The following is a 72,089-nucleotide window of genomic DNA, read 5'->3' on the forward strand; positions in this document are numbered from 1 at the left end:
TTGCCTTCCTGGACCCGATTAGGCAAAGAAAGAAGCAAGCTATTACTGGACAAGGTATTTATATGATAACTTCCTATAATTTCTCTATTTGTGATATAACTAACTGGGTATTGGATATCGATAGCCCTTACCATATTTACAATTCATTGCAGGGGTTGCAGGTCAGTAAAAGATTCGAACAAGGCAAAATGTTCATGAACATTGGAGATGGAAGACCAGTTTCAGTTTTAGCATTAGGAATTTTGAAACTTGTATTTGAGTCCCATACCGTTGTTCTTAATGATTGTCATTTCTATCCTAATTTTTTTTTAAATATTATTTCTGTAGGCCTTCTGACCAAAAATGATTATGAAATTTTAATAAAGAAATAAGTTTGTAATATCATTATGAATGGTGTTACTATTTTTTGTGGATATTTGAACAATAGGTAGAAGGATCGACACCAATAGCTGAACCTGAGTCAGACTTGATTAGATCAGTTCGGAGCCCAATGTACCTGCACCATTAAGGTGATCCGATAGAGTACCGCATCAGTCGGACAGATACTATGATTTTTTGGTCCGGGATGGTGATCCCATCGAACTCGATGAGAACGATGAGGATTCGATCAACTATATGGATGCAATGCAGAGACCTGATTCTGAGAAATGGCTTGAAATCATGAAATCCAAAATGGAGTCCATGAAGGTCAACAATGTATGGATATTTTGTTGGAAAATGTGTCCTAAAAAGCCAATCGTCAAGCTGTTGACGGTTGAGCAACTAAGTATTGTAATTGATTTGTTAATAAATAAAATATATATTTGGCATTTTCATCATAAGCTTTCATCTTCTAATGAACTTCGTTGTTATGATGAACTCCTTAGGACTATTTATATTCGATAAAGAGAGGATTTATCGATTAGTCCTTAAAACTATTCACGACCAAATGATAGGCTGTTAATAAGGACGACAGCTTCTATCGAGCATAGGTCGCTGTAGGCCATATGAGTTGGTTGTCCTCTTAACCAAAGAGTGTGGAGACACTGGTATGGCATACAAGTGAGATGTAAGGGTACATCATCATTGAACGTGACCAACTCCAGAGCATTCTGCTGTCGAGAATGTCTCTGATGGGATATAGGTATAAGTGTCCCTTAGACCTGAGATCGCCACAGTGACTTGCAAGCAACTCACTGTGCTTTGGTACTGGACTAACTAAATTTCTAATTCAGGGATGGAAGGCTTCTGGGCACAGTCAAGTACTTGCAAAGTCAGAGTGTGATCGAGATGGGATTGACCACTCCAAGAGTTGGAGAAGAATGAGTCACTGTATTTCAATTTAGCAAAACCTTGGCCAGGGTAATCCATAGATGGATTTGATATTTTGAAATACAATGTGGACAACCTGATCAGAGTTGACAGTTGAACTCTGGGGTGTCCTATGATCATTTTGGTCAAGGGGATGAATTATATGAAAACTATATCCGCATGGGTTCTAAGGATGTTGTTCTACACATTCGACCTATCCGGTCATCGGGTACCATTGCTAGATCGTCACTTCGATTGGTATAAAAATTTATTCCTATGCTACCGGCTTAGGTTCGGACCTATGAGGTCACACACATTAGAGTTCATGATCCGATCGGATGGTTGATCAACGATTAAGAATCGTTCTAGGATTAAATAATCAATACGATTGACATTTAACCCAGTACAAGTGTTGCAGGAGGATCGATTAGCAATTTGATTGCTAATTAGCTTAATTTGATTAAGCCAATGGGCTGAGATTAAGTCTAATTAAATATGATTTAATTAGATTTAGTTTAGGCTTGATTGGATCAAGTCCAATTGGTTTATTGGATAAGCCAAGTGCAAGGAAAAACTAGTCCTAGTTCAACTAGGACTTGGGCAATCTAATTTCTAATTTGATTAGAAAATTAAATCAGATTTAAATCTAATTTAATCTGATTAAATTAGATTCTTAATTGGGTTAAAACTTATTTTAATTAGGTTGATCTAATTTTGGTTTGATTTGGTTTGGAAAACCAAATTAGAACAAGTCATAAGACAGAATCCTAGTAAGACTAGGATTCCACCTTGCGCCACATAAACCTTCTCCACGCCCTCTCTCTTAATTTAATGCCAATCTCCACTTATTTTGTGTGACAAAAGCCCTCTCCCAGATCTCTCCCACGTTCACAAAAGGTCTCTTCTCTTCTTTCTTACATGGAAGGTGGTTTGGATCAAATCTAAAAGGAATAAGTTTGGATTTCGAATTCTATGAGATAGAGTTTTAGAAATCCAAAACTCTTTCAATTTTGCACCAAATTTATCCAAATTTTTTTTTTAATTTTTATGAATTTTAGGATATACATTGTGCACCCTTTTCTGGTGATCCATACATAAAAATATGAAGGAGGTGCTCAAGAGTTGGGCGTCCCTTAACTTGCCATGTTTGGATAAGCCTTGACTAGGTGTTTGACCTAGACAAGGACTCTATCATATCTCTCTATATAAGATGAGTTTTTTTGTGACATTTTAGAAAAAGTCAGATATCTGAGAGACCTTTATTCCATCCAAAAATCAGAGAGAAATACCTTTGGTTCATGGAGATATAAAAGATGCAAGTTTGGGTGTCTAGAGAGAAAAACGTGAAGAAGAAGAGGGTCTTCTTCTAGGGTTTTTGTTTTCATATATTTCCTCCCTCCATCTTGAGTTTCCTGAGAGCATCTCAGATCTGAAACTCCTCCTTCTACTTTCCATCTTTGGAAGAGTCCAAATCAAGAAGAAGGAGGCACCTGATCAACCATCAAAGAAGGATCAGCGCAGTACTAGCATACTGTGCTGATTTCCTGAAGCAGGACTTCTGATCAAGATTCGTGGGCTTGTGTGGACGACTCCTAGAGGCCGGATGTGTGTGCGGCTTGCAACATCATCCTCAAGCCCAGATCAACAAGGTTAGAACGTCTAACTTGCAAGGTAATAGATCTGATCTATTGTTTAATACATACATTAGATGTAGTATAGAAACATGTTGATATGATCAACATGTAGTTCATGCTATATTTTAATTTCTGATTTAATGCTATGTAATAATCATGTAATAGGATCTTAGATATAGAGATTTTTTGATTTTAGAAAATAAATTTTGATTTATTTTAGTCTTCCGCTGTATGATCTTGAAAAAGTTTCAAGATCTAACCCTGAAACCCTAGATATGGTTCCTACAATTGGTATCAGAGCCTAGGTTCTTTATTACATGATTATTGATATATGCTTAGATTATTTTTTAGATTAGATCTAATTTATAATCTGATTATTAAATCTAAAATTAAAATTTTAGATCAATCACAAACTGCAAGGTTGTCCTGCTGTAAGGTTTACCCCTTACAGTGCAAAGGTTGTCCTAGTTTGTGTAGATCTATCTTTAATCATAAATTTGTTAGATATAATCTAGATTAAATTTATGATTTATTAGATTTAAAAGATATTTAAATCTGAAATAAAATCTCTTTGTTAATAATTTTTGTGCAAAGAAATTGTTTAAAGTTGAAATTGTTTCAATTACATGAACCTGTTTAGATTAGATCTAAAGTAGTTTCATGTTTATTTCACTTGCATCTTGATTCTGAATCAAACATGCAATATGGTTGGTAGAATCATATTGTAAAATTATTTTACAAATATGAAAATTATTTTTTGAAAAGCCAAACCCAACCCTCAGCTCAAAACTTAATTAAGAATTAAGAAGTTGTTTGATTAGGTTCTAGGATTGTGAATTGAAGAACCTAAGACACAAACCATAACACATTGGGTTAATGGGTTAGTGGGAATTAGGTCCATTAATTGGGTTAGACCTATGGTTAGATTGAAGATGGACTTAATTAGAGAATTGACTAAATCTAATCAATTGTTGTCTTAGATTAGGTCAAAGATTCTCTAAATCAATTACAATAGTTGTAGTTGGTCAAGTCTATGTCTTTAACGAGAACCAAATGGACTTAATTCTTGGCTAAGCGATCTAGCACGAACTGTTAGGTTGATCTAATCGAAACTAATTAAACCAGTTGGTGTCTAAGGTAAACCAGACCGGTGGTTTTTAATTGGGAGCCCGCTTACCTGGCCATTTCTGATGGTGTCTAAGGCAAGCTTTGGCAGACCCTCCCACTGATCGAACTTACCTGGCCTCTTGGTGAAATTATGTTTTGATCGGATCACTTGACTATTCGAGCTGACCCATGTCAGCTAGGTAAATCAGTGTGACTGATTTAGGTACTCCTAGACCAGCCCTGGTCTCCCTTAAGCTGACTTGGTGAAGCCAGTGGGAGGATCATGATAAGCTGGTTCATCTGACTTCATCCTCTATATTATTTAAATTCTCTAAAATTATTAGGTCCTTAAAATGATAAAGTTATGGAGATAACTGAATCATAGCCTCCCATTAAGGTGTTTGATAATGAGTCCATTAACTCAATAATCATTGCAGACCCAAAGGCCTGAGGCTTGTTGACTAATGGAATTATCACTCATCATATGACGACTTGGAAGTGTCTCTCTAATGGTGGTTAGGTGAGCCAACCAAAGTTGGGCTTAATCATTCGTTGGTTAGATACACCTTGTATGATCATGTTAATGGTTGGACCTAACTGGATCCTTACAGTGGAGGCCAAAGCCTACTGATTAGGTTTCTGGGGCAAAATTAAAATTACTAAAAATTATTTAGAGAAACAATTGGTTATGAACCTACCCCTAGATGTACATGGGTTGGCCAACCAAAGTTGGGCTTGTGTGCAGTCTAAGTGGATTCTAGTACCCGCTAAGAAATTAGGGTAATTCCTTGAGTTGAAGCTAGAGGCTACCAATTCGAATAAAATAGTGGGAGAAACCTTTTGATTAAAGTCCAAATCTTTAGGTTTAATGAATCAATTACTAATTAGGTTATGGTTCTCCTTTGTGCAAATATGGCCACTTTCCTATCGCTCCGATCATTGTTGGACAATGATAAGTTGGTGGGACCCAACTTCGGTAGCTAGTATCAAAAGTTGAAGATAGTCCTGGAGCATGAACGGATCCTATATGTGATAATGGATCTTGCACCTGAGGAGCCAGCTGTCAATGCATGTGGAACAGTCAGAGACACTTACCAGAAGTGGCTCAGTGATTGGACTACGGTATGCTGTATCATGCTGGCTACCATGAGCGACGAGTTCAGTCGTAGATTCGAGATGACTCAGCCAAAGGACATGCTTCAAGTGTTGGAGGATGCCTTTAGCACACCCGATGACGTAGAGAGGTACAAGACTCATTGTGCCATCTTCAACGCCAAAATACGGGATGGTGCCTCTGTCACTGATCATGTATTGTACATGATCGAGCTGATGGAAAGATTGAGCAAGCTCGGCTTTCCCTTGCATGAGCAGCTTGGGAAAGATGCAATACTGAACTCGCTGCCCAAGTCTTATCTCCCATTCCTCACTCATTATAGAATGACAAAGCCTGAAGTAAACTACCACGGATTACTGGGGTTGCTTCAGAACTTTGAGAAGGATCACCAACTCCTCAAGGAGTCGGTGAACTCAGTGGGAGGTTCATCTTCTGGTTCTCGATCTTTTGAGAAAGGGAAGAAGAACAAGAAGAAGAAAGTGAAGAAGGTGCAAGTTCAGGCTGGGACATCAGTGCAGAGCCAGACCAAAAAGATCAAGCCTGATAAGAGTCTATTCAACTGGCAAGCATCCTAGATTAGATAGTGTGTCAGATATCTACTTATGGCACTGTAGGCTAGGTCATATAAACAAGAACAGAATAAACAGGTTGACTCAAGAGGGAATCCTCGAAGTTAGTGATTGTGAATCACTACCAACCTGTGAGTCCTGTCTTCTTGGTAAAATGATCAAGTCACCTTTTACTGAAAAAGGTGAGAGAGCTACTGAGCTCTTGGGCCTAATACATACTGATGTATGCGGACCCATGAGCACCAGTGCTAGAGGTGGATATTTCTACTTCATAACTTTCACGGATGACCTATCCCGATATGAATATATCTATCTAATGAAACATAAGTCGGATTCATTTGAAATGTTCAAATGATTCCGAAGTGAAGTAGAAAAATAAACTGGGAAGAGTATTAAAACTCTTCGATCTGATCGAGGAGGAGAATACCTTTCTAGTAAATTTCTCACATATCTAGGAGAGAATGGGATTCTCTCCCAATGGACTCCTCTAGGAACACCACAGCATAATGGTGTGTCTGAAAGGAGGAATCGGACTCTGTTAGACATGGTCCGATCCATGATGGATTTTGCTAGCTTGCCGATATCCTTCTGGGGATATGCACTCGGATCGGCCTGTTATCTGTTAAATAGGGTTCCAAGTAAGTCTGTAATTAAGACTCCATATGAGATATAGACGGGACGTAAGCCAGCACTTTCACACCTTAGGGTCTGGGGGTGCCCGGCCTATGTCAAACGATTAGTCACAGACAAACTTGGACCTAGGTCTGACAAATGCTCATTCATAGGGTACCCCAAAGAGACAAAAAGATATTTTTTCTACTATACTGATGAACAAAAGGTGTTCGTCAGCCTTAAGGCAATCTTTTTAGAAAAGGAGTTCCTTGGTGAAGGAACCGTTGCCTCTAAGATTGAACTTGATGAAGTTCAACAGGTAGAAGGACCGACACCAATAGCTGAACCTGAGTCTGATATGATTAGATCAGATCCGGAGCCCAATATACCTGCACCATTAAGGCGATCCGGTAGAGTACCGCATCAGTCGGACAGATACTACGGTTTCTTGGTCCGGGACGGAGATCCCATCAAACTTGATGAGAATAATGAGGATCCGATCACCTATATGGATGCAATGCAGAGACCTAATTTTGAGAAATGGCTTGAAGCCATGAAATCCGAAATGGAGTCCATGAAGGTCAATGATGTATGGACATTGGTTGACCCACCTGAAGGGGTTAAACCCATTGGGTGTAAATGAGTCTTCAAAAGGAAGAGGGGCGCAGATGGAAAGGTGGAGACCTATAAAGCCCATCTGGTCGCTAAAGGGTATCGTCAACGTTATGGTATTGACTATGACGAGACATTTTTTCCTGTGGCAATACTCAAATCTATTCGGATAATGCTTGCAATAGCTGCCCATCTAGATTATGAGATCTAGCAGATGGATGTAAAGACAGCTTTTCTGAATGGAGAGCTGACCGAAGAGGTGTATATGATACAACCTGAGGGATTTACATCCACAGATGAGTCCAAGGTGTGCAAGCTTCAGAGATCCATTTATGGATTAAAGCAAGCTTCTCAGAGTTGGAACATGCATTTTGATAAGGTGATCAAAACGTATGGCTTCATTAAGAATGGAGAAGAGCCCTGCATCTATAAATGGACAAATGGTCCAGTTGTGGTATTCCTTATCTTGTACGTGGATGACATTCTCTTAATCGGGAATGACATCCCCGCACTACAGGGAATAAAAGTTTGGTTGTTATCACAGTTCTCCATGAAGGACTTGGGTAAAGCATCCTACATCCTAGGGATGAAGATCTATAGGGATAGATCTAAAAGGATGCTTGGGTTATCCCAGTCCATGTACATAGACACTGTGCTGAAGAGGTTCAGCATGAAGAATTCCAAGAAGGGCTATCTACCGATAGGCCAAGAAATTTCTCTCTCTAAGAAGGATTGTCCGACAACTCCTGAAGAGAGAGAGCGTATGAGTAGAGTCCCATATGTTTCAGTCGTGGGATCTATCATGTACGTCATGACATGTACAAGACCAGATGTGGCATACTCATTAGGAGTAGTGAGTAGATACCAATCTGATCTTGGAGAAAACCACTGGAAAGTGGTTAAAGCCATCCTTAAGTATTTGAGAAATACTAAGGACCAATGGTTGGTTTATGGCAAGTCAGATCTGAAACTTGTGGGGTTCACAAACTCTAGCTTCCAATCTGACCATGATGACAGCAGGAGCGTGTCGGATTATATCTTTACTCTGAATGGTGGAGCCATCTGCTGGAAGAGTTCCAAGCAGCATACTATGGCAGACTCTATTTGTGAAGCGGAGTACATCGCAGCATCAAATGCCGTGAAGGAAGCTGTGTGGCTGAGGAAATTCATCAACGAGCTCGGAGTAGCACCCTCCCTCGATGGTCCGATCCTGCTCTACTATGACAGCACTGGTGCCATAGCTCAGATGAAGGAACCCAAAGCACATCAGTGGATAAAGCACATCTTGCGCCACTTCCACCTGGTCCGGGAGATCGTGGATCGAGGTGACGTCGACCTTCAGAAGATCGACGGAAAAGAGAACCTAGCCAACCCCTTCACTAAAGCCCTGGCGATAAAGGAGTTCGACAACCACAAGTCAAAGATGGGTATTAGATACTGTGCCTAGTGGCTTTAGGACAAGTGGGAGTTGTTGGGAAATGTGTCCCAAAAAGCCAATCGTCAAGCTGTTGACGGTTGAGCAATCAAGTATTGTAATTGATTTGTTAATAAATAAAATATATATTTGGTATTTTCATCATAAGCTTTCATCTTCTAATGAACTCCGTTGTTATGATGAAGTCCTTAGGACTATTTAGATTCGATAAAGAGAAGATTTATCGATTAGTCCTTAAAACTGTTCACGACCAAATGATAGGCTGTTAATAAGGACGACAGCTTCTATCGAGCATAGATCGCTGTAGGCCATATGGGTTGGTTGTCCTCTTAACCAAAGAGTGTGGAGACACTGGTATGGCATACAGGTGAGATGTAAGGGTACATCATCATTGAACGTGACCAACTCCAGAGCATTTTGCTGTCGAGAATGTCTCTGATGGGATATAGGTATAAGTGTCCCTTAGACCTGAGATCGCCTCAGTGACTTGCAAGCAACTCACTATGCTTTGGTACTGAACTAACTGAATTTCTAATTCAAAGATGGAAGGCTTCTGGGCACAGTCAAGTACTTGCAAAGTCAGAGTGTGATCGAGATGGGATTGACCACTCCAAGAGTTGGAGAAGAATGAGTCGCTGTATTTCAATTTAGCAAAACCTTGGCCAGGGTAATCCATCAGATGGATTTGATATTTTGAAATACAATATGGACAACCTGATCAGAGTTGACAGTTGAACTCTGGGGTGTCCTATGATCATTTTGGTCAAGGGGATGAATTATATGAAAACTATATCCGCATGGGTTCTAAGAATGTTGTTCTACACATTCGACCTATCCGATCGTCGGGTACCATTACTAGATGGTCACTTCGATTGGTATAAGAATTTATTCCTATACTACCGACTTAGGTTCGGACCTATGAGGTTACACACATTAGAGTTCATGATCCGATCGGATGGTTGATCAACAATTAAGAATCATTCTAGGGTTAAATAATCAATACGATTGACATTTAACCCAGTACAAGTGTTGCAGGAGGATCGATTAGGAATTTGATTGCTAATTGGCTTAATTTGATTAAGCCATTGGACTGAAATTAAGTCTAATTAAATATAATTTAATTAGATTTAGTTTGGGCTTGATTGGATCAAGTCCAATTGGTTTATTGGATAAACCAAGTGCAAGGAAAAACTAGTCCTAGTTCAACTAGGACTTGGGTCAATCTAATTTCTAATTTGATTAGAAAATTAAATCAGATTTAAATTTAATTTAATCTGATTAAATTAGATTCTTAATTGGGTTAAGACCTATTTTAATTAGGTTGATCTAATTTTGGTTTGATTTGGTTTGGAAAACCAAATTAGAACAAGTCATAAGACAGAATCCTAGTAAGACTAGGATTCCACCTTGCGCCACATAAACCTTCTCCACGCCCTCTCTCTTAATTCAATGCCAATCTCCACTTATTTTGTGTGACAAAAGCCCTCTCCCAAATCTCTCCCACGTTCACAAAAGGTCTCTTCTCTTCTTTCTTACATGGAAGGTGGTTTGGATCAAATCTAAAAGGAATAAGTTTGGATTTCGAATTCTATGAGATAGAGTTTTGGAAATCCAAAACTCTTTCAATTTTGCACCGAATTTATCCAAATTATTTTTGAAATTTTCATGGCTTTTAGGGTATATATTGTGCACCCTTTTTTGGTGATCCATGCATAAAAATATGAAGGAGGTGCTCAAGAGTTGGGCATCCCTTAACTTGCCATGTTTGGATAAGCCTTGACTAGGTGTTTGACCTAGATAAGGACTCTATCATATCTCTCTATATAAGATGAGTTTCTTCATAACATTTTAGAAAAAGTCAGAGATTTGAGAGACCTTTGTGCCATCCAAAAATCAGAGAGAAATACCTTTGGGTCGTGGAATATAAAAGATGCAAGTTTGGGTGTCTAGAGAGAAAAACGTGAAGAAGAAGAGGGTCTTCTTCTAGGGTTTTTGTTTTCATATCTTTCCTCCCTCCATCTTGAGTTTCCTGAGAGCGTCTCAGATCTGAAACTCCTCCTTCTACTTTTCATCTTTGGAAGAGTCCAAATCAAGAAGAAGGAGGCACCTGATCAACCATCAAAGAAGGATCAGCGCAGTACTAGCATACTGTGCTGATTTCCTGAAGCAGGACTTCTGATCGAGATTCGTGGGCTCGTGTGGACGACTCCTAGAGGCCGGATGTATGTGCGGCTTGCAACATCATCCTCAAGCCCAGATCAACAAGGTTATAATGTCTAACTTGCAAGGTAATAGATCTGATCTATTGTTTAATACATACATTACATGTAGTATAGAAACATGTTGATATGATCAACATGTAGTTCATGCTATATTTTAATTTTTGATTTAATGCTATGTAATAATCATGTAATAGGATCTTAGATCTAGAGATTTTTTAATTTTAGAAAATAAATTTTGATTTATTTTAGTCTTCCGCTGTATGATCTTGAAAAAGTTTCAAGATCTAACCCTGAAACCCTAGATATGGTTCCTACACATTTACCCACCTGAAGGGGTTAAACCCATTGGGTGTAAATAGGTTTTCAAAAGGAAGAGGGGCACAGACGAAAAGGTGGAGATTTATAAAGCCCGTCTGGTTGCCAAGGGATATCATCAACATTATGGTATTGACTATAACGAGATGTTCTCCCCTGTGGCAATGTTCAAATTCATTCGGATAATCTTGCAATAGCTATCCATCTGGATTATGAGATCTAGCAGATGGATGTAAAGACAGCTTTTCTGAATGGAGAGCTGATCGAAGAGGTGTATATGATACAACCTGAGGGGTTTACATCCACAAATGAGTCCAAGGTGTACAAGCTTCAGAGATCCATTTATGGATTGAAGCAAGCTTCTCAGAGTTGGAACATGTGTTTTGATAAGGTGATCAAAACATATGGCTTCATTAAGAATGGAGAAGAGCCCTGTATCTAATGATCCAGTTGTGGTATTCCTTGTCTTGTACGTAGATGACATTCTCTTAATCGAGAATGACATCCCCGTACTACAAAAAATAAAAGTTTGGTTGTCATCGTAGTTCTCCATGAAGGACTTGGGTGAAGCATCCTACATCCTAGGGATGAAGATCTATAGGGATAGATCTAAAAGGATGCTTGGGTTATCCTAGTCCATGTATATATACATTGTGTTGAAGAGGTTCAACATGGAGAATTCCAAGAAGGGCCATCTATCGATAGGCCATGAAATTTTTCTCTCTAAGGATTGTCTGACAACTCCTGAAGAGATAGAGCGTATGAGTAGAGTCCCATATGCTTCGATCATGAGATCTATCATGTACATCATGACATGTACAAGGCCAGATGTGGCATACTCACTAGGAGTAGTGAGTAGATACCAATCTGATCCTAGAGAAAACCACTGAAAAGTGGTTAAAGCCATCCTTAAGTATTTGAAAAATACTAAGGACCAATGGTTGGTTTATGGTGAGTCAGATCTTAAACTTGGGGGTTCACAGACTCTAGCTTTCAATCTGACCATGATGACAACAGAAGCGTGTCGGGTTATATCTTTACTCTGAATGGCAGAGCCATCTGCTGGAAGAGTTTCAAGCAGCATATTGTGGCACACTCTGTTTGTGAGGCAGAGTATATCACAGCATCGGATGTCGCGAAGGAAGCTGTGTGACTGAAAAAATTTATCACCGAGCTCGGAGTAGCACCCTCCCTCGATGATCCGGTCCTGCTCTACTGCGACAGCACTGGTGCCATTACTCAGGCAAAGGAACCCAAAGCACACCAACGGATGAAGCACATTTTGCATCACTTTCACCTGGTCCGGGAGATCGTGGATCGAGGTGACGTCGACCTTCAGAAGATCGACGAAAAGGAGAACCTGGCCGACCCCTTCACTAAAGCCCTAGAGATAAAGGAGTTCGATAACCACAAGTCGAAGGTGGGCATTAGATACTATGTCGAGTGGCTTTAGGACAAGTAGGAGTTATTAAAAAATATATCCCAAAAGTCAATCGTCAGTCTGTTGATGGTTGAGCAACCTTGTATTGTAATTGATTTGTTAATAAATAAAATATAGTTTTGACATTTTCATCATAAGTTTTCATCTTCTAATGAACTATGTTGTTGTGATGAAATCCTTAGGATTATTTAGGTTCGATAAAGAGAGGATTTATCGATTTGTCCTTAAAACTGTTTACAACCAAATGATAGGCTGTTAATAAGGATGACAGCTTCTATCGAGCATAGGTCGCTGTAGGCCATATGGGTTGGTTGTCCTCTTAACTAAGGAGTGTGGAGATACTGATATGACATATAGATGAGATATAAGGGTACATCATCATGGAACGTGATCAACTCCAGAGCATTCTGCTGTCGAGAATGTCTCTGATGGGATATAGGTATAAGTGTCCCTTAAACTTGAGATCGTCTCAGTGACTTGTAAGCAACTCACTGTGCTTTGATACTGGACTAACTGAATTTCTAATTCAGTGATGGAAGGCTTCTGGGCACAGTCAAATACTTGTAAAGTCGGAGTGTGATCAAGATGGGATTGACCACTCTAAGAGTTGGAGAAGAATGAGTCGCTGTATTTCAATTTAGCAAAATCTTGGCCAAGATAATCCATCAGATGGATTTGACATTTTAAAATACAATGTGGACAACCTAATCAGAGTTGACAGTTAAACTCTGAGGTGTCCTATGAGCATTTTGGTTAAGAGGATAAATTATATGGAAACTATATCCGCATGGGTTCTAAGAATGTTGTTTTACACATTCGACTTATCCGATCGTCGGGTACTATTACTAGATGGTCACTTCGATTGGTATAAAAATTTATTTTTATACTATCAACTTAGGTTCGAACCTATGAGATCACACATATTAGAATTCACGATCCGATCGGATGGTTGATCAATGATTAAGAATCGTTCTAGGGTTATACGATCAATACGATTGACATTTAACCTAGTGCAAGTATTGCAGGATCGATTAGCAATTCGATTACTAATTAGCTTAATTTAGTTAAGTCAATAGGCTGAGATTAAGTCTAATTGAATATAATTTAATTAGATTTGGTTTGGGCTTGATTGGATCAAGTCCAATTGGTTTATTGGATAAGCCAAGTGAAAGAAAAAACTAGTCCTAGTTCAATTAAGACTTGGGTCAACCTAATTTCTAATTTGATTAAAAAATTAAATCAGATTTAAATCTAATTTAATATGATTAAATTAGGTTCTTAATTGGGTTAAGACCTATTTTAATTGGGTTGATTTGATTTTGATCTGATTTGGTTTCAGAAACCAAATTTGAATAAGTCATAGATTGAACCCTAGTAAGACTAGGATTCCACCTTGCTCCACCTTAGCCCCCCATGCCCACTCTCTCTTATTTTATGTGACAAAACTTTCTCTCCCAAGCCTTCATGCACACCCAAAGCTTTCCACTCTTTCTCTCTTACATGGAATGTGGTTGTGGACCAAGTCAAAGTAGGAATTAGTTTGCATTTCAAATTCTATGAGATAGAATTTTAGGAAACCAAATCTCTTTCCTTATGGCACTGATTTTATCTAGATTTTTTTTTGAGATTTTTATGGGTTTTATGGCTATATTGTGTGCCCTTTGCTTGTAGTCCATGGCAGAAAAAGAAGGAGGGGGCTCCCAAGAGTTGGGCACCCCTTGTCTTGCCCTGTTTGGATTTTTCTTGACTAAGTATTTGACCTAGATAAGGATTCTTTATATCTCTTGATTTAAGATGAATTTTTTCTTGAAATATTTGTGGATTATAGAGCATTGAGAGATCTTTGGGGTGTGTGAAAATCAGAGAGAAAGAGTATTGGGGCGTGAAGATATAATAGACACAAAACTAGGTGTCTGGGTTAGAGCAAAGAGAAGAAGAAGAGGGTCTTCTTCTAGGGTTGCTGAGTTCACCTCTTTTCTTCCTCTATCTATGAGTTTTTTGAGAGTGTCTCACATCTAAAACTCCTTCTCCTACTTCTCATCTTTGGAAGAGTCCAAATCAAGAAGAAGAAGGCATCTGATCGACCATCAAAAAAGGATCAGCACAGTACTAGCATACTGTGCTGATTTTCTAGACCATGATTTTTTATCGTGATTCGTGGGCTCGTGTGGATGACTCCTAGAGGCCGGATGCATGTACGGCTCACAACATCATCCTCAAGCCCAGATCAGTAAAGTTAAAATATCTAACTTACAAGGTAATAGATCTGATCTATTATATTTTACATACATTAGATGTAGTATAGAAACATATTGATATGATCAACATGTAGTTCTTGCTCTTTATATTTTAATTTTTGATTTAATATCATGTAATAATCATGTAATAAGATCTTAGATCTAGGGATTATCTAGTTTTATAAGATAAATTTTGATTTATTTTAGTCTTTCGCTGCCTAATCTTGAAAAAGTTTCAAAATCTAATCCTGAAACCCTAGATCTGGTTCCTTCATGAGATACATATAATTTTATCATTAAGTTCTTTCAATTCAAACTTTTGAGCATTGGATATCGTCTGTGGTTCTCATATATGTAAGTCATTGTAGGGGCTGCAGAATATTAGAATTTGGAAGAAGGGTGACTTCGAGCTCTACAGTGCTAGAGGAGAGTCCATCCAAGCAGAAGCTGTAGGGACATATATATTGAAGTTACCTTTTGGAAAGATCTTAGAGCTAAAAAATTATTATTATATATCTAAGATCATTAGAAATATTATTTCTGTACCATTGCTATTGCAATGAGATTTTGAAATAAATGGAAAGAGCAATAGTTGCTCAATTTTTTTTTCTAATAAAATTTTTTGACATGACATTATTAATAATGATCTTTTGATTCTATCTAATAATAATATTGCTCATATTAATGAAAGTAAAAAATAAAAGAGAGAAGATATAAATAATACTTTATTTTGGTATTGTCGACTTGGTCATATAAGTGAGATGAGAATTAACAAGTTATGCAAAGAAGAGTTTTTTTATTCTTATGATTATAAATTATTAGGAACTTGTGAATCTTGTCTTATAGATAAAATGACTAAAACTCTATTTAATGGATATGAAAAAAAGATAAGTGAGTTATTAGGACTTGTATATACTAATATATGTAGTCCTATGATAATAGAAGCTAGAGGAGGATACTTATTTTATTACGTTCACTGATAATTTATTTAGATTTTGATATGTGTATCTTATGAAATATAAATCTGAAGCCTTTGATAAATTTAAAGAGTATCAAAATATGATCAAGAAACAAACTGAAAAAGATATTAAAATCTTTCGATCTGATCGAGGAGGAGAATACTTATCCAATGAATTTCTCGATTATCTTAAAGAAAATAAAATTCTCTCAGAGTGGACTCCTCCTTATACACCACAACTAAATGGTGTAGCAAAAAGGAGGAATCATACTTTATTAGATATGGTGCGGTCCATGATGTACCTTATAGACTTGCTTATTTTTTTTTGAGGATATGTCTTAGAGACTGCTATCTATATCCTGAACAAAGTACTTTCAAGCACTCCATATGAGATATGGAGAGGAAATAAGCTTAATCTTAATTATCTTAAGATATGGGGCTGTCCAGCTTATGTTAAAAGAAACTTTGGACATAAACTAAGTGCTAGGATAGATAATTGCTTATTTGTAGGTTATCCTAAAGAGAGTATAGGATATCTCTTTTATCATCCTATTGAATAAAAGGTGTTTGTTAGTAAACATGCCACTTTTATAAAAAAAGAGTTTATCCTTGAAAGAAGTAATGGGAAGAAAATTAAACTTAGAGAAGCTCAAGACCTACAAATAGAAGCATAGGATAATCCTTAATCAGAAGTACCCATTGATGAGGTTCAACCATAAGATATACCTCCTCTCAAAAGGTCGGATAGAATGCGAAATGCACCTCTCAGGTATGGGTTCATTGTTGAGAATAATGAAGGCCACATCATTAAGAATGATGAACCTTAGACCTATACAAAAATTGTCTGAGTAAAGACTCAGACAAATGGCTAGAGACTATGAAATCTGAAATAGACTCTATGTACTCCAACCAAATATGGACTTTGGTTGATACATCAAAGCGTGTAACCCCTATTGGATGCAAATGGGTCTATAAGAAAAAGATTAGAACAGATGGCCAAGTTGAAACCTATAAATCCATATGGTAGCTAAAGATTTCAAACAAAAATAAGGTATTGATTATGATGAAATATTTTTATCTGTTGCCATACTCAAATCTATATGAATTATACTTGCAATAGCAGCATACCATGATTATGAGACTGCCTTCCTTAATGGTTATCTTGAGGAAGAGGTTTACATGTCTCAACCAGAAGAATTTATCTCAAAAGGAAGAACAAATCAGGTATGCAAGTTTAAGAAATCTATTTATGGATTAAAGTAGGCCTCGAGGAGTTGGAATATCCACTTTGATGTTACAGTCAAAGAGTTTGGCTTTATCAACAATATGGATGAACCTTATGTATACAAGAAGACTAGTGGAAGTGTCATTATCTTCTTAATTTTATATATGGAAGACATACTTCTCATTAAAAATGATATCCCAATATTATAATCAGTATATGGCTATCAAGTAAGTTTTTCATGAAGAATTGGGGTGAAGCATCCTATATACTAGGTATAAAGATCTATAGGGATAGATCCAAGAGGATGTTAGGCTTGTCCCGATCCAGGTACATAATTTAGTACTAAAAAGGTTTAGTATGAATGGGAGTAAAAGAGATTACTTACCCATGAGTCAAGGCATACATCTCTCTAAAAGAATGTCTCCTAAAACACCAGAAGAGAGAAATAGAATAAGTTCTATTCTCTATGCTTCAGCAGTAGGATCGATAATGTATGCTATGGTATGTACCAGACCTGATGTTGCTTATGTCTTGGCATAGTTAGTAGATTTCAGGCTAATCCAAGAGAGGATTATTGAAAAGCAGTGAAAAATATTCTTAAATATTTGAGGACTAAAGATATTTTTTTGATATATGGAGGATCTGATTCTAAAACTAGAAAGCTATTCTGACTCTAGTTTTCAATCAGACCCTGATAATAATAAGTCCACTTCAGGATATGTCTTTACTCTAAATAGTGGAGCAGTAAGTTGGAAAAGTTCTAAGTAGCAGACCGTAGCTGACTCAACCAATAAGGTAGAGTACATAGCTGTAAGTGAAGCCATCAAGAAAACTGTCTGGATGAAGAAGTTCATCACTGAGTTGGATGTCGTTCTTGAGATTGAAAATCCAATACCATTTTACTGGGATAATACTGGAGGAGTTGATCAAGCAAAAGAACCAAGGTCTCATCATAAATCCAAGCACATTCTAAGGCACTTCCATCTCGTTTGTAAATAATCAAAAGATAAGATGTAGTCATTAAACGAGTAGAAATAAAGAACAACATAGCAGACTTGTTCACTAAGGCTCTACCATAGTAGCAGTTTGATCGCCATCTCAATTGTATAGGGATAAAATATAAGGGTGATTAACTTTAGTGCAAGTGGGAGATTGAAAGAAATATGTCCTACAGACTAATCGAAATTTATATTTTGATAGATTTTTCTTATAATCTTTCAGACTCGTGTAATTAACACTTTAAAATATAAGATATTTATTTTTCATCATAGGCTGCTTACTTTTGTAATGATTATGATGAACTCCATAAATCAGGACAATGGCTTTAGAGTTACGATGAGATTATACCTATGAGATCTAAAATCTTAAAAATCTTGATTTAGAATATTTCTATTATAAAAGCATTAATTAAGGGATCAATATTCTGGATAGACTGACACTTCTTATATATGCTCGATGGAGAGGATGGCTGATCTCATAAGCCACTTGTGTGAGACACTAATATAAGGATGTAGGTGCTCATTAGAGAATGAGTTCATCGAATTGATCCAATTTAAGAAACATCTTATGAAATCTACTTACCCGTCAAAAGATGTTTTCTTATAGTGGGAGTTGTGTATGTAATTCTTTGACCTAAGACTACCATAGAATCTTGTATATATAAATTCATATTTTGGTTCATACTCATTCATGACTTAGTTATATATGAGGTGATCTAGATATAGTAGAATATATATAGAGATTATGAGTAGGTCAATATGAAAATGATCACTCCTGATAAGAAGAGATTGTATTCTACTTACTCTGATCGATTAATGATTTAGAAAGTTGTTTATCAAAGTGGGATGAAAATTAGAAAAGATTTTTAATATTTTATTAATTAAATTATCATTAAAGATTAAGAAAAATATGAATATGATATTGAATTTGACATCATTCCATATCTAGAGTCATATTCGGGATACAGGTTGATTGCAGGATTGAATTGCACGGTAACTTTTCACTGAAAGATATTTTTGATATTTTCATCAAAATTTTATATTTTTAGATAAACATGATATATTGCTAGACATCAATCTTATCTTGTGGGTTTGATCAAATTAAAGAGTTTAATTCGATCGCTAATTAGAATAGGTTCTAATTGCTAAAATCGAATTAGCTCGATTGAACCTAGATCGATTAGATTAAATTCTAATCAAATCAGATCAATTTGCACTCAAACCCACTGCTAGCTAGATGTGAAACCCAGTAGGTCACACATAAAGAAAATTGATCAGGGATCTAATTAGATTAGATCATGTTTGCAAGATAGACATGCTAGCACATGTTGCAAATCCTAGCTCCTTGTTTCGAATCATATTCGAATTTGATTCCAGATTGGGCTAATTAAATCTAAATTAATTTATATCAATTTTGAATTTGAGTTGGATCAACCCTTGGCTGGATGAACCAAGGAATAGGTGCTATGAAATTAGCTGTCCATGCCCCAAGAATTTTTTTCTTGCATGTGGGATTTGTTTTGTGCACGAAAGACTAGTTGGCATCCCATGAGATGGGACGCCCCTTCCTCATCCTTATCTCTTTGTTCCACATTAAAAATAATTCTTGAAGAATTGTGATCTAATTTTAGGTGCAGATGAGTCCTTCTGTGGCTAAATCACTCTATGTTTTAATTGTGAAAATTTGATAAAGTTTAGAAACCTAGCCAAATCAATCTATGTGCCATCTAGAGTCCAATCTGTTTAGGACTCTTAAAAATGTTTCACGCCACCTTTAATCTTGAATTTTTCTCCATGCCATCTTTTGATTAGCACCTTATTTGTGATCCCTTGGATGGCCAAAATGCACTGATCAATGGTGGAGAGAAAATGCCACCCAATGAAGCCTCGTGACGTATCAGAGAAATATCAAAAAAAATTCTCTGAAGAGTCTTTCTACGCGAAGCAACTCTCAGATTCCTTTCTCGATGTTTGCCATGTGTCATTTGCTTCTAGATGGGCATGAGAAATTGGCTTAAGGCATGAGAACATCTGGTTGGGTGCGAGATGTCGCGTGGAGAGGGCGCGAGTTGAATCTGAACACATCCCGTCACTAACTATAAAAGGGGTCTTGAGCTAGGGATTTATTAATTTAGATTTTTAATCCTATCTTTTCTTTCTTACATCTTTCTCTCTATTATCTAATTAGTCTCTTCTTTTTCTTGTTAGGATAAGTCCTAAAATAGTAAAGACAAGTTCGATTTTAGGACAAAGATCTAGGAAGAGATATAAAAAAGACAAGGAGACAAGAAAGGTAGAGATAGGAAGACCAGGAGGAGAAGAAGAAGGCCTTGAGATTCTGCTGCCTAAGAAAATTCTTAGAGTGAGAATTTTTTAGGAGGAATCATCTAAAGAGTTGACATCCTGATCATAGCCCTGTGTGGATCACCATTGGAGGGCGAACACTTGGGCGCCTGGTGGAGGTTCTGTCAGAGTTTTGAAATAAGCGTTACAAGTATTCTTCTATACCTTAAATTTTGTTATAAAAATATTTTATATGATTGTTAATCATCAAGGAGATGCTGGTTTAAGGATTTAATATTTAAATTTTTTTTAATTTAAATTTTTGAAATCCATTATGCTTCCACTGTGCATGTTCTCTCTAAAACCCTACAGAAGCTTGATAGGATCAGGTTTGACAGTCTTTTGAATTCGATTTGATTCGAAATCGATTTGAATCTGATTGAGATCCAATTTGAATCAAATCAACTATGACTTATAGAGCCCAGATTATCTAGGACTCTCTCTCCAAATCTCACATAGAAAGAGAGGGCATGCATGGAGACGCACCCCCCTTTTCTTCTTGCATGCGTGAAAGATAAGGGGGCACCAATAGTTGGCGCCCCACCTTATCTGAATTCTCTCTCCCCTTTGACTCATCCTTCCTTTTAAATATGATTTAAAAGAGGAAATAAATCTGATGAGGATCAATTTTTGGGTGTGGGATGTCATTTTTGTGCAACAAAAATTTTGAGATAAAGGGGCGTGCGCTTGATGTTGTGCATGAGATAACTTCCTTCTTTCTTCTCCTATCTTAATGCATCTTATCCCTTCTTTTTGATATGAACACCTATGATCAAATGAGATTAGATCTAGTAGGGTGTTAGGGAGTGGTTGGGCATGGGATTATTGTTTTGTGCAACAAAATAAAATGTGAGGGAGAGGGTGTGCGTGTAAGAGAAATCAAGCACTCTTTTTTTGCCGTGGGTGTGGTCCTTAACGCCCACTCTTCCTTCTCCCTTCACTCCAACACCTAAAATCTGATGTGATCAGATCTAAGGAGATAAAAAGAGAAAGAGAAAGAGAATAAGAAAGGTTCTTCTTCCCTTCTTGATGATCTGGTTCAGATCCCATCAGATCTATGCGAAAAAATTCGCGCAGCCTTCATCTTCTTCGAGTGCAGGAAGAGGATTCAGATCCAAGATTGAGAAACGAGATCTTTAAGATGCTAGTACACCAGTGATTTCGGTGTTCTGATCAGGTATCTCTGTATGGATATCAGCAGAGAACGGATGCATGCGCAGCTACGATCGGAACCCCGAATATTTGCAGCATCCGAAGGTATGGAGATCAGATCTTTATTTTTTTTCTGACGCTTTTATTTTTCTTTTTCAGATTTCATATCAAAGTTACATGTTCGTGTCAAGATCCTAAACGTGATTTTCAGATCTAATCTGGTATATATATTAAATTAAAAAGATTTTAGTTTATTTACTTCTGCTGCACAAACTATTTATAAAATTTTAAACTATACGTGCGAAATCACAATGCTTTCTAGCAAACTCATGATGCAACTTTGATGCTACTATACTCTTATTTTTTAAACTCTACTTTTGCCTTTTATTGCATTGAAATTTACTAATTAATGCCATGGTTTTAGGATGCTAGTTATAGTTGCCATGGTCCGAGGATGATATTTATGTATTTGTCCCCTTTTATTAGCACTTAAGAATATATTTGCTGCTATGATAGTACTATTCTTGGAGTATGTTTCTTTCATGGTCTAGTCACTTTCATATTTTAATAGTTTTATATACATGCACACTTGCAGACATCACCAAGTTTTGTAGGCTTATATAGCCACAGTATACTGTTGTATTTTCTGTCATATATTATTTGGCACCCATCTGCTATCTATTGTCTTTTATATTGATGTCCAACGAGGCTGCGAGAGTAGTCACAATGGTATAAATTACAGTAGCATCATTTTAATTTAAATTTGATTGTACTATTTTATAATTAAATAAATTTTTAATTGATTAATTAATTTAAATTTTTTTTTGTTCAAAATTGAACTACATACTTTATATGAATTAAAAATCTGAAATATTAATTTAATTTTATTTTAATCTAATTGAGTTAAATTTGATTTGATTATTGTTGGTTATAAAACCTCCCAGCCGAAGTTCGTGTCAGGAATGACCCCACAGAAATTCTACCGACGTCCGACCTGTGGTGGCAAGGAGACTTCGTCCGGACTCTTACGGGAGCCGGACTTCATCTCCAACTTCAACTGCGGGTAAACTTCGTCCGGACTCTTACGGGAGCCGGACTTCGTCTCCAACTTCAACTACGGATAAACTTCGTCCGGACTCCTACGGGAGCCGGACTCCGTCTCCAACTTCGACTGCAGGCAAACTTCATCCTGACTCCTACGGGAGCCGAACTTCGTCTCCAACTTCGACTGCAGGTAAACTTCGTCCGGACTCCTACTGGAGCCGGACTCCGTCTCCAACTCCAACTGAAGGTAAACTTCGTCCGGACTCCTACGGGAGCCGGACTCCGTCTCCAACTTTGACTGCGGACAAACTTCGTCCGGACTCCTACGGGAGCCGGACTTCGTCTCCAACTTTGACTGCAGGTAAACTTCGTCCGGACTCCTATGGAGCCGGACTCCGTCTTCAATTTCGACTGCAGGTAAACTTCGTCTGGACTCCTACGGGAGCCGGACTCCATCTCCAACTTCAACTGCAGGTAAACTTCATCCGGACTCCTACGGGAGCCGGACTCCGTCTCCAACTTCAACTGTAGGTAAACTTCGTCCGGACTCCTACGGGAGCCGGACTCCGTCTCCAACTCCAACTAAAGGTAAACTTCGTCCGGACTCCTACGGGAGCCGGACTCCGTCTCCAAATTCAACTGCAGGTAAACTTCGTCCGGACTCCTACGGGAGCCAGACTCCGTCTCCAACTCCAACTGAACGTAAACTTCTTCCGGACTCCTACGGGAGCCAGATTCCGTCTCCAACTTCAACTGCAGGTAAACTTCGTCCGGACTCCTACGGGAGCTGGACTCCGTCTCCAACTTCGACTGCAGGCAAACTTCGTCTGGACTTCTACGGGAGCCGGACTCCGTCTCCAACTTCAACTGCAGGTAAACTTCGTCCGGACTCCTACGGGAGCCGGACTCCATCTCCAACTTCAACTGTGGGAAGGCTTCGTCCGAGCTCCTATGGGATCCGGACTTCGCCTCCGACTCCAGCTACAGGTAGGATTTGTTCGGGCTCCCACGGGAGCCGGACTTCCGTCCTGAACTCCTGCTGAAGGTCTCGGCCTAGATTCCTCGACAAATGATCCCCATCCGGGCTTCTGCGAAAATCAGACTCCAACCGAACTTCAGCCGACAAGTCTGGACCCCCTGGCAGGCCGCAGTAACGGCCACGATTCTGCTCCACTCCCTGCGGCGGATCCTACGCGGCTCCATTACCCCCTGGCAGGCCGCGGTAACGGCCACAATTCTGCTCCACTCCCTGCGACGGATCCTACGCGGCTCCGTTACTCCCTGGCAGGCCGCAGTAACGGCCACGATTCTGCTCCACTTCCTGTAACGGATACTCTGTACAGTTCCACTACTCCCTGACGAGTCGCGACTACGGACGCCGCTCCACTCCCCGCAACTGATTCCACGTGGCGAGCTATGGTGATAGCCACGACTCCACCTCATTACTCTTCATGATAAATTCCTCCTGGTCCCGTACGGCCCACGATGAGGCGATCATAAACAGTCGCTATCAATCCTCTGCTCCCCCCGTCTATAAAAGGGACCCCAGATACGTTATTCTCTAAGCTCTATTTTCTATCCCAAAACTCTGCTAAAATTTCCGTTCGAGCACTCCATTCTTGTTGAGGCAGAGAACTGACTTGAGTGTCGGAGGGTCTTGCCGGAGCAACCCCACCTCCGATTTAGACTTCTTTTGCAGGTCCCGACGGCGACCGCGACTCCCTCGACTCCAGCTTCTCCGGCGCAGGCGGATTTTTGCACCAACAATTATATATCATAATAAAAAAATAAAAAATAGAAACCAAACCGACCAATCCACTTAAATCAAAAAGTTATTTAAATTATTTAAATATTTAAAAAAACTACGTGAACAAACCGAATCGATACAAAACTGGATCAAAAAAATCAAATATATTTAATCAAATATTTAATTTTAAAAATTTTTTAAATTAAAATATTAATTTAATTTAAAAAATTATTAAAAATTAAACTGACCGAACCATTTTCAGTCCCATGCACCAACATTACAACCTCCCATGTAACCCTTGCAACCAACTTATGCTGTTGTATTTCTTAGACACTATATCGTACCACCCTTTAGGCAGCGATATACAATATGAGATAAAGAACCCCAGCAAAAAAGAGATCCCCAGTAACAATATTTTTCAAGAGTGAACCCCTCACAGAAAACAAATGAAACTTCCTTAAACCTGAACTTATTGACCATAGTTTTATGTGACATAAAAGTTCGAGCTTCTTTAGGCTATTTGAATGCATCAATATGTTCAAGATAATACCGGCAAAATATGATCCAATCTATCAACCCAATCCATATTTGATCCATCATAAATATGTTGGAATTTAGACTAAATGGATTTGGATCATAAACAGATCGACCAGTTTAATAATTAAATGAGATTTAGATTACTGATCCGTTTAATCTATTTAATATTCAGATAGAGCTGAGTCAGATAATCTAGTTCACTCTTTTAATATGTTTAATCCATTTAAAACTTATTTAATCTATTTAAACCTACTTAACTTATTTTTGAACCATTTAACCCAACCTATTTAATCTGTTTAATTCATTTAATCTATTTAACTTAATTTCATCTATTTAATAAAGAGATTAAACAGATCAGATTAGATTACTTATTTAATAAAAAAATTGAATTTCAATCTAAATTTTTAATTTATTTAATAAATAAATCAGATTTGCATTAACGGTGTTTTAACCCGATCCAAATACAACCTATCCAACCCAATCGCCACCCCTAGTTGATCCCAGAGCCAGGAGCAACAAGGTACACAAAGAAGATTTTGAAAGGTAAGGGGTCGCAAACATTCCCTAACACAAAATCTAGAATAATTTGAATCAATAGATAACTAACTTGATCCCAAAAATTGGAGAAAACATACACTACATCAGGTGCACCACAAGAACAAGAATAGTCCACAAGATGGCAAATCCGGCATGGTGCGCTGCATGGTGCAGTACATAATTTCTCTAGAAATTGTGATATGCTTAGCAACCTTAAATTTTGCCCTTCAAAGTCGCCGCTCTTAAGGCACATAAACTCGTCGATCAATGTTCCCAATCCTCTGGCCATCAGTTCCAACATGCCACTTTCGATCAATGTTCCCATTCCTTTGGCCATCAGTTCCAACATGCCGCTTTCCAGGACTTCCAAACACAATTGGTTGGAGCCTTGTTTGATACTTGAAGACTGACTTCAGCATCCACGGCCAGAACCTGGCCGCACAGACATCCTACCCACTTCACACAGGCGAGAACGTCAAACATACACCCCTTACAGCATGCGCAGAATGACATTGAAAAACGTAAAGACAATTTCGAATTATAAAAACTAAAAAATAGACGCAAACCCAAACCTAAATTATCAAGCTCCCCAATCCAACAAAAACAAACTTCAACCGCGGCAAAAGCTGCCACAAGGTAAGACGTGATTTATAGTTGCACAACTGAATTCTGGACCTAGCCCAACCGAAACCCATGTACAGAACAACTAACACGATACTCAACCGACCACCTTTTCATAATTTTACCGAGTAATCCAAAATCACAAGTAGATATTTCCACACACCCCTCATCCACAAACACAGAAAAACTTGATCTGGAATACAGCAGTACGAGATCATCAAATCAGTACATCTTAGAACAAATGCAGAAAAAAAATGGAATATCAAGCAAAATCTCTGATGGCTCCAAAAATCCTGTCCAGTATGCATTAGAACCAAGCAAATGGTACCACCACATAAATTCAGATGGTGATTAAGCCCCATCCTAGCACTCAATTTGAATTCACTAAATTTCAATCTCAACATATTGTCCTGCTAAACTAAGGAAACATCCAACACGCTTTCACATGTTCAACAAAAATAGGTCCAACATGCAACATACAAGAATAGTGCTAACATCCAACATCAGCCGAGCTCTTGCACAAGTTACCGGTAAACGTCAGCCGAGCTCTTGCACTGCAATTCAATCCATTTACTGGCTGACAGATAGAGACCTTTCTCTGTGTGATGGCTTGATCGGATAATCATCAACTGGACTGCTACTCCTTGACCTGCTGTATGCAGGTGAGCGTGAGTATGACCTACCACAGTGCAACCTTCTATCTCGACTGTATACAGGTGAGCGTGAGTATGACCTCTCACGATGTGACCTTCTATCTCGAGGTGAAACAGATCTGTCCAAGGTGATTTGCAACCTGTTAGAAGGTATATGCAAAAGACATCTTGACCACCAAAAGTTAAAAATATCACCTTGAGTAGCATCGCTTAGGAGAAGGTGGATAGTAACTACGGCTGTAGGACATAGACCTTGCATTGCGTGGAGAACGAGAGTAACGAGGGGATCGGGAGCGAGAATATCGAGGGGAACGTGAATGACGAGGCGACCTCCGGTAATCATATGCTGGACCCCTAAACAACACAAATCCAGCTCAGTGGGTAGGAAAAGGTTTACTTTATGTAGCAAGTGCAAAACCTTTCAACCACAACATTAACATATTAACCAGCATAACAAGATTAACCCCATTTTTTATTAAAACCTATAGTGGCGCTGGCAAAACAATGTAAATATATAGGACATACAAGGGACTCAGCTTACCTTACTCTCTCTCTAGCCCTCATCTCAGCTGGCTTCTTTCTGTTCTCCTCTGCAAATACAACAGTCAATTCCCTCCCAAGTAGAATTTGCCCATCCATTTGATATTTCGCTTCAGCTGCATCGTTTGGATCAACATATTGAACAAATCCAAATCCCCGGGGCTCTCTGCAACAAATGAATTTTAGTTTTGTAGGGTATATATGAAATGATTTTAAAATAGTGTACATCTATTGATGGAGTACACCAATCAACAATAATGGCTGAACCATCATGATAATCCTGAGAAGTGTGGAAGGTCGTAGTCAAAGTAATGCCTTTGATACTTCCCACTATTCAAGTAAATCTTGATATTTTCATGCAATTCAAGTTAAAGCAAGCACTTGGCTGCTGACCTTGCACTCTCCAGAGTTAAAAGATGACTTCAAATTCTTCAATACTTGAATAGCTTCAAAATGTTAACTTGAAACACAATTTCTTCCCACCTCATTAGCCACTATCTCCATATATTTACATCCTCTTCAACAGAACTCTTAATACTTGACTTGTGTCTTCAAAACTTTACTTTCACTGTTAAATCTCAACAGCCTTAATAAAAATATCAAACATGCAAATAAGAAAATGTAGAATATAAGAATAATGACCACCAGCAAATACTAAATTACTGGTGAGTTACATTGGCTGCATATGCCCATGGTCAAAATGATAAATGCATAGCATATATAAGTCATATGATCCAACACATGCACTGATGGCTATATATATGACAACTTACATCTCAGAATCCTGACCAATGTGTCATAGCTGTGCTTAGATTCTTGTAACTATCATTCCTAACTAGACAGAAACCAGAAATTGCCTACTTACCCGGTGTAATAATCACGTGGCAAATAAATGTCCTTGAGAGGGCCAAATTGCCCAAATGGCCTACGAAGATCCTCAGGCCTGAAATCATCAATAATCATCACTATATAAGACACAAGCAAATCAAATAATATCTTCAAATTCAATCACCAGCAATCAAACAAGGTAGTTAGAAAAGCAGAAAACCTAGCCTGGAACAAAATTTAATGAATAAATAGAATACAGTTTGCAAGCACATTTGCTTATAAATTCAATCATGGAAACCATAAGCACACATAACTTCCATAATTAGACATCCAAAATATGGAACTTTGATTCATAGAGCAAAGTTTTAAATTCCATGAGATGGGGCTATCACGATGTTCTCATAGAACGAGACGCATCGCCATCCTGCCCTCTCCTAACACTTCAGAGAGGGATGTCTCAGGATGCAGGACCCTAGGATGATAGCGGGATGGCCTTGTCCTAACACATGAGATGATACCGTCTCGATGTCTTGTGGGATGTCCCAACCTACAGAATATGGCAAGACCAAAAATTCTACTTAGCAAGATTGCCTTTTCCAGTAAAATGCATGATAACGAAAGATTGAAACGGTGTTATCCTATGCTTCAAACGGCCCTATACTATGAGTGAACTTATGACTATATGTTGCATGATAATATCATAGGTATAGCCTAGTCAGGAGGATGTCCAACTCTCACATCTTCAGCAAAAACATTGAAGGACATGCTCTGTTCTTGTGTATTTGGTGGATTTTATACTAACCCTCGAGACCGGACAAATTTTCCTAAAAACAGACCTTACAAAATTCTTTTCGCAATGCCTCAATTTAATCCACCATGAAGATGAACTTAAACGTCATAAACATAGTCATTAAAGATCAGCAATTACAAGATATTTGTAACTGTTCTTCAAAAAATCTCATCTCTAATTAACTCCACAATTTCAATCAATGGCTCCTAATCCATTTTACTCTAATTTAATTTATATGTCCAAAAAATCTTGATCAAGATATCAAATCTGATCTAAATGTTTCCCATTTTAGTACGAAGGATAATACTCCACATGGGAAGAAAACAAGCCATCTCAAGCCCAAAAGTAGCCTGTCGTCAGCGCTAGAACCAAGACCAATTCAGTCATGTTTTCATGTTCCAGTTTTCATGTTCCAATGGAACACTTTCCATTTATGATCAAAGAGGAAGATTATTCTTTTTACCAAGCATATGCGGATCAAATCATGATTTTATAATAAGAACAAGATATCTTTTTCGATTAATCCCTTTGCTCCTCATTCTTTGGGAAGCGTGACCCAACACACATACCTTAACTCACTGATTTCGATGTGCTTCAGTCTAATGACTATTAATGACACACTTTCTTCTTCTTCTTTTTGTTGCATGGAACTTTTGGCAATGCAAAAATATGTTCATAAGCACTGGTGATAGTTCTGCTCTAGTTGGGCAAGGATTGTTTAGCCTCTAAAGCTTCTGCCACTTTAGATTCATAGGCTTTCAAGCTTTCATTTTCCTAAGGTCTGGCTTTTGCCTTAGATACATTCTTGAACAATTTTTATAATAGAAATAATTTCATGTGTCCCCACTAAAACTCCACAGAAAACTAGAAATCTATTTGTCTAAGCAATTTTTATGTCAAAGAATGTGTTTGGATCTATAGTTCCCCAGACATTCTCTAGACCAATTTTATGTTTCTATATCTTGCTTGAACACAAAAGGGTCAATTAAGTTGCACAAACTGTGACATCCTTATAATTCATTTAAAAAATGACCCATTTTATAAAGTTTCTTTCTTTGAAAAAGAAACAAAAAAGGAACTTCTGATTACAAGTTTTGCAACCTCTCTACATACTAATTCACAATCATTGATACATCTCCAGACCCCAACACTAGACATATTGTTAAGTTGAACAAGATTACAAACCCTGACAAACATCATGCCAGCAAGTTTTGCTGAATATCATGCAGGCGTCATATCCTACATAACTTTGATCTCCCCACCCCCAAACACCCCCCCCCAACCCGAGAAAAAAGGGAAAAATCCAATAGAGGAAAGGAAGAAAGAGAAAGGACCCCTTAGCTGTTCCTGTCCTAAGGAGGAGGCAGGCCGTCCTGGATACCCTCCCCAAACTTTCTATCATCAACCACCAATCCAGCAGTCCAATCCACCATGGTCTCCTCAAACTCTTTGGTGTAGCTCCCACCACAACCAATAATCCTCTCCCCTTTTTTAGTTTTCAAATTTTTAAGTAATTATGTTTCTCATACCAAATGTTCTAGAAATATATAATAATTTGCTAAAAGCAAAAATAAAATCATTTTACTAACCGTACTTTCGTATTCTCATATGCAATTCATTTTCAATACAGGAAAAAAAAAAAAGTGACACTAACCTAACCCTTGTGGTTACCATAGGACCCATTTATGAGGTTGTTTGGTCGCTCACAATTCAATTACAAGCTGCAATTTTATTGTCTGTAATTGGAACTACAGCGCTAGAAAGCGAGCCTTGTCTGATTGTTGTAATTGAAAACCACAAATGCGATTACAGATATTTGGTTGTTTGATTCAAAAAGAGAAGTGCTAACCCTGTAATAAGCTGGTAAGGTTACCCCACTAAGAAACAGTGAGTATTCACATTTTCTACAGCACTACAATATTTACTACAAAAATTTAACAATTATAATGGAAAATAATATTGCTACAAAATTATCATTGGTTTAGTAAAAGAGTAATTACTACAGTAATAATTTGATATTACAATAACTAGACATATTACATGTGCATTATAATAAATAGTAACTGTCATATATTATTTATTACGTGTTTATAATATTACAATATTATACAGATTATAATATTAAAATAACATTATAATATCAAAGTAATAACAACCATACCATACAAATTATTATTATTACAATACAATATTATAATATTTTATTATAGTTTCAATATTATAACAATAATACTATCTTACGCTTAAACTAACAGTAACATATAGTATGACATAATACCATTATGACATTGTTATCATATTATTACAATAATAATAATAATATAATGTTATAAAAATAATTTGGTACTAACATCATTATTATAGTTACTAAGACACAATGAAAAAAAAACAAGGGAAATGGTCTAAGTGGTGAGAGGACCCCACCCAAAAGGATTTCTTAATTATAATATTCCTCGAAATTGGAACTACAATCAATTTTGGCAACAATTTCAATTACAAGTTTTGGGAGCTTCTTCCAACTTAAACCACAGCCTGCATATGCCAATTGCAAGCAACCAAATGCAGGTGCATCCTCACTAAAAACCTTGCATGCCATGAAACTTTCCCCATATAATCAATACCATGACAATATTTTATCTACCATGCAATACATACATTCCAAAACGTTAATGTATGTTCAATGGAAAGAAAAAAATGAATATTAAACTTGAGCTAGGAACCAAATATGCCACAGGAAAAAAAAAAAGCACTAACGAAAGCCAGGAGGAAAAAAATGCAAGGGGCAAATTGTGGAACAGAATTGATCATATGACAACATGCCAAATCAAGTTGGCAGGTCAAGGACCACAACAACTTTTCCAAACTAGTAATTTCTCAAAGAAAGAAAATAACTTTTACTGGCTAGCAGAAATTTTGAATGGCTAGAATAAGAAATCCAGCTGAAAGATAAATTTATCATTTCTTGATGAAACATAAATAAACATAAGAATATGTAGAAACTTCACCCAAATGGTACAAGTCTTAAAAAGATGCTTAAAAGAAAAACTTGCTTCTGAAAATACACTCAAAGCCTTAAACTAATCAGTTACACAGAACAAACCTACAGTCCCGACGAAGATTCCTAACTAGAAGACTGGTTGGAAGATCTCTACCACGGCCTCCATAACGACCTCTTGGGCTTGGGCTCCGACGTCTTCTCCCATAACCCCTTGGTGGTGATGGACTATAACTGTAGCTTCTTTCCCTCATCCTGTTCACAAAAAGATCATGTTATAACGGTGCAAGGAAAAAGGAGTCAAAGACCAAAATTAACTAAAAAATGATGCATGTTGATGGTTGTACACCAACAATTTTTTCCTTTTTTCTCTTTTGTAATCAGTTCTATGCCTGAACTTTAAAAATATATTCCTGTACGGAGAATATAAGAAACAGAAGGGCATTCATTACAGAAAACATGATGGCAATGGGTAAAAGGCACAACCAGGCTGCACTATAAAACAGTGATATAAATTTTGAAGCACAGGAACATATACGCTAAATGGGGCACGCCTGAGTGAACTTCGAAGACCTAGATATGCTTTTCATGTTATAGCTTCTAGCAGTACTAACAATCTGATGCCTATTCAATGGGTTGTACCTTCCTGAAAGAAAGCACAAGTAACTGGAGAGAACAAATAACATAACCTTTCAACACACATGATCTAATAGTAGAAAAAAGATCATGTAAAAACCACCTTAAAAGGTTAAAGTATGCTTTATTTTTCTTTTTTCATTGACATCTTGATGAATAACTGCACAACCTACCCTAAATATTCAAATACATTAACAAGCTTCATATCCCACTTTTCTGCAACTCTATGAAGGGAAGTTAAATAATCAAACATTCACCCCAATCCAGAACAGATTAGCATGCTCGAAATATGGAGAGTTTTTAAATATCCCTTGCATTTACACGATAACTATAACAAGGTGACATTCATGCACAAGTGTGCAATATCATGGGTGTCGAAGCTGTTAGATGTATGCCCTATAAGTCAATATGGCAGACACATTATAATTTTATACGACATAAATTTGTACTTAAAATATTGATTTATCAATAAAGTGAGCAATTTCTTTTCCATTCTTGTATAATATATCCTTGAATCGTCCAAGAAATTAATAACTTAAAGACACATTCTCAAGAATTGAGAATTTGAAAAATGTATGATTAATTCCTATATTGCTCCCGATCGATAGATCATCATAGGAATGATGATTGATCCGATTAGATCGGCGACGGATCGCTTTTTTTAGGATAGACAAATCTCGAGTCTATAGTGTAGAAACGCTGAGCGAAAATGCAAATGGTTGTTGGAGAACATCGATATCGAGCATGACAATACGAGAGATCATATAGATGTCTACTCACTCGTCGGTGATCTTCTCGATGCTCTAGTAGTGTGAATAATTCTTTGACCTGCGGTGCCTCGACTACTCACAATGGAATTGCTGTAGTTTGACTGCACATAAACATGATCTCTTAGCAATTTGAGTCCTTGTAGTGTAATGTGGCTACAGTAAATTCATTGTAGGAGTAAAGTGCGTACCTAGATGGGATCTATCGACCCTAGTAGATTAGTCTTAGAAAATTTGAGAAGCTGAATCCTTAAATCTGTGGCCACAACAAGATGATCGATAAAAAGGAATTTCTATGAATTTCACGATTTGGACTCCAGCTAATTTAATCTTGCATATAATGATGTTGGGATTTAACGAGTTTTTCATAACCTCCATCTTATCGGGACTCACGATAGAAGAACTGAATCACACGGTAACTACTTAGAGGTTCTACTTATTCTGTTCTACTGGATTGCCACCACATGCTGCTAGACGTCACTAATGGATTGTTGGAACTCACTAGGATCATTATGGATCGATGATCCTTGATGGGTGTGAGTTGGAATTGTTCCAACCATTGAAAAGTGTTTCGATGATACTATGATGGAGATCATGGCATGTTTCATTACTACACGAAGAGAACCTACGAGATCACATACAATAGGGGTTTAATTAGATCAAACGATTGGATCATGATCAAATTATCAATATGATTGATAATTTGGATCAATTTTAAAAATTACAAATAGAGGATCTACTAATAGTTAGCAAGGAGGACCTAATTGCAATTATTGCAATACAATTTAATGAGATCAAATTAAGATTCAAGTCCTACTTGAATTAAATCTGATTTAATTTGATTAGACTTAACCTAATTAAGTTTAAAAGGGCATTTAGGTTTCAAATTTGAGTCTTAATTAGATTAGAATTTAATTCGGCTCGAACCAGATTCGAATTAGATCCGAATTGATCCCGAGTCAAGCCGAATTGGATTAAGATGCCAAAATTCCAAATTTACTGGGACTCTCTCTCCTCTCTCATGCCAGGAGGGGCGCGCATCTCTTCTTTGGCATGCGTGAATGAGAAGAGTGGGCGCCTACCTTCCCTAATCTTCTCTCTCCTCTATATAAAGATTGATCTTTATCTAATTTTGAATTTGATTCAAAATTTGGATTATCTTATCCAGGGTGGTTAGAGGTTGTTGGACACGTTTATTTTGCAGGCGTGGAAGAGAAGTGGGTAAGATTTTACGTAGAATTTTTTCTATGCTAAAACTATTCTAGTGCCCCCTTGCTACTGCGCCTCATCCTTCTGACGCCCAACCCCTGGTGCGCCAACAGAGAGAAAATCAGAGAGAGAAAAGTGAGAAAAAGAGAAGGTATTCTCTCATCTCGGAGTTCTTCCTCCCTTTCTCCTATCCTGTGCAAAAGGTGTTCGTGCACAGTTTCCTCTTCAGATCATCTTCTTCGATATTGTGAAGAGTCGAAATTGTGAAGAGTCGAAGAAGAAGATCCAAATCAAAGGAGCGAGATCTAAAAGAGAGCTAGCACCTCAATGTGCTTGAATGCTCCTAATCTACATCAGCTCCGTGTGGATATCCATAGGTACTGGATGCATGTGTGGCTTCACTAAAACCTGCAGATATTTTCAGATCTAGATCTCGAAGAAGTGGCGCTATAGATAGATGATTCGATCACCAAATTTATTTTTATATTGAAATCAGATGCATGCTTATTTTATTTTCGTCATATGAACTAGATCTGGAGATATTTAGATTAGATCTATGCATGTATAGATTAAAAATATTTTGATCTAGTCTTCTGCCTATTACGAAAATGTTTTGAAATCTACATGCATAAAACATCTAAATCCAACTATGGTATCAAAGTCGGTTCACATGTATAAGAATAAGAAGAGATCTGATTTCTAATCAGAACTAAAATTAATATGATTAATAATTCAACATCGATATGATATAAGGTTGTCCTAGCATAAGATTTACCCCTTATGTTAGAAAGGTTATCCTATATCGATGTTAGATGATTTTGAAAAGAGTTTTCATATAAGATCTAATTTTTATTCATGCTGAATGTTTGTTTAGATCTGAAAAGTAGTTTCCAGATCGTAATATGTTTTTTCATGTAATTAATTTATATCTAAAATTTAGAATTTAGATCTGAAATTTATGCTTATGCATGAGAGATTAGTCATAGATAGATCAAATTAGGTCTTGTGATTTGGTTACACCTAGAGTTTTTGATTAGAACATAATAGAACCCAATCGAGATGAGCGATTGATCAAACCGAATCAAGAATTGATTAGGATTAGGTCAAGAGTGCTCAAGATCAAACCAATAGTTGTAATTGATCGAATCAATTGACATTCATATATTAAATCGATTAACCTAAAGACCTGATTCGACTTAGTGGCTTGAACCTGAATCACTTAAGCTAATCTATTTAAAACCAATTGACCAATTGGTGTTTAAGACAAATGCTTGAAAAATGATTACTTAATTAGGACCCTTGATCCTTCAAGAGGGAGCATCCCACCGATCTCCACTTGGCCAATTTGGTAGATTGTGTCTTGAATAAGGTTGCTTGGTGGTTTGGTTTAGCCCATGCTAATTAGACTAGTCATTGTAATGACTAATTAGATGAGACCTCAATTAAAACCTCTTCGCACATATTAAGTCTAGCGGTCTTCCACCGTTGTAGATGTACAGACGTGCTACTAGTGTTGATTGTTCTTGACTGGTGACAGTGGTTTAGTTGCACCGGAAGCACGCAACCACTCTATTAGCAAAAAGTTGCTGCAGAGTGAAGATAGAGTTGGGCCCAACATCTGTCAAATGCGGAACCCAATGACGTCTGCACACTTACATTTGAACGATGGGTTTAACTTAACAAATAAATGTGGCCAATATCTGTCAAGTGAGCCCACATGACTTAAAGACCAATCATTACAACATGCTTGGAGAAGCATTGGACAAGAGATATCCACTCATTGGTTTGCGTGTCACCAATATCTATCAGATGAGGTGTGCGTACATCGGTGGAACTGCAATACCTATTAGAAATCTATCGCGTTAGGAGTTTTCGTTTCTCTATCCGAAGAATGAGAGATCCGAAAAAATAGTGGGAGCCTATTTGTTTCTCAAAATCTCTAGAATAAATATAAAATTAAGTACAAATATCTAACTTGAATTTCTTCTCTCGAAGTTTAACCTCGTCAGCTTCAAACCCTTTAACCCTCATCCTAGAGTCCAACCGCTTGACCGGTATTAACTTCAAGGACTGACTTAGAAATCTCAAGATTATCTTGATTTCAAAAAAAAAAAGAGGGTATATACTTGACCAAAACCCCCCAGCTTTGCCAAGCCATCCTAGTGCTGGTCAGAGGACAGCGCAGGATAAATGGATGGATGATGACAATCGGATGAAATGCTACAAACTGACTTCGATGACCAATGAATTGCAAAGCCAGTATGAGCACATGCCAACTGTTAGGACCATGATTACTCATCTGCAAGAGTTATATGATAAGTAGAGCCGCACTGCGTTTTGAAGTGTCTAAGACACTCTTCAACTCTAAAATGCGCAAAGAACAGTCAGTCCACGATCACTGTTTGACAATGATTTAGAACCTAAAGGAGCTTGAGAAGCTCGACATGACTATGCAGATGGATTTGATCCTACAATCTCTTACTAATTCACATAGTCAATTTATTGTAAATTATCATATGAACAAGTTGAACTGCACTCTATCCGAATTGCTCAACATGTTGGTTACAACAAAGAGGACCTTGAAGAGCTCAAGAGGCTCTGTTCTTGCTGTGAAGCAGGCATCTTCCTCCAAGAGAAAATCTATTTGGAAGAAGAAAAATAAACTTGCAAAAAAATAGGAGAACAGACCGAAAAAGGACCCTCCGAAGAAGGTTGCAGATAAAAAAAAATATTTCCACTATAATACTAACGGCCACTGGAAGAGAAATTATCCACTGTACCTAAAAAGTCTGAAGATCAAGAAGGATGACACCTTCAGAAAGTATTTCTAGTTTGCTCGTTATTAAATCTAACCTAACAGTTTCCTCTAATTCTAGTTGGGTATTAGACTCTGGCTAAAATACTCATATATGTACTTCTATGCAGGGTCTAATAGAAAGTAGAGGATTGAGGCACAGTGAAATGATTTCTTAGGTCGACAATGGAACAAAAGTTGCTGCTGAAGCCGTTGGAACCTACCCTCTTCGATTACCATCAAAGTTTAGATTAGCCGAAATTTGATTTTCGCATCTGCACTAGCACAGGATGAACTTGATTTCAATTTTAATAAAAACTTCTGTTCAATTTATTTTCAAAATAAATTGGTTGCGCATGGTCTATTAATTGACAGTCTATATCACTTGTATGTTGATGCTTATGTGAACGTAAACAAGCAAATAGTGAGTACCGTAGATAATAAAAAATCTAGAGATAATGTTAACCACAAGTATATATGGCATCTTAGACTTGGCCATATTGGAGAGGACAAGATAAATAAACTAAAAAAGGATGGTATCTTTGACTCATTGAATTCTGAATCGTATCCAGTTTGTGAATCCTGTCTTCAAGAAAAAATGATCAAGTTATCCTTTACAGAACATAGGGAAAGGACCACTGAAATACTTGTCCTAGTACACACTAATGTGTATGGCCCATTTGATGTGCAGACCAGGAATGGTTACCATACTTCATCACCTTTATCGATGACTACTCACAGTATGGATACGTGTTCTTATGAGACAAGTCTGAAGCTTTTGAAAAGTTTGAAAAATTTATAAATAAAATAAAAAAATAAATAGAAAAAATTCTTAAAATTCTTCAATCTGATCGAAGAGAAAAATACTTTAGCGAGAAATTTCTGAGTTATCTCAGAGAAAACGGCATAGTCTCGCAACAGACTCTTCCTGGTACACCTCAACTCAACGAGGTATGTAAAAGGAGAAATAGGATCCTATTAGATATGATCTAGACCATAATGAGCTTCACTGACTTACCCTTGAATCTTTGGAGACATATCTTACTAACTGCAATATACTTATTAAATAGAATTTTTTCTAAATCCATTTCTACCACACCGTATGAGATATGACATGATAAAAAATCGAATCTTGATCATCTTAAGATTTGAGGATGTCCAGCCTATGTCAAAAGACAAATGACAGACAAATTAGAGACTAGATCTATAAAAGCTCATTTTATAGGATATCCTTAAAAATTAATAGGATACTATTTTTACTTTCCAGATGATCACAATGTGATTGTGAGTCGACACGCCACGTTTCTTAAAAAATAGTTTCTTCAGGATGGTGGCAATGGGAGGTTGATTAAGCTCGAAAAGTATTTCTAAAAAGCAACGAGTTGTAAAGCCTGACAAACCTATTAATACTGAGCTAGTAGATGTTATACCTCCACTTCGTAAGTCTAATAAGATCTTCTGTCCTCCTGAAAAATACTGGGTATGCTTATAGAAGATATAGAAAAAATATTCCTCGTAGGATATAAAAATGATGGAGATGATCCCAAACTCTATGACAACGATGTCTGACATCGACTCTGAGAAATGATTGAATATTATGAAGCCAGAAATTAACTCAATGCACTAGAACCAAATATGAATCTTAATGGATCCACTAAAAGATATAGTACCCATTGGATGTAAATAGATCTACAAAAGAAAACAGATGCAGATGATAAAATAGAGACTTATAAAGCTAAGCTCATAGCGAAGATTATAATCAACATGAAGGCATTGATCATCAGAATACCTTTTTGTCTGAGGCCATGCTTAAATCCATCCGCACATTGCTTGCCATTGCAGCTTTTTACAATTATAAGATATGACAGATGGACATAAAAACTGCATTCCTAAATGAGTATCTTGATGAAGATATCTATATAAAGTAGCCTTTGGATTTCACTTCCGGTGATGGAGATCACAAAGTCTACAAACTGTAAAAATCCATATATGAATTAAAGCAAGCTTCTCGGAGTTGGAATACTCATTTCACCGATGCGATCAAATTGTTTGATTTCATCAAAAACGAAGACCTTATGTATACAAAAAGATCAGTGGAAGTGCTGTCACATTTCTCGTACTGTACATGGATGATATCCTTATTGAGAATGGCACTCCTATGCTAACCTCGTCAAAAGATGGTTATCTAAAAAATTCTCCATTAAAGACGTAGGAGAGGCATCCTATATTTTAAGAATAAAGATCTATAGAGACAGATCTAAAAGGATGCTTAGCCTTTTACAGAAAATATACATAAAGGAAGTGTTGAAGAGGTTCAGCATGAAAAACTCTAAAAGATGACTCTTAACCTTTAGGCATGGTATCAGTCTCTCCAAAAAAATGTGCCCAAGCACATCTGAAGAGATTCAGCGCATGAGTAGGATCCCTTATGCTTCGACTATAGGAAGCCTCATGTATGTCATGTTATATATCTGACCTGATATTGTCTTTGTTGTGAGCATCACAAGTAGGTATCAGTTGAATCCAGACGAAGAACACTGGATAGCTATGAAAAATATCCTTAAATACTTGAAAAAAACTAAGAATTTGTTCTTAATCTTTGAAGGAGAATCTGAGTTGCGGGTTGAAGGATACACTCATTCAGACTTTAGTCTGATCTTGATGATAGAAGATCTACATCAGAGTGTGTGCTCGTATGCAATGATGGTGCTACTAGCTGAAAGAATTCCAAACAACCTATCATTGCGGATTCGACAATAGAAGCTGAGTATATCGCTGCCTCGGATGCTACAAAAAAAGCCTTCTGATATAAGATATTCATGCGAAACTTGATGTAATGCACCATCACACTATACTGCAACAACAATGACACCATAGCACTTGCTAAGAAGCCCAAATCTCATTAAACATTCAAGCATATCGAACGGTGGTTTCATATTATACGCGACCACCTCGAGAAGACATACGTCAAGATATGAAGAGTAGACTCTGCGGACAACATGGCAGATCCACTAACAAAGCAGCTGAGCCAGTAGAATACTGAAGTCCACATTGAGAAGATGGGACTTAGTAGCCAATTGACTTTAGTGCAAGTGAAAAATTGTTAGATGTATGGCCTACAAGCCAATATAGCAGATACATTATAATTTTCTAAGACATAAATTTGTATTTAAAATATTGATTTATCAATAAAATGAATAATTTTATTTTTTATTCTTGTGTAATGTGTCCTTGAATCATCCAAAAAATTAATAACTTAAAGACATTCTCAAGAGTTGAGAAATTGAGACGTGTGATTAATTTCTAAATTGCTTCCGATCGATAAATCATCACAAAGACAATGATTGATCCGATTAGATCGACGCATGCATTGCTTCTTTCGAGATAGACGAGTTTCGAGTCTATAATGTGAAAACACAACGAGATGTGGGTGGTTGAAGAATATTGATACCGGGCGTGACCATATGAGAGATCACATAGATATTTACTCACTCGTCGGTGATCTTCTCGATGCTGTAGCAGTATGAATGATTCTTTGATCTGCAGTGTCTCGACTGCTCACGACGGGGTTGCTGTAGTTTGACTGCACAGAAACATGATCTCTTAGCCATTTAGATCCTTATAGTGCATGTTGACTACAGTAGATTCATTGTAGTAGGGTACGCACCTAAATGGGATCTATCGATCTTAGTAGATAAATAATCCTATGGGATTTGAGAAGCTGAGTCCTTGAGTCTGTGGCCACAGCAAGATAATTGATAGAAAAGAATTTTCATGAGTTTCACAATTTGAACTCAAGCTAATTGAATCTTGCATTTGACAATGTTGGGGTTTGATGAGTTTTCCATAACTTCTATCTTATCGGGACTCACGATAGAGGAACTGAATCATACAGTAACTACACCTAGAGATTCCACTTATTCTATTCTACTGGATTGCCACCACATACTGCTAGGCATCACTAATGATTGTAAGAACTCACTAAAATCATTCTGAATCGATGATCCTTGATGGATGCGAGTAGGAATTGTTCCAACCCATTGAAAGGTATTTCGATGATACTATAATAGTGATCATAGTATGTCTCACTATCAGATAGAAAAAAATTTATGGGATCACACACAATAGGAGTTTGATTAGATCAAACGGTTGAATCATAATCAAATTATCAATATAATTGATAATTTGGATCAATTTGTAAAAGTTACAAGTAGAGGATCTACTAATAGTTAACAAGGACATAATTGCAATTATTGCAATGCAATTTGATGAGATCAAATTAAGGTTCAAGTCCTAATTGAATTAAATCTGATTTAATTTGATTAGACTTGACCTAATTAAGTTTAAATGGGCATTTGAGTTTCAGATTCGAGTCCTAATTAGATTGGGATTGAATCTTGCTCGAATTTGGCTCGAATCGAATTCAAATTGGATTCAACTAATCCTGAATCAAGCCGAATTGGATTAAGATGCCAATCTCAGATTTATTGGGACTCTCTCTCCTCTCTCACGCCAGAAAGGAGGGGCGCACATCCCTTCTTTGGCGTGAGTGAATGAGAAGAGTGGGTGCCCACCTCTTCCCTGATCTTCTCCCTCCTCCAGAAAAGGATTGATCTTTATCTAATTTTGAATTTGATTCAAAATTTGGATTATCTTATCCGAGGTGGTTAGAGGTTGTTGGAAACCTCTATTTAACAGGCGTGGAAGAGTAGTGGGTAAGATTTTACATAGAATTTTTCCTATGCTAAAACCATTCTAGCACCCCCTTGCTTCTGTGCCTTATCCTTCTGACGCCCAACCCCTAGTGCGCCAACAAAGAGAGAAAATCAGAGAAGAAAGTGAGAAAGAGAGGTGTTCTCTCATCTCGGAGTTCTTCCTTCCTCCTATCCTATGCGAAAAGTGTTCGCGCACAGTTTCCTCTTCAGATCTTCTCCGATCTTGCGAAGAGTTGAAAAAGAAGATCCAAATCAAAGGAGTGAGATCTGAAAGAGAGCTAGCACCTCGATAGTCTTGGATGCTCTTGATCTACATTAGTTCCATGTGGATACCCATAAAGGCCAGATGCATGTGTGGCTTCACCGGAATCTGCAGACATCTTCAGATCCAGATCTTGAAGAAGGAAAGTAGCGCTACAAGTAGGTGATTCGAACATCGAATTTATTTTCATATTGAAATCAGATGCATGTTTATTTTGTTTTCATCATATGAACTAGATCTGTAGATGTTTAGATTAGATCTATCCATGCGTAAATTAAAAGTGTTTTAATCTAGTCTTCCGCTGCCTGTTACGAAAATATTTTGAAATCTACATACATAAAACACCTAAATCCAACAGTAGCAACATAAAGATTCAAATAAAATGAGATTAAATAGTGAGCCTACGATCAAGGGTTTGCCATAATATTTAAAAAATAAAACACATTGAAAATATGTGAAAGTAATAAGTCCGCTCCAAAAACCACATCCCACGAATTCTTTGATTAATAGTCAAATAACGTAAAACCTTAACACATGAATGGTTAACTTTACAAATCAAGATGTGATCCTGAAGTCTTAGAGAATTCTTGGATCATGCATCTGATAAAGTCCAACCCAAGAACTCGAATTGATAGGCAAGCAGGTCCCCAAGCACTCAAACACCATAAGGGTCCCTACCACTTCCATTATGGGACTATTCCTAAACATGATCTCTAAAATGCAGACCCAAGGGATGGAACCGAAGCAAGGGGCAACACATAGATTAAAGTGATGACATGGAGGCATCAAAGGGTAAGAGGTATTATGAACTCCGATAACATGATAAAATCCAGCCCAAGACCTAAAGCTAGTAGGTGGATGGACCCATAAGTGAGAAGCACGTGTAATGTCCTTTTCCCTATTTGATGTCCAATTATGACTACTCTCTGAACACCCGCCTCACATGTAGGGCCCAAGAGAGGGAACCCAAAGAAGGGCAACACATGGCTTGAAAGTGAGAGTGTTGGAGGATCGACAGGCAAGAAGGATCATGGATTCTGATACCATGCAAAAGTCCAATACAATAACTCAATTTGATAGGTGGGCAAGCCAATGATATGAATACATAAAGCACCATGAGGATCCTGTAGGACCATTCCTCAACAACCTCCACCTAATGCTACCCCTATGAGATCAAAGCATGTTTTGTAGGATGGCAGTTTGTCATGAGGCCCCAAAACAATTGACAAGTTGGAAGTCTACCATATTGATCATGCAAGTTTCAAAAGAAAGAAAGAAACAAAGCAAAGTTTAACATTGGGCAACCAGTCATCTTTAAGGAAGATAAACTAACCTTGAAGAAAAATTGAAACACCGGTCAAGAGTACTGCAATGCAAAAGGCAGCCATGTTAGTCCAAAGATAACCATATTCATGTAAACTTATCACGTTCAGAACAAACTTAATCACTGTGAATTCTTCTTTTTTTTTTTTTTTTGGTTTTTGTGAATGTAATCATTGTGGATTCTTAAGCAATAAATCTGGAACTATCAAAGATATTATACACCTCAACTATTCTGTTTCTTTCACAGACTTACAAGTCCCAAGAATAATTTCTCATTTAGTATATTCTATTGCAAAAATCACATTTAATGTATTTTGTTGTGAAATGTAAGAAAACAAAAAAAACTCACAAAATCATGGATTTTTTTCGTTTAATAATTTATTTTTTGCAGATGAGAAATGCATATAACTTCCACAACCAGTACATTATATATTGTCCAGCAAACGTGCATCACATGTTTATATGTTGTTACTAAGGATTTGGCCATTTGCACACTAAACAAATTCTAAATCATAAATTTTACTAATTTAGCATGTCAATATCACAAAATATAACACTTCTCTAAAGATTAGCACAACTCATGGCAAGACCAGCACCAAATAGTAAACACAGAGTAAATAGTAAACACATATGTTGCAAAAAAGCAGTCAAAAATGTGCTCATGAACTTCAGAAATCCTGGTGTAGCCATCTAGGGCAGCATATATTAATTTCAATTAATACAGCCAAATCACCTAATTATAACACAGCATCTGCATGGCCACCCCCATACACGTGCTTTCAGACAAATATACTAAACCTATAATAACATCAAACTGAATTGTGCTAGTAAGTCTTGTTAAAAAAAAAAAAATCTCATATTTGTATTCATTTGCAAGAGTAGTATAATCAATTTCATAATGGATGGCTTATTCTTGAAAAGGAAATGAATGCAGAAGATCTACATTTATCATGATTATGTACTGTATCTGTCATAAACTCTTTTAGCCTTTCAACTATCTCCAATGAAGGAAATTAAGCATTCACTGCGACTCAGATCTAGAAACTGAAATATTCATGTTAACCATATGGAGAAGATAACCACCTGAAAACCCAACATCATCTCAACACTTACGTGTTTATAAACATGAGCATAAACATAGCAGCAGCCATGGTACCGTGGTCAAAGAACATCAGTATCAAGTAGTGATCCTGTTCTTTTCAGTCTTCCCCAAGCTACCATTCCCTTAACATTAAAGATAATAGCTCCTTTTAGTGGACTAACTGCTACATTTCTACTGACCATTTTACGCAATCTTCAACATTAAAACCAATGAATCCACAAGCTGCCCCAGAAAGAAAACCATATCAAGGACCATAACAGTATGAAGTAAAAAATGCCCTATATAACCAACAATATATGACGATTGAAGCAGCAGCTTTGAACATCATATCAACTATCACTTTTTTCTAAAATTTATCATACAAACGAACAGAACATAAAAAGTTCCTCCATTCATTTGAAAAAAATGAAAATTCTCTGTTTTCCATTAAACTTGTTTTTTTATCTAAAGCGTGCCAAGCACATCAGTGTGGGCCATAGCCCCAATCCAATTACAGAAGAAACAATCCTATTTAAATATTAAAAAAGTGGGGGAAAAAGAAGCAAAAGAACAAAACGAGGAAGCTCTAAAAACTTTAAGAAAAGGAAAAACGAAATAAAGAAGCAATAGAAGAAAAGAAGGACCATTAAGATATATTGGGAAATACTAACCCTAAAAGCCCTAATCCAATACCTTCTACCGATCGACAAAAAAAAAAAGAAGCGAACAAGAGGTTTCTTCCCAGATGATGAAACAAAAAGCGTTCAATCAAATATAAGAGGAATCTGAGCAATACCAAACGAAATCAAAAAACACCACGGTCGAAAAAGGGGAAGAGGAAGGATAGAAGATAGGAATCGAAATCCCTAAGAAAGAGGAACTAGAGAAAGAGGGAAGAACAATAATACCTCAAGGGCTCTCGCGGACGGCGCTACCTTGGTCTCTTCTTTCTCTTCCAGAAGCTTCCGCCGAACGCGTGGAATCTCTTACGCCTTGGGGGTGGTGGCGGACGCGGGGAGTGGGGGAACGGAGGAATGTGTCGGGGTTTGCCTTTTATAAGGGTGGGGTTGAGATTGGGGACGGCGATCTCGATTTCTGGTGACCATCATCCACATTTGAACGGCCGATGGACCTTAAGGATTATGAGGCGTCCTGTGTTTGATTGGCGAATGCCAGTTGGTGGCATCCAGCCGTCCATCCGAGGCTTATTGCATGCCCGGCTCTCCCTAAAAAGCTTCAATCTAATCGTTGTCTCATTGGTTCTTCCTTTCTCGTGGGTTGTTCATTGATTTTACTATCCACCTGTGACATCTAATATAATATAATGACAATTTAATAAAATTAAATAAATAAATTTTTAGATATAATTATCATATAATTTAATTATTTTATCATAAATTTCGATAGATAAAGATTATGAATAACTAATCAAATCTCTCATCTATCACATGTATGATTCAATCGACTTGAGTTTATTTGCAAAATCCTATGAAAATTTCTTTTTATCATTCATACTACCTTGATCATGATCTTTGGAACTCCATCTTATAATCCACATAGAACTTCTCCTTATATACCAAGATCGATAGATCCCATCTAGATGCACATCTTATTCCTACAATGAACCTACTGCAGCCAACATACACCGCAAGATTCCGAATAGCTAGAAAATCGAGTGGTAGTGTAGTCAAACTATAACAACCTCATTGTGAATAGTCGAGACAATGTAGGTTAAAGAACAACTCATACCACCACTGCATCGAGTAAGTAATTGATAAGTAGGTGGATATCCAAGTACTACTTGAAGGATCGCGCAGGGATTTCTGTTGGAAAATATGTCCTAAAGCCTATCATCTAAGTGGTAGATGATTGGAATTAGTATATGAATTATCTAATAATTATTATTATTTGACAAGTTCATCATAAAAGTTCTATCTTCCTTAAATGAACTCCTAAATTATTATAAAGTCCTTAGAACCACAATCAATCGATAAAGGAGAATTTATCATATTATTCTTAAATTATTCACGACCAAATGATAAGTTATTAACAAGGACGATAACTTATCAAGTGTAGGTCGCTGTATGCCATATGCGTCGGTTGTCCTCGTAACCAAATGGTATAGAGACATTGATATGGCATCCAGATGAGATGTAGGAGTACATCTGTATTGAACGTGACCAATATAACACTCTACTGTCAAGAGTAGCTAGCTAAGGCCAATGGGTATAAGTGTCCCTCCGACCTGAGATCACCACGGTGACTTGCAAGCAACTCACTGTGCTTTGGTGCCGGACTGCCTGTATTTTTAATATAGGTTCGAAAGATTTTTGAGTACAGTCAAGTACTTGTGAAGTCGGTGTGTGAGTTAAGATAGGATTGACCACTCCTGATTAACTTCAGGAAAAGAATGTCTCGCTGTGTTTCAATTTAGCAAAACCTAGGCCTGGGTAATCCTCGTGAGGAATCACGAGATTTGCAAAATTTTGGGACACAATAGAGATGACTTATATGAGTGTTGACAGCATACTCGAAGTCGTCTTGAGCATTATTGGTTAAAAAGATGAATTATACGGTAACCATGGATCAAGGTTCTTAGAATGTTGCTTTGCATACATTCGACCTATCTGGATGTCGTGAACCATTGCTAGATGATTACTTTGACTGGTACAGAAATTAGTTTCTGTACTATCAACTTAGGCTCGAACCTATAGGATCACACACATAAGAGGTTATAACCTAATCAGATGGTTAATTGACGATTGAGAATCGTTCTTAGGTTAAACGATCAATGTGATTGATGTTTGACCTAATGCAAGTGTTGTAGGAGAATTAATTAGTAATTGGATTACTAAATGACTCAATCTGATTGAGCAATTGGGCTGAGATTAAGTCTAAATGAATTTGATTCAATTAGAATTAGTTTGGATTTAATTAGATTAAGTCTAATTGGTTTATTGGATAAGCCAATTGCAAGGGAGAACAAGTCCCTGTTTGACTAGGATTTGTATGCACCTAATTCTTAATTAAGTTAGGATTTAAATCAGAATTAAATATGATTTAATCTGATTTAATTGGACTCTTAGTTAGACTAGGATCATCATTAATTAGGTTGCAATTAATTTGGATTGGGTTCAAAGTGTTTGACCTAATCTACATAAGAATCTTAGTTAGACGAGGACTCCATCTCTTCTCTTGCGCCACCTAAGAAATCTCAAGCCCACACCCACTAATTAATTTTTAGATATTTTTCTATGATATCCACATCCAAGGAATGTTATCTCATACTAATTATTCTAGAGATTTGAATCAGATTTGATTTGATTCAATATGGAAAGAGATTTGGCTAATTATGGAAAATGGTTTGGGTTTATCCTTTTTTTTGAAAGAGTCCCTCTTCACAAGGACTCTTCTCTCTTCTCTTGTGCCAACTTTTTCCAAGCTTATCCTTTCTTTTTGTAGCCCCTTTTGTGAGTTATTTCATGCTCTCCATGAAATTTAGGAGAGAGGAGGCGTCCAAGAGTTGGATGCCCCATGGACTCCTAGTTAAACTAGGTTTTATGACCTAGTCTACCATATAAAAAGTTGCCGCCCTATATGCTATCAAATAAGAGTAAAAAATTTGTGGCTTTTTGTTGCTTCTTGAATTGATTTTGATGATTACAAAGTATTTGAAGAGATTACTAATGATTTTGGCTTGAAAAAAGATTTATTGTATTTCAGAGGCAAAATCGTAATTTTACCAAGTTCTGATTCGAAAGTCTCAAAAGCAAGAACACAAGATTTGTAATCTATTGGAGATAATTTCAATATTTTTGGATGTGTATTTTGAAAAAAATTATGTTTATAAATTTGAGTCGACTCCATGAGTCCACTCATGGCAAAAGAGGCTGAACGGCACGTTATTTTTAGCTGGCACACCCAATTGAGTCGACCCCATAAGTCACCCCTGTGCATGAGTCGACCCTATGAGTCGACCTCTGTTGCTGTGCAAGCCAAAAATATAGAACTGTCAATTTTTATTCTGTGCCATATGAGCTAACCCCATGAGTCGACCCCTGTGACCCTATGAGTCGAATTATGAGCATGAGTCGACCCTATGAGTTGACCCCTGCGATGAAAAAGTTCCGCAACAGCTAGTTTTTTGCTCGTTTTGGCTGTATTTAATGCCCATTTAATGTGCTCTAACGGCTCTATTTCAGTCCAGATTACTCTCCACCATCATTTTAAAGTTATAAAAGGTACTTAAAGGAGGGAATCAATAATAAGGGAAAGGTTTTTGAAGAGGTTCTTCAAGCATTCAATTCAGCCCTATGCAAAGAGCCCTTTTGAAGTTAAAGAAGCTTTTATTTCAAGTTTACCAATCCTTCAAGAGCTTATTCAAGTCTTCAACCACCTTAAGAAAAATCAGAAGAGCTTCATTCTTTTTGTGTAAAGTGTATTTAAAGCTTTATTTGCTCATTATAAGAGCTATATTTGTATTTTCATGTGATTAATTGTTATACTCTATTTTGAGTTGATTTTTTATTTTGGAAGGATTCCAAAATGTAGAAAGGTTGATCCGAACCTTAAATCAGATTATATTGGATTGGCTTGTACCTGAGAAACAAGTGTTCTAGCTTGGAATAGCTAGAGTCGGAGGTTCCGACATTGTATTGGGTTGGCTTGTACCCGAAAAATAAGTGTTCTAGCTTGGAATAGCTAGAGTCGGAGGTTCCGACGTTGTATTCAGGTTGAATACAGTTTAGTGGATTTGAATTCTCAAGTAGGAGCTTGAGAAGTGGATGTAGGTGCAAGGTTGGCACCGAACCACTATAAATCTTCTTGTTTATGTTGTGCTTACTTACTCTCCTTTCAAATTTTTGTATCCTCTTGCATTCTTGCATCCAACTTCTACACCTTGCATAAATTATACTCTCCATACTTATCTTGCTCATTGTTAAATAATCTTCATAGTTGTAAGTTAAGTTTAATTTTTTAAAAATCCAATTCACCCCCCCTCTTGGGTTGCATAGCTGGGCAACAAGTGGTATCAGAGCCCGATGCTCTAGTCCTACTTTGATTTAACTGTCAAAGAGCTAAAGATCTATGGCAACTCAAGTTGGCACTTCTCTAGTCGAGGGGCAGTCCACAAACCGACCTCCACTTTTCAATGGGTCAAACTATACCTATTGGAAAGCTCGGATGAAAATCTTTATTCAAGCTCTTGACTATGATATGTAGAGTATCATAGTAAACGGATCACACACACCCACTAAAATTATTGATGGTGTGGAATCAACCAAATCCGAAAAAGAATGGGATGAGGTTGATAAGAAAATGGCTCAACTAAATACTAAAGCCATGAATATTTTGTATTGTGCCCTAGATGCTAATGAATTCAATCGTATTTCAACATGCATGTCTGCTAAGAAAATATGGAATAGATTAGAAGTAACTTATGAAGGAACTAATCAAGTGAAGGAATCCAAAATTAACATGCTAGTACATAAATATGAACTTTTTAAAATGGAGCATGATGAAACTATAACTGAAATATTTACTCATTTTACTGATATTATAAATGATCTAAAAAGACTTGGTAAGTCTTATTCTAACAGTGATCTTGTAAGAAAGATTCTTAGGTCCTTACCAAGAACTTGGGAAGCCAAAGTGACCGCTATCCAAGAAGCCAAAGATCTGAACATCCTATCCTTGGAAGAGCTTCTAGGATCACTGATGACACATGAGCTGAGCATAAAACAACATCAAGAAGAAGAAGTCAAAAAGAAGAGGACAATCGTCCTCAAATCCACGGCTCAACTTGATGAAGAAACTGATGATACTAAAAATGAAGAGCAGGATGAAGAAATGGCTCTCATTACTAGAAGGTTTAAGAAGTTTTTGAGGAAAAGAAAATAAGAAATGAGGAAGAGGCCACCCACAAAAGAAGAACATAGCAAAGAAAAGGATAAAGACCAACTCCTTATTTGCTACGAATGGAAGAAACCAGGACACTTCAAGTCTGAATGCCCACAACTGAAGAAGGGTCCCAAGAAGTACAAGAAGAAGGCCATGATGGCTACTTGGAGTGGAAGTGATGAGTCAAGCTCCGAAGAAGAAGACTCAAATGAACAAGCCAACTTGTGCCTTATGGACATGAAAATGAGGTAAATTCTGCAACTCCTATTGACTTTACTTTTGAAGAACTTCATGAAGCTTTTTATGATTTAATTGATGAACTAAAGAAGCTAGAGGTAAAAAATAAAGAGTTAAAATCAAAGAATCAATCTCTACTAAAATAAAATGAGAGCATTTCAAATGAAAAATCTACCATATTTCAAGAAAATCTGAACTTAAAGAATGAAATTGCTAAGCTAAAATCAATAGTTGAAAAATTCACCTTAAGTTCTAATAAACTTAATATGATTCTTGAAAATCAAAAGGTCGTTTATGATAAGGCTGGTCTTGGTTACAACCCCTTAAAGAAATAAAAGTTTCTAAAAAATATCTATGTAAACTCTTCAAACAACAAGTTCTTAAACATTACTTGCTTCAAATATGGTAGAATAGGTCACAAGTCATACACTTGTCTCTCTAACAAATCCATAAATTCTAATGCAAAGAAAATATGGATTCCAAAATGAACCATTGTGACTAACCAAAAAGGACCCAAGAAAGCTTGGATACCTAAAGTAAAAATTTGACTTTTGCTTGCAGGTGTGTCTAGCATCCCAAAGAGTAAACCGAAAATAGTATCTTGATAGTGGATGCTCGAGACACATGACTGGTGATGAATCTCAATTCATCACACTTGATGCTAAAAATGGAGGGATGGTCATCTTTGGAGACAATGGCAAAGGAAAGATCATCGGTATAGGTAACATTGGTATCACTCCCTCCAAGTATATTGAAAATATTTTATTAGTAGATGGTTTAAAACATAATTTATTAAGTATCAGTCAATTTTGTGATAAAGGATACAAAGTTATTTTTGAATCTTCTGTTTGCATTGTAACTGTCCTGTTAATGAAGGCATTAAATTTATTGGGCATAGACATGGTAATGTTTATATGGTAGATTTGAATGAACTATCCAAAATAAACATGCAATACCTAGTATCCTTGAATGCCAAGATTAATGAGACTAGTTGGTTTTGGCATCGTAGGCTTACACATATTAGCATGCATTCACTTTCAAAACTCATTAAGAAGGAATTGATTATTGGTTTACCCAAATTGAACTTTGAAAAGGATAGAATTTGTAATGCATGCCAATTAGGTAAACAAACAAGAGTTTCATTCAAATCTAAAAATATTGTTTCAACTTCTAGGCCATTAGAACTATTGCACATAAATTTATTTGGACCTACTAGAACTACTAGTTTAGGAGGAAAATGATATGGTTTTGTAATTATTGATGATTTCTCTCATTTTACATGAGTTTTCTTTTTGGCACACAAGGATGAAACTTTTCATATTTTCTCTAAATTTTATCGAAAAATCACAAATGAGAAAGATTTTTCAATTCAAAATATTTGAATTGATCATGGAACCGAATTTGAAAATTAAGATTTTAAAAAGTTTTGTGATGAAAAAGGAATTGGCCATAATTTTTCGGCACCTAGGACACCCCAACAAAATGGGGTAGTAGAAAGAAAAAATAGAATTCTTGAAGAAATAGCCCGTACCATGCTATGTGAAAGTAACCTTCCAAGATACTTTTGGACGAAAGCAATTAACACGGCATGTTACATATTGAATCGTGCTTTAATTAGACAAATTTTAAAGAAAACTCCCTATGAGCTTTGGAAAGGAAGAAAACCAAACATTGTATATTTTCATATTTTTGGTTACCGATGTTTTGTGTTAAACAATGGTAAAGAAAGACTAGAAAAATTTGATGCAAAATCCGATGAAGTAATTTTTCTTGGTTACTCCTCCTCTAGTAAAGCCTTTAGAGTTTTCAACAAAAGAACCTTAGTAGTGGAGGAGTCAATACATGTTGTCTTTGATGAAACTAACGATCTTCCTTCAAGGAAGAATGAAGGTATTAATGATGCAGATCCTCTTATAGAAGGGATAAAGGAGATCACTCTAAAAGATTCAACAATTCAAGATGATGAAGAACATGAAGACAAACAGGATGAGGAAGGTGAAGAACAACAAGAACAACCTCAAGGTATAAATAATCTACCCAAAAAATAGAGGTATGATCACAATCATCTCAAGAAACTAATCATTGGTGATCCTACACATGGTGTAAGAACTCATTCTTCTCTTAAAGATACATTCAATCATTTTGCTTTTGTCTCCCATCTTGAACCTAAAACTATAGACGAAGCTGAAAACGATTATAATTGGATTAATGCAATGCTAGAAGAACTTAATCAATTTGAAAGAAATAATGTATGGACCTTAGTATCAAGACCTAAAAACTATTCAATAATTGGCACAAAATGGGTATATAGGAATAAATTAGATGAACATGAAAATGTAAAAAGAAACAAAGCAAGATTGGTTGCAAAAGGTTATAATCAAGAAGAAGGAATTGATTTTGATGAGACTTTTGCATCTGTTGCTAGATTAGAGGCAATTAGACTTCTACTTGCATATGCTTGCTTTATAAAATTTAAATTATTCCAAATAGATGTCAAAAGTATTTTTTTAAATGGATATATTACTGAAAAAATTTATGTAGAACAACTCCCAGATTTTAAAAATCATGCTTTTCCTAATCATATTTTTAAACTAAATAAAGCTCTATATAGTTTGAAACAAACACCCAGGGCTTGGTATGAAAGACTAAACAAATTTTTACTCAATAATAATTTTTCAAGAAAAAATATAGACACAACCTTTTTCATTAAAAGAAATCAAGATGATATATTAGTTATACAAATATATGTTGATGACATTATTTTTGGGTCTACTAATGAAACTCTTTGTCAAGATTTTGCAAAGCTCATGTAGGGGAGTTCGAGATGAGCATGATGGGAGAATTTACATTCTTCCTCAGACTCTAAATCAAACAAACAAAGGAAGTAATCTTCATCATCCAAAGCAAGTACACAAGAGAATTACTCAAAAGATTTGGAATGGAGAACTCCAAAGCAATTGGCACACCCATGAGCCCATCATGTAAGCTTGACAAAGACGAAAAAAGTAAAAGTGTAGACTTAAAATTTTATAGAGGCATGATTGGTTCTCTATTATATTTAACTGCTAGTAGATCTGATATTATGTTTAGTGTTTGTATTTGTGCTCGCTTTCAATCAAATCCAAAAGAATCACACTTGAATGCAGTTAAAATAATCCTTAGATATTTAAATGGTTTACAAACTCTAGGATTATGGTATTCTAAGGACTCGTTAATTGACTTAATAGGATATTCTAATGTCGATTTTGCTGGATGTAGATTAGATAGAAAAAGTATTAGTGGAACTTACCAATTACTTGGAGTTAATTTAATCTCTTGATTTAGCAAGAAAAAAAATTTGATAGCACTGTCTACGATCGAGGTCGAATACATTGCAGTCAGAAGTTGTTGTGCTCAAATCTTGTGAATTAAGCAACAACTCGAAGACTTTGGTATCAAACTTAATGAAACTCCCATAAGATGTGATAACACTAGTACTATAAATCTCACTAAAAATTTAATTCAACATTCTAGGTCAAAACATATTGAAATCAGGCATCATTTCATAAAAGAATATGTCCAAAATAAAGATATAATTCTTGACTATGTTTGTACTGAAAAATAATTAGCTGACATCTTTACCAAGACCTTAAGTGAAGATAGATTTTGTGAAATTAGAAGAGAACTAAGAATCCTTGATCCATCTGCTTAAGTGTCTCTCTGATTTCAAGGTATCACCATCAAAAATCTTTTTAGCTTAATTCTCATTTTTTTCTTTTGAGCTCAAAAGCTTAAAATTATCATTCTCATAATCAATTTTTGGATAAACATCCTTCTCCTAATATTTTAATTTTTTTTTGAAATTATTTCATTATTTTTCTAAATTTCTCTGTGCCATGAGTCGATCTCCAGGGTCGACCCTAGGGTAAACTTGTAATATTTACTAAATCCTTCGGGCGCTCTCTTTTTGTTGGAAATCTCTCCTTGAGCCAACCCAACTCTCCGCCTTCTTTCTTCCACCAAACCAGAAGTCTCCCTCTCTTCTTCCTCAAATCCAAGTTTTCTCTCAAGATCCTTCTCCCACCGACTCTCACCCTCTAAATCGCCCTCTTGGAACCAAGTTCCTCCCTTTCTCCTTCCTCATTTGGAGCGATTCGAGCTTACCTTAGACTCTACCCGTCTTCTCCAAATCGGGACATCCACTTCTCCAAAATCCTTATCTTTCCACTAAAAACCCTTCATCTCTTCCTCACATTTGCTCTCCCAAGTTCCTTGCTAGTTCTGCTTGTGCAAATGGCTCCCAAGATGAAGCTTCCACAGAGGAGAAAATCAGTTCGCGGGTTGGAAGAAAGTGTGCACCGAAAGAGACCAGCAACCGAGACCACTTCTGCTTCAAACCCTGCTCCTGCTTCAGCTCCAGCTACAACCTGGTCATCAATCAGCCCTAGTAAGGTTCCTCTCTCTGATAGGAAGGTAGAGCCGGACAAAAATATTGATTTCAGATTTTTTGAAAAGGAAGGGTTCTCTATCGGATCAAAAATTAAGGACCAAGATTGGAAATTCTACTGCTCCCTAAAAGAAAATACTTATGTGGATCTTGTTAGAGAATTTTACCTGAATTTGGGATACAGCAATGAAACAGTAAAATCCACAGTGAAAGGTGTAGACATTAGCCTAGATCCTGTGCTTTTGGGAGAGATACTTCATTTACCTTATGAGGGATACACAAACATGGAACTCCCAAGTAAAGACGAAGGAATAAATGTTATTCTAGGGAGATCCTTCACTGGAAGCCTGAACAAATTAGAGGCAAAAATTCTTTTCACTGAGATGAGACTGCTACACCATATGGTAACTAAGTTATTTTTTCCTAGAAGTAGTAGACATGATCTTCTCTCTGGTCGGGACATCTGCATTATGTATCATGTTATTACTCAAACCCCCTAAACCTCTCGGCACTGATGTTTGAGGCTATGAGAGAGACCTTGAATAGGTCCAAGGCACATTTGTCTTTTGGTATGGCTCTCACTTTAGTATTTAGGAGGTTCGGAGTTAGCTTTGAGGGGGAGGCAGTAGCTAGGCTATCTCACTCTGACACTATCAACCGCCATACTTTACACTGCATGAGATTTTTCAAAACTGATGGTGGTTGGACAAAAGGTGTGGATGAGAGAGCTGAGGACAGAGCAGAGGAGGAAGGATCATCCTCACCCCTCCGTGATCACAGAGCAGCTTCACCAGATATTCAATTTATTTCTGATCACGAGACTGGTCCGTCAGAGTCTGTGAGGAGACATGCTTCAGTTCAGCAGTCGGATAGTAGAGCACATCCTTCAGAGATCAGATTGGCTGATGATCAGATAGAGATGATATCTCAGCATATAGCTTCCATACTATCTCGTCAGTTGGGTACTTCAGCTTTTGCACAGGGATCGACATCTCGAGATGTATCTGATCAGACACTGATCCCTCACATCTTCACTATTTTTTAGATGATTTCTGATCAATCAGTACGCATTGAGCAGCTTGAGGGTTGTATGTTGAGACTGACTGGCAGAGTACTTGACTTGCAGGGGTAAGTGTTAGCTCTAGCTCATCCACAGCCGCACGAGGACATCACTGAGGTCTTAGACCTATTTGCAGAGGCAGCTAGACTGTGAGGAGTCTTAGAGAGTGATTTTGACTTTCTGAGGAGAGAGATCAGGGGCTCTAGTGAGCATGCTTCCACTCAGTTTACTGCACTGCTACAATCTGTTTCGAGAGCTTTGAACCTTCTGGACATCATCAGACTCTCACTTGTAGCTCAGTCCTTTGCTTCTCAGCCTTCATGATCTTTTCACCCCTCCACTCGTGCTGGCACCTCTACCCGTGGCAGAGGTAGACGCGGTCGAGGTCGAGCTCGTGGACATGATCCTTCATCTCCTCACCCTATTTTTGATTCATCAGACTCCGGTCCATCCAGTCATGATATCTATTAGATCCAGTGTAGTTTGTCCTTTCTTTAGTTTTTAGGATCTATCTTGTAGGCCATGTAATGTAATGTTGACTGATTGACTCTTGGATAGTTTCTATCCATATCTTTTATACTCTAAGTTGACACTTATATTTTGAAACATCTATGTATTCAGTCACCTTTTGGATATATATATATATATACTTTGACTTTCAATGAATATCTCTGAATGTGATCAAATTGAATTACTTTTAATTATGAGATTTGTGCTGTGAAATACTTGAATAGCAATATCTTTTAAATGAGTAAATTAGTATATCTTTTACGTTTGCTATATTGAGGGGGAGTAAAACAATAAGCAATAAAGAAACAAGCAATCAAAGAAAGAAGCTAAAAATGTAAAATTGCTCCCATCAACAGGAAGGAATAGATAAAATATATTCAAAAAAAGAGGAAAGAATCAAGATTGAGATAGAGAATCTTAATTGATGCTGTCAAAAAGGGGAGTAGAGAATCAAGATTGAGATTGAGCAATAAGAGCAATAAAGATTGAACATTAAGCAAAAATTCAAAAATCGAGATTGAGATTGAGCAATAAGTAATAAGGAATGAGCAATAAGTAATTCACTCAGCTTTTTTTTTTCCCAAGTAAATGAACTTATAAGCAAATTTTAAATTTTTAGCAAATTTCAAATTTATCTTCAAACTGCTTATGATGCATTTCGTTCAAATACTTGACTATAATATTTAAGTGATGCATCTTCATAAATTTGAAATTCATGTTCAATACTTTATATATGCTTTTGCTCAAGTATTTTGTCATCATCAAAAAGGAGGAGATTGTTGCTCCTTGAATTGATTTTGATGATTACAAAGCATTTGAGGAGATTACTAATGATTTTGGCTTGAAAAAATATTTATTGTATTTCAGAGGCAAAATCGTAATTTTATCAAGTTCTGATTCGGAAGTCTCAAAAGCAAGAACACAAGATTTGTAATCTATTAGAGGCAATTTCAATATTTTTAGATGTGTATTTTGAAAAAAACTTATGTTTATAAATTTGAGTCGACCCCATGAGTCAACTCATGGCAAAAGGGGCTGAACGACACGTTATTTTTAGCTGGCACACCCAATTGAGTCGACCCCTGTGCATGAGTCGATCCTATGAGTCGACCTCTGTTGCTGTGCAAGCCAAAAATACAGAACTGTCAATTTTTATTCTGTGCCATATGAGCTGACCCCATGAGTCGACCCCTGTGACCCCATGAGTCGACTCATGAGCATGAGTTGACCCTATGAGTCGACCCCTGCGATGGAAAAGTTCTGCAACGGCTAGTTTTTTGCTCGTTTTGGCTGCATTTAATGCCCATTTAATGTGCTCTAACAGCTCTATTTCAGTCCAGATTACTCTCCACCATCATTTAAAGTTATAAAAGGTACTTAAAGGAGAGAATCAATAATAAAATAAAGGTTTTTGAAGAGGTTCTTCAAGCATTCATTTTAGTCCTAAGCAAAGAGCCATTTTGAAGTTAAAGAAGCTTTCATTTCAAATTCACCAACCCTTCAAGAGCTTATTCAAGTCTTCAACCACCTTAAAGAAAATCAGAAGAGCTTCATTCTTTTTGTGTAAAGTGTATTTAAAGCTTTATTTGCTCATTAAAAGAGCTACATTTATATTTTTGTGTGATTAACTGTTATACTCTATTTTGAGTTGATTTTTTATTTTGGAAGGGTTCCAAAATGTAGAAAGGTTGATTCGAACCTTGAATCAGATTGTATTGGGTTGGTTTGTATCCGAAAAATAAGTGTTCTAGCTTGGAATAGCTAGAGTCGGAGGTTTCGACATTGTATTGGGTTGGCTTGTACCTGAGAAATAAGTGTTCTAGCTTGGAATAGCTAGAGTCGGAGGTTCCGACGTTGTATTCAGGTTGAATACAGTTTAGTGGATTTGAATTCCCAAGTAGGAGCTTGGAGAGTGGATGTAGGTGCAAGGTTGGCACCGAACCACTATAAATCTTCTTGTTTGTGTTGTACTTACTTGCTCTCCTTTCAAATTTTTGTATTCTCTTGCATTCTTGCATCCAACTTCTACACTTTGCATAAATTATACTCTCCATACTTATCTTGCTCATTGTTAAATAATCTTCATAGTTGTAAGTTAAGTTTAATTTTTAAAAAATCCAATTCACCCCCCCTCTTGAGTTGCATAGTTGGGCAACACTTTTAGATAAAAATAGCAGAGGAGAAAGAGGAAAGCATGGGTGGTTTGAGGCACCAAAATTTTTGGAGGAGAGTCTTCAATCAAGAGAACAAAGGTTGATATCTTGTAGAGAGAAAGGTAAGAGAAAAGATTGTCTTCTCTCATTATTTTTCTTTCATATTATTCTCTCTTTATTTTTTTTATGTTTTTTTTGTGATAAAATCTGAGAGAGAAAGAGGATGGAATGGATGGTTTAAGGCATCAAATTCCTTGGAGAAGAGTCTTCTATCAAAAGATCAAAAGTTGATGTCTTGTAGAAACAAAAGGTAAGAGAGAAGATATTTTTCTCTTATTGTTTTTCTTTTTAATTTATTTTCTCTTTATTTTGTATTTTTATATGATAAAAATCTGAAAAAGAAAGAGGGATGGCATGGTGGATTCATGCTCTAATGAGTTGGGGCATGGTGATCTAATTTTGGATATGATCTGATCATGTTCTGATGAGAGAAGAAGAAGAAAAGAAAGTCTTCTCTTAAGGTTTCTTTTAGAACCCTTCTTCTCCATAAATCATGAGATTTTTTTATGAAAAAAATAAAATATCATGAGATCTGAAAGTTTGGAAAATATCTAGAGAAGATGGTCTCCCCATATCCTAGCATAGAGATGTTCTCAAGACATCAATCGTTGATGTACTGAAAGAGAAGTTCTGTCTTCTCTTAGGATTTTTTCTTTTATATTATTATTTTTGATTTTAGGGAGATCAAAAAGTTTGACTTCTTCCTTATTTCTCCTCATATTCTTCATCTTTTGAAATTTCAAAAGATCTGAAGAATATTTTTTAGATTAACCATCCGGAGGGATCTGCAAGAAGCTAGCACTTCGAGTGGATCTTCATTCGATGAACCTCCGATTTTGTTGCAGCCTCGTGTGGATCACCTATAGAGGTCGGACACGTGTGTGGCTCTAAAGATAATAAAAAAAATCAACCACGAAGTTCTCGACCCGCATGAAGGTAAGAGATCTGATCTCTTCTCTTATCTAGATGTGATCTAGATTTTAGATCTGAAATTATTTCAGATCTAGGATATTGATTTGATCAATACAAAAGTTTTTATTTTCTGATTTATAAATACAATATGACATGTTATAGGTCCTAATTGTAGGGTTTAGTAATTTGATTACATGCATTTATAGATTAAATTGTTTAATTTACATGTTCCGCTGTGTTATATTTTAAAAATATTTTGAAATTCATGCATGAAACCCTGTACCTTTTCCAACAGTGGTATCAGAGCATCTAAGTTCTTTTATAACATATTCATGATTACATTATAAATAAATCTAAAAATAAAATAATGATCGCACGGACTGTAGGTTGTCCTGCTGTAAGGTTTACCCCTTACAGTACAAAGGTTGTCTTGGCACGTTGCGATCTAGAAAATTTAAAAGGTCTAAATAAATTTTGTCATGAATGTTTTAGATTATATCTATTTTATTTCATAAAATTTTATGTAATCTACATAGATTAAAATCAGCCAAGAACAGGATCTTGTGAAGTTTCTGTTTGCTGATCTAATCGGGCTAGCTCGACCAGCAATCCAGCTTGACTGAAAAATTGGCTCAATTATTTTTCTGACTGATTTTAATTATTAGTATTTGTTAGTAAAATAAGCCAACCCATTTTTAAAATGAGTCGACCTATTTAGTAAAACAACACTAAATTGTATTAAACCTTTCAAAAGTTGAAAATGGATTTCAAAATGCCGAACCCCAACCCTCAGCCATGAACTTAATTAAAATAATTAAGTAATTATTGAGGATCTAGATTTATGATTTAAAGATCCTAAAATAATTTTATAAAATATGGGTTAAAGGGTAATGGGTTAGCTTTGATCAGGTCATTAACTGGGTTAGATTTAGGGTTAGATTAAATATGAACTAAGTTAAGAAATTGATCAAACCTAATTAAAAGTTAATTAGGATTAGGTCATTTTTATAGACCACTTCAATAGTTGTAGTTGATCAAAGTCCATATATCTAACAAATGGACATTGATCGTGGCTCAGCGGCTGAGCCTGAATCTTTAGGCAAACCAAATCAAAACTGATAAACCAGTTGGTGTCTAAGGTAAACCTGATCGATGATTTTTAATTGGGAGCTCGCTTACTTGGCCATTTCTGATGGTGTCTAAGGTAAGCTTTGGCAAATCCTCCCACCGATCATACTTACCTGGCCAATGTAGTTAATCAGGTCTTGATTAGGTTGCTCATTGATTCGTGCTAACCCATATCACATAGAAAATCAGTGAGTCTGATTTCATTCAGTGAGACTGATTTAGGTGCCCATGGACCAAATTTGATCCTAGTCCTTGTTAATGACTTGAGAAGTCAGTGGGAGGACTTGACTTGGTGAAGTCAGTGGGAGTAAATTGATTCATGTCCTTTCTATCCTTAAATCATTAATAATTTTAAATCCTCTAAAATTATTAGATCCTTAAAATGACAAAGTTATGGAGATAACTGAGTCATAGCCTCCCATTAAGATGTTTGATAATGAGTCCATTAACTCAATAATCATTGCAGACCCAAAGGCATGGTGCTTGTTGACTAATGGAATTATCACTCATCATATGATGACTTGAAAGTGAAAGGAATATGCCCTATAAGCCAATCAAAATTTGTATTTTGATGAATTTTTTTTGTAATCTTCCAGACTTATGTATTGACTCTTTAAATAATAAAAGATATTTTTCATCATATGCTGCATCTTACTTTAGTAATGATTATGATAAACTCCATAAATTAGAAAAATGAGTTTAGAGTTATGATGAGATCATACCTATGAGACCTAAAATCCTAAAAATCCTGATTTAAAATATTCCTAGTCATAGGAGCATTGAGTAGGGGATCAATATTCCGGATAGATTAGCACTTTCTATGTATGCTCGATGGAGAGGGTGGCAGATCTCATATGCCATTTGTATGAGACACTAATACAAAAAGTGGGTGCTCATTAGAGAATGAGTTCACTGAACTGATCCGACTTAAGAAACATCTTATGAAATTTACTTATCTGTCAAGAGATGTTTTCTTATAGTGGGAGTTGTGCATGTAATTCTTTGATCTGAGACTACCATAGAACCTTGTATACATGAATCTATATTTTGGTTTGTACTCATTTATGACTTAGTCATGTACGAGCTGTTCTAGATATGGTAGAATGTGTATAGAGGTTGTGAGTAGGTCAACATGGAATCGATTACTCCTGGTAAGAGGAAATCGCATCCTACTTGTTCTGATCGATTGATGATTCAAGAAGCCTTTGATCAAAGCAGAATAAAAATTAGAAAGAGTTTCTAATATTTTATTAATTAAATCATCATATAAAATTGAGAGAAATATGAGTATGATATTGGATTTGACATCATTCCATATCCAGAGTCATATTCGGGGTGCAGGGAGATCGTAGGATTAAATTGCACGGTAACTTTTCACTGAAGGATATTTTTGGTATTTTCATCAAAAATTTTATATCTTCTAGATAGATATGATACATTGCTAGATATCAATCTTGTCTTATGGGTTTGTTCGAATTAAAGAGTTTAATTCAATCACCAATTAGAAAGAGTTCTAATTGCTGAAATCGGGTTAGCTCGATTGGATCTAGATCGGTTAGAATAAATTCTAATCAAATTAAATCAACTTAAACTCAAACCTATTGCTGGCTAGATATGGAATCCAATGGATCACACACAAAGGGTATTGATCAGGGGTCTAATTGGATTAGATCATGTTTGCAAAATTGACATGCTAGCACATGTTGCAAAAAACTAGCTCTTTGTTTCAAATTGGGTTTAAAATTGATTTTAGATTGGGCTAATTAAAGCCAAATTAATTCAAATCAATTTTGGGTTTAAGTTGGTTCAGCCTTGGCTATATGTACCAAAAATTTGGAGCTAAGAAACTAAGTCTCCATGAGTCAAGAATTTTTCTTATGTGTGGGTGCAGTTTTTGTGTGCAGAAATAGCTTTTGCATCCCATGAGATGGGATGCCTCATCCTCAAGCTTATCCTATGTTCCATGATGAAATAAATTTTTTGGTAACTCCTAACTTTATTTTGATCATAAAAATTTTTTTTGAAGTTAAAATTCCTTCTAGTTTAATCGTGGAAATTCGTTGAAGTTGAAAATCCTGTCAGTCTGATCCATGCGTCTGACCAAGAGTCCAACTTGTGAAGGACTCTAACCCATTTGTCACACCACTTCTTAATCTGAAATTTTTTTCATGATATTCTCATATTAGTGCCTTGATTTTTGGCCATTAGATGGACAAAATTATATTAATGGGTGGTAGAAAAAAATTATGCCATGGGAAGCTACGTGATGCATCGGAGAACCATCGAGAAAAATATTCCGAAGAGTCCTTCTGCATGAAGCATCTCTTGGATTTTTTCTCGATGATTGCCATGTATCAAAAACTTTCAGATGGGCATGAAAATTTATTAGGAGGTATGTGATTTTCTGATGGATGCGAGATGGCACGTGGAAGGGGCACGAAAAATTCCCGAAGGCAACCCATCGCTAAGTATTTAAAGGGGGGTGTGCCAGGGGATTGGATTGATTCAGATTTCCAATTCCTTCTTTTTTTCTAACATTCTCTCTCTATTGTCCAATTAGTCTCTTCCTTCTCTTGTTAGGACAAATTCAAAAATAGAAAGGATAAGTCCGATTTTAGGACAAGAGTCTAGGAGGAGAATTAAGGAAGACAAGGAGAGAAGAAAGGTAGGGATAGGAAGGCTAGGAGAAGAGGAAGAGGGTCTTGAGGTCCTGGTGTTCAAAAAAATTTTTAGAGTGAGAATTTTGAAGGAAAAATTATCTCAAAGAGTTGGTGTCCTGATCATAGCCCTGTGTGGATCACCGTTGAAGGGTGAACACTTGGGCGCCTGGTGGAGGTTCTGTCGAAATTTAGATTAAGCGCTGTAGGTATTCTTCTATAACTTAAATTTAATCTTAAATTTATATTATATATGATTGTTAATTATCAAAGAGATGCTGGTTTAAGGGTTTAATATTTAAATTTTTTTTATTAAAATTTTGAAATCTATTATGTTTCCACTGTGCATGCCCACCCTGAAATCCTATAGTGGTATCAGAGCCGGTCTTGTTTGGTTCAATCATATATACATAATATTTTTGTGATTCATAGTATGATTTATACTGTAAAATAATTTATGCTTTCATATGATGATATGAAATAATACATATATCATTCACCACTTCATCATCTTGACATAAGGTTGTCCTAGCATAACGGGGTTATGCTGCAAGGTTGTCCTAGAATGATGAATGTCCATATGTTACACTTGCACATGTAGAAAGTTTTAATGTTGATACATAAATAGGTATTATGTAGTTAGAATGTGCATGAGACCAAATAAAAGCCCTCATTAGAAAATTATATTAAGTGGTAGTGATATGCAACTATGGGTTAACTAATTCTTGATCAATTGATCAATTGGTGTCTAGGAAAGAATGGTTCTTTAATTGGTTCCGTTGTCTAACCTGGCCTATTTATTGGTGTCTATGGAAAGCAACGGGGAGAATCCCACCTTACTTACCTGGCCAATTTGATTAAGTGATCTTGATATTGAAAAACCCTAATGTTGAAAACACTATTAAGGGCCTTCCTTCATGCTAGGTTAATGTTGCATCATGAACTATGGCTAGTTTGTTGTGTTAACATGAGGCTTGTCATAAGGATTGATATAACATAATCCTGATGCATAGAAGATGCTTACGATAATTTTGAATATGCTGCTTTGTTGTGTTAATACAAGGGCAGTTATATTAGAATTTGACTGTTTTGAAATGAATGATCTAACTTAACTAAAATATTATAGCTTGTTGTGTTAACACAAAGCTAATAATATTTTAGAGGCCAATATATAATATTAAAAATTGCATGAGATGCAATTGGAAAGAGTTTCCTACCTATGAACTCATAAGGGTTTGTTGTGTTAACACAAGATCATTATGAGGAATTAGGGTCTCAATCCCACTAAGATAAATATTAAATATGTCTCGTTCATCATAGTAGAGGGTTATGATGTTCGATAAAATAGTGGGAGGCACAATTAAATCTAAAGACCTTATTTAATTGTATGAGTCAATATGAGTTGTTTGCTTATGTAATATTCTTTAATTATTATAGATTAAATTCTATAAATGGTATCTTCACTATCATTGTGAGGAATTTTAGATTCCAATAAATTGATCGGTCCCAATTATATGTACTAATTGAGAAATTTAAAGATCATACTCACTCAGGAGAAGATCTCCTATATTCTTGACATCCCTAAACCACAAGAAGTTGGGGATGATGCCACAGAAGAGGAGGTATCCACATACAAGATGTGGAAGAATGATAGTTTGACTGTTGAGTGCATCATACTGGCCTCTATGAGCAATGAGTTGCAGAGGTAGCATGAGAGCATGGATACTCAATCCATACTCCTCAATCTTAAAGAGTTGTATGGAGAACAGAGTAGAACTACTAGATATGAGATATCTAAGAAGTTATTCCATGCTAGAATGACTGAGGGATCATCCGTACAAGATCATGTCCTGAAGGTCATTGATCTAATCACTAGATTGGGTCAACTTGGTTTTATGATGGATGGAGAATTAAGTCAGGATTTGATCCTGCAATCTCTCTCCGAGTCATTCGCTCAGTTTGTTGTGAACTATCATATGAACAAACTGAATACCTCCTTGCCTGAGCTGTTAAATATGCTTAAGACAGCTGAGAGCCATATTAAGAAAGAAAAGGCTCCACTTCTTCTTATGGATAAAATCTCAAAGAAGAAGTTAGATTTTAAGGATTCAAAGAAAGCACTGAATCCTAAGAGTGGCAAGATGAAGAAGGGGAAGAAAGTCTCCGGACAGGGTACTTGCTTTCACTGCGGCAAGGCAGGACATTGGAAAAGAAATTGCAAATTATATCTTGCAACTGTAAAGGCAGGTGCAAGCGATGCACCAAAAGGTATGTATGAGATACATACAATTTTGTTATTAAGTTCTTCTAATTCAGACTCTTGGGTATTGGATACTGCCTACGGTTCTCATATCTGCAAGTCGTTACAAGGGCTGCAGAATATTAGAGTGCTGAAGAAGGGTGACTTCGAGCTCTACGGTGGTGGAGGAGAGTCAATCCAAACAGAGGCTGTAGGGACATATATGTTAAAGTTACCTTCTGAAAAGATCTTAGAGCTAGAAAATTATTATTATATGCCTAAGATTATTAGAAATATTATTTCTGTATCATTACTATTGCAACGAGATTATGAAATAAATGAAAAAAATAATAGTTGCTCAATTTCTTTTTCTAATAAAATTATTTGTCATGACGTTATTAATAATGGTCTTCTAATTCTATCTAATGACAATGTTTTTCATATTAATGAAAGTAAAAAGCGAAAGAGAGAAGAGTTGAATAATACTTTACTTTGGCATTATCGACTTGGTCATATAAGTGAGACAAGGATTAACAAATTATACAAAAAAGAGTTCTTTGATCCTTATGATTATGAATCATTAGGTACTTGTGAATCTTGTCTTATGGAAAAAATGACTAAGACTCCATTTAGTGGACATGAAGAAAGGACAAGTGAGTTATTAGGACTTATACATACTGATGTATGTGGTCCTGTGACAACAGAAGCCAGAGGAGGATACTCTTATTTTATAACGTTTACTGATGATTTATCTAGGTTTGGATATGTGTATCTTATGAAACACAAGTTCGAAGTCTTTGATAAATTTAAAGAGTATCAAAGTATGGTCGAGAAACAAATTGGAAAAAATATTAAAATTCTTTGATCTGATCGAGGAGGAGAATACTTATCCAATGAATTTTTAGATCATCTTAAAGAAAATAGAATTCTCTCAGAATGGACCCCTCCCTATACACCACAGCTAAATGGTGTAGCGGAAAGGAGGAATCGCACTTTATTAGATATGGTGCGGTCCATCATGTGCCTTACAGATTTGTCAATTTTTTTATGGAGATATACCCTAGAAACTGCTGTTTATATCCTGAATAGAGTACCTTCAAAATCTGTACCAAGCACTCCATATGAGATATGGAGAGGAAAGAAGCCTAATCTTAAGTATCTTAAGATATGGGGCTATCCAGCTTATGTTAAAAGAAATTTTAGACATAAGCTGAGTGCTAGGACAGATAAATGCTTGTTTGTAGATTATCCTAAAGAAAGTATAGGATACCTCTTTTACCATCCTACTGAACATAAGGTGTTTGTTAGTAAATATGCCACTTTTATGGAAAAAGAGTTTATCCTAGAAAGAGGTAGTGGGAAGAAAATTAAACTTGGAGAAATTCAAGACCTACAAATGCAAGCACAAGATGATCCTCAATCAAAAATATCCATTAATGAAGTATAAACACAAAGTACACCTCCTCTTCGAAGGTCGGATAGGATGCAGAATGCACCTATGAGGTATGGGTTCGTTATTGAGAATAATGAAGCCCACATCATTGAAAATGATGAACCTTTGACCTATATGGAAGCCATCATGAGAAGGAACTCAGATAAATGGCTAGAGGCTATGAAATCTGAAATGGACTCCATGTATTCCAATCAAGTGTGGACTTTGATGGATGCACCAGAGGGTGTGACCCCTATTGGATGCAAATGGATCTATAAGAAAAAGATTGGAGCGGATGGCCAAGTTGAAACCTATAAAGCTAGATTAGTAGCTAAAGATTTCAGACAAAAATAAGATATTGATTATGATGAAATATTTTCACCTATTGCCATGCTCAAATCTATACGGATTATGCTTGCAATAGCAACATACCATGATTATGAGATTTGGCAAATAGATGTGAAGACCGCCTTCCTTAATGGTTATCTTGAGGAAGAGGTTTACATGTCTCAACCAGAAGGGTTTGTCTCAAAAGGGAGAGAAAATCAGGTATGCAAGCTTAAGAAATCTATTTATGGATTAAAACAGGCTTCGAAGAGTTGGAACATCTGATTTGATGTTACAGTCAAAGAGTTTGGCTTTATCAAAAATGTGGATGAACCTTGTATATACAAGAAGACTAGTGGGACTGCCATTGTCCTCTTAGTTTTATATGCGGATGACATACTTCTTATTGGGAATGATATCCCAATGTTACAATCGGTTAAGACATGGCTATCAAGTAAGTTTTCCATGAAGGATTTGGGTGAAGCATGCTATATACTAGGTATAAAGATCTATAGGGATAGATCTAAGAGAATGTTAGGCTTGTCCCAATCCAGGTACATAGACTTAGTGCTAAAGAGGTTTAGCATGGATGAAAGTAAAAGAGGTTATTTACCCATGAGTTAAGGCATACATCTCTGTCAAAGGATGTCTCCTAAAATACTAGAAGAGAGAAATAGAATGAGTTCTATTCCCTATGCTTCGGCAGTAGGGTCGATCATGTATGTTATGCTATGTACTAGGCCTGATGTTGCCTATGCCTTAGGCATAGTTAGTAGATTTCAGACTGATCCAGGAGAAGATCATTGGAAAGCAATGAAAAATATTCTTAAGTACCTAAGAAGGACTAAAGATATTTTTTTAGTATATGGAGGATCTGATTTAAAACTAGAAAGTTATTCTGACTCTAGTTTCCAATCAGACCCTGATGATAGCAAGTCCATTTCAGGGTATATCTTTACTCTTAATGGTGGAGCTATTAGTTGAAAAAGTTTCAAGCAGCAGACTGTAGCGACTCAACCACTGAGGCAGAATATATAGTTGCAAGTGAAGCTGCCTAGGAAGCTGTCTAGATGAAGAAGTTCATCACTGAGTTGGGTGTTGTTCTTGAGATTAAGAATCCAATACCACTTTACTATGATAATACTGGAGCAGTTGCTCAAGCAAAGGAACCAAGGTCTTATCATAAATCCAAGCACATTCTAAGACGCTTCCATCTCGTTCGTGAAATAATCAAAAGATAAGATATTATCATTGAACGAGTAGAAATAAAGAATAGCATAGCAGACCCATTCACTAAGGCTCTACCACAGCAGCAGTTCAATCGTCATCTCGATTGTATGAGGATAAAATATAAGGGTGATTGGCTTTAGTGCAAGTGAGAGATTGAAAAGAATATGCCCTACAAGTCAATCGAAATTTGAATTTTGATGGATTATTCTTGTAATCTTCCAGACTTATATATTGACTCTTTAAATAATAAAAGGTATTTTTTATCATATGCTGCATCTTACTTTAGTAATGATTATGATGAACTCCATAAATCAGAAAAATGGGTTTAGAATTATGATGAGATCACACCTATGAGACCTAAAATCCTAAAAATCCTGATTTAAAATATTCTTAGTCATAGGAGCATTGAGTAGGGGATCAATGTTCCAGATAGATTAGCACTTTCTATGTATGCTCGATGGAGAGGGTGGCAGATCTCATATGCCACTTGTGTAAGACACTAATACAAAGAAGTGGGTGCTCATTAGAGAATGAGTTCACTGAATTGATCCAACTTAAGAAACATCCTATGAAATTTACTTATCTGTCAAGAGATATTTTTTTATAGTGAGAGTTGTGCATGTAATCCTTTGATCTGAGACTACCATAGAACCTTGTATACATGAATCCATATTTTTTGGTTCATACTCATAGAATCGATCACTCCTGGTAAAAGGAAATCGCATCCTACTTATTCTAATCGATTGATGATTCAGGAATCCTTTGATCAAAGCAGAATGAAAATTAGAAAGAGTTTTTAATATTTTATTAATTGAATCATCATATAAGATTGAGAGAAATATGAGTATGATATTGGATTTGACATCATTCCATATTCAGAGTCATATTCTGGGTGCAGGGAGATCGCAGGATCAAATTGCACGGTAACTTTCCACTGAAGGGTATTTTTGATATTTTCATCAAAAATTTTATATCTTCTAAGTAGACATGATACGTTGCTAGATGTCAATCTTGTCTTATGGGTAAACTCAATCACCAATTAGAAAGAATTTTAATTGCTAAAATCGGATTAGCTCGATTGGATCTAGATCGGTTAGATTAAATTCTAATCAAATCAAATTGACTTGAACTCAGACCTATTGCTGGCTAGATGTGGAACCCAATGGGTCACACACAAAGAGTATCGATTAGGGGTCTAATTGGATTAGATCATGTTTGCAAAATTGACATGCTAGCACATGTTGCAAAAAACTAGCTCCTTGTTTCAAATTGGGTTTAAAATTGATTTCAGATTGGGCTAATTAAAGGTAAATTAATTTAGATCAATTTTAAGTTTGAGTTGGTTCAGTCCTTGGCTATATGTATAAAATATTTGGAGACAAGAAACCAAGTATCCATGAGTCAAAAATTTTTCTTGTGCGTAGGTGCAGTTTTTGTATGCAGAAACAGCTTTCGCATCCCATGAGATGGGATGCCTCATCCTCAAGCTTATCCTATGTTCTATGATGAAATAAATTTTTAAAAAATTTTTAACTTTATTTTGAATATGTAAAATTTTTTTGATGTTAAAATTCCTTCTAGTTTAATCATGAAAATTTATTGAAGTTAGAAATCCTGTCAGCCTGATCCATGCACCTGACCAAGAGTCCAACTTATGAAGGACTCTAACCCAATTGTCACGCCACGTCTTAATCTGAAGTTTTTTTTATGACATTCTCATATTAGTGCCTTAATTTTTGGCTATTGGATGGACAAAATTACATTGATGGGTGGTAGAAAAAAATTATGCCATGGGAAGCTGCGTGATGCATCGGAGAATCATCAAGAAAAATATTCCGAAGAGTCCTTCTGCATGTAGCATCTCTTGGATTTTTTCTTGATGATTGCCATGTGTCAAAAACTTTCAGATGGGCATGAAAATTTATCAGGAGGTATGAGATTTTCTGATGGATGCAAGATGGCGTGTGGAAGGGGTGCAAAAATTCTCGAAGGCAACCCATCGCTAAGTATTTAAAGGGGGTGCACCGGGGGATTGGATTGATTCAGATTTCCAATTCCTCCTTTCTTTCTAACATCCTCTCCCTATTGTCCAATTAGTCTCTTCTTTCTCTTATTAGGATAAGTCCAAAAATAGAAAAGACAAGTTTGATTTTAGGACAAGAGTCTACGAAGAAAATTAAGGAAGACAAGGAGAGAAGAAAGGTAGGGATAGGAAGGTTAGGAGAAAAGAAAGAGGATCTTGAGGTCCTGGTGTTCAAGAAAATTTTTAGAGTGAGAATTTTGGAGGAAAAATCATCTCAAAAAGTTGGTGTCCTAATCATAGCCCTGTGTGGATCACCGTTGGAGGGCGAACACTTGGGCACCTGGTGGAGGTTCTGCCGAAATTTGGATTAAGCGCTGCAGGTATTCTTCTATAACTTAAATTTAATCTTGAATTTATGTTATATATGATTGTTAATCATCAAGGAGATGCTGGTTTAAGGGTTTAATATTTAAGATTTTTTTATTAAAATTTTGAAATCCATTATATTTTCACTGTGCATGCCTACCCTGAAACCCTACAGGAAGTGTCTCTCTAATGGTGGTTAGGTGAGCCAACCAAAGTTAGGCTTAATCATTCGTTGGTTAGATGCATCAAGTATGGTCGTGTTAATGGTTGGACCTAATCGAATTCTTACAGTGGAGGCCAAAGCCTACTGATTAGATTTCTAGGGCAAAATTAAATTACTAGAAGTTGTTTGGAGAAATAATTGGTTAATGAACCTACCAGTAGATGCAGATGGGTTGGCCGACCAAAGTCGGACTTGTGTGTAGTCTATGTGGATTCTAGTACCTACTAAGAAATTAAAGTAATTCCTGAATTGGAGGTAGAGGCTACCAATTTGAACAAAATAGTGGGAGAACCTTGAGACTAAAGTCCAAGTCTCTAGACTTAAAATAATTCATATACATTAGATCATTGTTCTCTATTCTCAAAATAAGGCTAAATCTTAATTGCTCCAATCGCTGTTAGACAGTGATGACTTATGGGACCTAACTTCGTTAATTAGTATCGAAAGTTGAATTTGGTTCAGCAGTATAAATGGGTTCGTATTGGGGCTTCTTAGTCCAGTCAAAATAATTAGTCCAAAATCGATCCAAATCAGACATGTTGCTTTTACTGTCAGAAGCAGGGTCATAGGAAGAAGAATTGTATTGCTTCCCTTGACCATAATAGGCTGAACAGGAGAAAGGAACAAGAGTTGCTCATCAAGGATGTTATATGATAACACCTTAAAGTTTCTCTATGTAATTCTACTATCTAGGTATTAAATATCATGGTCTTATGCAATTTATTGCTTGGACTATAAGTAAATGGAATGTTTGAAAATGATGAGAAATTTTTGAATGTTAGGGATGAAAGTTTTATTTCAATCCTAACTTTAGGAATTGTAAAGCTTATTTTCAAATATTATCAAATAGGGTAATTGTTAT

The 72,089-nt window shown here is 36.4% G+C and overlaps 1 protein-coding gene across 3 annotated transcripts; it reads right to left on the reverse strand.

The window, feature by feature from the left end:
* Positions 1-26,029: 26,029 nt before the first annotated feature.
* Positions 26,030-45,404, reverse strand: LOC105035861 (serine/arginine-rich SC35-like splicing factor SCL30A). Of its 3 annotated transcripts, none has more exons than XM_010911567.4 (8): positions 45,252-45,404; positions 44,376-44,486; positions 43,273-43,305; positions 31,662-31,811; positions 27,809-27,886; positions 26,945-27,109; positions 26,599-26,757; positions 26,030-26,522 (listed from the first exon to the last, which is right to left on the reverse strand). In XM_010911567.4, exons 2-8 carry the CDS (start codon positions 44,432-44,434, stop codon positions 26,321-26,323), a joined length of 846 nt encoding a protein of 281 aa, XP_010909869.1. In that variant the 5' UTR covers positions 44,435-44,486; positions 45,252-45,404; the 3' UTR covers positions 26,030-26,320. The 3 variants fall into 3 exon arrangements, with proteins under 3 accessions (XP_010909869.1, XP_010909870.1, XP_010909871.1); XM_010911568.4 differs by having other exon boundaries at positions 44,376-44,586; positions 45,252-45,400; XM_010911569.4 differs by lacking the exon at positions 44,376-44,486 and having other exon boundaries at positions 45,252-45,378.
* Between the last annotated feature and the right edge of the window lie 26,685 nt (positions 45,405-72,089).

This window comes from Elaeis guineensis, chromosome 3 (assembly GCF_000442705.2).
Source record: "Elaeis guineensis isolate ETL-2024a chromosome 3, EG11, whole genome shotgun sequence".
NCBI lineage: Eukaryota > Viridiplantae > Streptophyta > Magnoliopsida > Arecales > Arecaceae > Elaeis > Elaeis guineensis.

Bases quoted from the DNA above. Each gene is read 5' to 3' on its own strand.
- LOC105035861 (XM_010911567.4), bottom strand. From the start codon at position 44,434: ATGTTCTTTGACCACGGTACCATGGCTGCTGCTATGTTTATGCTCATG. The intron at 43,306-44,375 runs GTAAGTGTTGAG...TTTGCATTGCAG, and splicing joins ATGCTCATGTTTATAAACAC to TACTCTTGACCGGTGTTTCA. The intron at 31,812-43,272 runs GTTAGTTTATCT...TTTTGTGAACAG, and splicing joins TGTTTCAATTTTTCTTCAAG to GATGAGGGAAAGAAGCTACA.